This window comes from Theropithecus gelada, chromosome 3 (genome assembly GCF_003255815.1).
Source record: "Theropithecus gelada isolate Dixy chromosome 3, Tgel_1.0, whole genome shotgun sequence".
NCBI classification, from domain to species: domain Eukaryota; kingdom Metazoa; phylum Chordata; class Mammalia; order Primates; family Cercopithecidae; genus Theropithecus; species Theropithecus gelada.
Window position 1 is genome coordinate 168,520,832 of NC_037670.1, and position 55,138 is coordinate 168,575,969.

Consider the following 55,138-nt stretch of genomic DNA (forward strand, 5'->3'; position numbering starts at 1 on the left):
AGTGCTCATCAATGAATGAATAAAGAAAATACACACACACACACACACACACACACACATATATACACACACACACACACACACAAAATGGTATATTATTCAGCCATGTAAAAGAATAAAATCCTGCCATTTGCAGCAACATGGATGGAACTGGAGGTCATTATATTAAATAAAATAAGCTAAGCACAGAACGACAAATATTGTATGTTTTCACTTATATGTGGGAGCTAAAAATGTGCATCTCATGAAGACAGAGAGTAGATTGGCAGTTACCAGATGCCAGGAGGGGTAGCAAAAGGGAAACATAAAGAGAAGTTGATTAATGGGTACAAACATATGGTTTCATAGAAGAAATAAGACCTAGTGTTCAATAGATTACAAGAGTGACTATAGTTTACAGTAATCTATTGTATAGTTGAAAATAGCTAGAAGAGAATAATTTGAATGTTTCTAACATAAAGAAAAGACAAATATTTAAGGTGACAGATAGCCCAAGTACACTGATTTGATCTCTATAAATTAAATGAGTATATTAAATTATCACATGTACCCTAAAACTATGTACATCTATTATGTATCTATTAAAAATTGTTAAAAATAAATTTGCAAAAAATAGAAAAAATATATACAAATAAATAATATAAATACACATTTGTAGTAGAAGAAGGGGGTAGTCTAAGAAAGGTGACAGGTAACTACATTCTGATTGTAAGACAACACAGAGTAGACCATCTAAGGGTACAAAAGTCAAAACACAAAGATCTCTGTTTAAATCCAGCCAAAGTTGGGGCAAACTGCCATTCTTTCAACTTAATTCAAGATTATGCGATCAGTAAAAATCACAAGTTTAACAAATAATTCATACAAAAAAGGCACAAATTGGTGAGAAGACCTGATAGCAGGATCATTGACATGTTTGTCATCCCTCTTTCTATCCTTATATATAGACATAGACACTAGCACACTTCCACATGCATGGATATAAGTACCCTGCAATGAAGGAATACAGAGGGCAAGCATCTGGTGTAATCATTACAAACTGAGGAAAGAGTCCATGCTATGAAGGCAATTTAAGTATTAACGTATTTTGAACTGTGATGAAAGTATATTTGAAAATAAGATGTAATGAATACTATAACATCATACTGACATTGAATTTATCATAGGTGAAAAAATTTCCTTGTGTTTCCTTTGTAATGCATAATTTTCTCTTAGTAAGTGACTAAGATCAAAATATAATTGGAGGTGTTTTTTTAGGAAACACTCAAACAATAATACATACAGTTGCAGCATGCTTAAACATTTGCCTCAGACATTCAGACTTGGTGAGGTCCTTGTTTCTTCTACAGGGAAATGGGAGGAAATCAGACTTCCATCACAGAGTTCCTTTTACTGGGATTTCCTGTTGGTCCAAGGATTCAGATGCTCCTCTTTGGGCTCTTCTCCCTGTTCTATGTCTTCACCCTGCTGGGGAACGGGACCATCCTGGGGCTCATCTCACTGGACTCCAGACTCCACACTCCCATGTACTTCTTCCTCTCACACCTGGCGGTCGTCGACATCGCCTATGCCTGCAACATGGTGCCCCAGATGCTGGTGAACCTCCTGCATCCAGCCAAGCCCATCTCCTTTGCTGGCTGCATGACCCAGATGTTTCTGTTTTTGAGTTTTGCACATATCGAATGTCTCCTGCTGGTGCTGATGTCCTACGATCGGTATGTGGCCATCTGCCACCCTCTCCGATATTCTACCATCATGACCTGGAGAGTCTGCATCACTCTGGCATTGACTTCCTGGACTTTAGGAGTCTTACTGGCCCTTGTCCATCTAATGTTACTGCTACCACTGTCCTTCTGTGGACCCCAAAAAGTTAACCACTTTTTCTGTGAAATTACGGCTGTTCTCAAACTTGCCTGTGTGGATACCCACATTAATGAGGTAATGGTTTTGGCAGGGGCACTGTCTGTGCTGGTGGGACCCTTCTTTTCTATTGTAATATCTTATGTTCATATTCTGTGTGCCATTCTAAAGATCCAGTCAGGGGAGGGGCGCCAGAAAGCCTTCTCCATCTGCTCCTCCCACCTCTGTGTGGTTGGACTCTTTTATGGCACAGCCGTCATCATGTATGTTGAGCCCCAATATGAGAGCCCCAAGGAGCAGAAGAAATACCTCCTGCTGTTTCACAGCCTCTTCAATCCCATGCTCAATCCCCTTATCTATAGTCTTAGGAACAAAGAAGTCCAAGGTGTTCTAAAGAGGATGCTTGAAAAGGAGAGAACTTCATGAAAGCCTGAAAGAATAATAAAATAGCTGGGTTTAAAGGGCTTTGAGATTACATCTGAACCCATACCTACTTAGGATACATAATCACACTCTAAGGAACCCTTTCCATCTTCTTGAAATGTTCCTATGAGTACCTCCTGAGAAAGCCCATTCTGCTTTCCTCTCTCTAGCATTGAAGGTCGGAGCTGCACAATTAAAAATATATATTTACACTAGCTGTATAGTGTACATACTTTAATATAATTATGTGAAATGTTCTGAAAGTTGGAAATAAATGTGCATCTTTTTGTTATGTAAATAGGACTCAAAGGCTAATTTTTGTAGAATAAAGATATAGGCGTTAAGAGAGACTGATAACAAAGTCATTACTTAATTATTTTTAATTTAGAAAGTGCCATATTTAGGCCTGGCATGGTGTCTCTTGCCTGTAATCCCAGCACTTTGGGAGGCCAAGGCAAGCAGATCACGAGGTCAGGAGATTGAGACCATCCTGGCCAACATGTTGAAACCTTGTCTCTACTAAAAATACAAAAATTAGCCAGGCATGGTGGAGCAGACCTGTAATCCCAGCTACTCGGGAGGCTGAGTCAGGATAATCGCTTGAACCCAGGAAGTGGAGGTTGCAGTGAGCCGAGATCGCACAACTGGACTCCAACCTGGGTGACAGAGCAAGACTCCATCTCCTCCATCTCCTCCATCTCAAAAAAAAAAAAAAAAAGTGCCGTGTTTAAAAAATAGATCTACATAGAAAATATTTGCACATATTTTTCTAGTGGTGACATTTTCTAACGTATAATCCACGTAGATTAGAAAGAGCATGAGCCATGTCTTCACAGGAAAGAGAATAGAGAATATAACTGTAATGCAACTAAGAAGAAAACCTGGGCAGATGTCATGCTAGTAAATATACAGACATATTGGAGCCTTCTCTATTCCTTTTTCTCTGCTTGTGGAGTGCAGGGTAAGCCATGGGATGTAGAACTGAGTGGAAGAGAGCACAGTGGGAATAACAGAGCTCATGAAAGAACTATATGTTTTCTCTCATGGGTTTGGTCAATTGTCTCCTATTGAAAATGATTAAAACTCAGAGGAGATAATCCTGAAAAGTAAGAACAGACCATAAGTGTTGTGACTAATTGACCAATTTAACTAGAGCTGGAAATTATCAGGAATAATTTAATTTTAAATTAAGATATTTGAAGTAATTTTAATAAACTTTTTACTCAAACATGAAACTCTTCCACTTAGTTATAAAGTGACAGAAAATAATAGTGAAGAAGTATTAGGAAAGGATGTATAAAGATACTTCTGTTTCTCAGCTCTTCTCTCAAATTAAGTATAACTTAATTAAGCCTAAATATGCAAACTGTGTAAAAGGGAAATACTCAACTTTGTTAAAAAGATGTTTTCTGTGAAAAAAATATGTTGATGAGGAAAATACATGGATTTTTTCTCTCACAAAGCATCCCTTTTGTTAGGACATCTGTTATTGCAGACATGATCTCATAACCAAAAAAAGGGGGGGTAAAAACACATGTACTTTGTGTTCAGCTAGACCTGGGATTTTACAAAGTTCTGCCAGTTGCTAGATGTGGAAACTTGTAATTTACTTAAATTCTTCAGAAGGTATTATGTATACAATGAGGTCAGTAATGCCAAGCTAACAGATTTGTTGGGAAGATTGGAGGAAATATATGAAAATGTTTAGCAAGATCTATAACTCATAATAACACAGTAAGCAGTATTCATTAATGTTATCCACTACATATACTTATTATGTCCTTAAAGAACTCGAACAACAACTTATAAATGCAATAACTAAATGTCAGATTTCCCACTTTACCAGAAAGAAGCAGGAATATTGCAAAATTTAGCTTTTTATCTGATACAAAATGCCATGATGTTAAATAATTTATGAAGTAAATGATTCACAGAGCTTTTCCTTTGCAATCTCAGTTCTCTAAAAAAGTAATGAATATTTTTAAATACATGGATAAATACAATTCAAAATTGCTAAAATTCATATATGTGTGTATATATTACACACACACATCAGTGCTAGGTCCTGGAAACAAAAGGATGAATAGGGCACATTTCCTATTACTTTATTCATGTGTAGTGGAAGAATTAAATGGATACATGGTGGAAATTAACAACTTATATAATAAGTTAATAACTGAGCTCTGCACAGGATGCTATTGTAGCCCAGAAGAAGGATAACTCCCCCAGAATGGGAGTGGTTCAGTAAGACTTCCTGGAGCGGAAGGCCATCTGAAAGCACAAGTAAGAGTTAGCCATCAGGGGCTGGGAGAAAGGTGTGGTGTGGCAGGAAGGGGTGTTCTATCCAATGAGTGAAAGAAGCAAAGACCCAAAGGGAGTAAGCAGCTTGTAAGCTGCGGGGGAAACAAACATAGCTCAGGGTTTTCCAGGTATAAAATACAAGGCAGGGACTGATGAGAAGTGCGCCTGGAGAGAACGAGCATGGAGGAACACATATTCCAGGCTAATGACCCTGAAGTACAGCCTATATGAAATGCGAAGCCAGATTATAAGTATGAATGTGCCAAGTAATCAGACCTGAATTTAGAAAGATCTTCTGGAGCTATGAGATCTGAGTATTTGAATTGACCAAACTGATATCATACTGTAATATAAAGGCTATCATATCAGTTGAAGTAAGAAATGCTGGCAGAGGCTGAACAGAGTACACATGAGAATAAAGTGAGGGTGATTTCACTGGGAGATGAGAAGGTAAAATGAGCATAATTTGGTGGTTGGTGAGTATAAAGAATAAATGGAGGGAAGAATTTTTTTTTTTTTTTTTTGAGACGGAGTCTCCCACTATCACCCAGGCTGGAGTGCAATGGCACCATCTCTGCTCACTGCAACTTCCACCTCCCAGGTTCAAGTGATTCTCCTGCCTCAGCCTCCCAAGTAGTTGGGATTACAGGGGTGCGCCACCATGCCTAGCTAATATTTTGTACCTTTAGTAGAAACGGTGTTTCACCATGTTGGCCAGGCTGGTCTCGAACTCCTGACCTTGTGATCTGCCCACCTCAGCCTCCCAAAGTGCTGGGATTACAGGCGTGAGCCACCGCACCCGGCCAAAGAATTTTTTTTAAAACTTCTTAAATTAAAGACACACAGAGAAATGCATAAATCATAAATTAAATTCAGTGAAAGATGATGAAGTAAACACATTATGTAACCACTTTCTGGGAGGAGAAATAAAGCATTCTGGCCTTCCAGGAGCTACTGTCATGCTCTCTCCCAATTACCGCAGCTTCCCTCCTCCCACAGGATACCTGTTACCCCAACTTCTAACAGTGCATATTAGCATTGTATTTTCTTGGACTTTATATAAATGGGATATATACATAGAGCATGTACATTTTTTTCTATCTGCCTACTTTCACTCATTATTGTCTTTGTGAGATTCACCCAGGTTGCTGTATGTAGCATAATTTATTATTTTTATTTGTTTTATAGCATTACATTGCACAAATATTTCATAATTTATTCACCACATTCCTGATGGATGTGAATTGTCTACAATTTTGGCTATAACAAATAATTATTCCATGAATGGTATTATATGTACTTTTCAGGAGACATATATAATCACTTCTCTTGGCTACATATCCATGGAAATATTAGGTTATAAAAACTCTAAACTTTCGGCCAGGCATGGTGGCTCAGGTCTGTAATCCCAGTACTTTGGGAGGCCAAGGTGGGCGGATCACGAGGTCCAGAGATCAAGACCATCCTGGCTAACACGGTGAAACCCCATCTCTACTAAAAATACAAAAAATTAGCTGGGCGTGGTGGTGGGTGCCTGTAGTGCCAGCTACTCGGGAGGCTGAGGCAGGAGAATGGCGTGAACCTGGGAGGCAGAGCTTGCAGTGAGCTAAGATCCTACCGCTGCACTCTAGCCTGGGCGACAGACCGAGACTCCATCTCAGAAAAAAAAGCGATCCTATTCCCAAGAGCAAGAGAAAATAAAGTGGGCTCAAATCACATTTTGTCTGAGCATTTCTAATATGTGAAGTCAACTCTTCCATGAATTTAGAAAGTTTAGCAATTCACGGCAGGATAAATGCAAACATAGGCATATCATGGTCATATCACCGCCTCACTTAAGAAAACCAAGGACAAAAAAAAATCGTTGTGTTCAGGAGCAAAAAACACAATCACTCATTACCATCGGGAGCATTTCTTCAGCCAGAAAAAAATCTCCTTCCGTGTCTCCCGAAGTGCATGAACACTCTTAGATGTTTCTATTTTCTTTCTTATCTTATCTGATAACATCTTTCTTTCATCTTAAATTTGAATTATATCTTCTGGATGTAGAATTCTAGGTTGGCAGTTAATTCTTTCAACAAATTTAAATAATATTTTATTTTCCTCTGAATTCCTTAGCTTCAATCAAAATTGTCAGTCACGACTCTTATTATTGATTCCTGGTAGCAATGGGTAGAGGTTCCAGTTTTATGAAGGCATTCTTACTCTAATATAACACCTTACATAGGTGAAGGTTTATAGACTGTGACCTCTGGAGTCATTTTAATCTGTGATTTGGGGGATTGGCAAATACCCTAAAAGCAGGTATAGCCTTCCATTTTCCTAACTTGTTTTTCTGCTGGTTGCTAGCTTGTGTTCTCATAATTGTCCATTTGTTTTCTGTCTAATCTTCGTCCTCTTGAGAATTTTATTTACTCTCCTGCAAACACAGCTCTGCATTTAAAGTGATGTTGGTTTGCTTAACATTCCACCAAGCATTTTTAGGTGTCTTGTCGTAAGACGATTTTCTATTCCTGGAAACAGAAATGAGAAATGCAAAAACTTAATAATCATAGAAGGGAGCCATGAGATTCTCTTTTGAAAATAATTTACATGCTACAAAGAGAGCCACACTATAATTATTCAAACTTAGAGTTTTCCAAAGGGCTTAAGATAATTAGAGCAAATATGCAAGCACAAAGAGGCAATCTATACCCAGATTTTCACAGCCAGAAATTTTTTTCTTTTCTTTTCAATCCAAAGCAACACAGTGCCCATAAAAGTCAGCTATTGTCTAAGAGAAAGATTTGTGAGCCACGTGCATGCAATGACTCACACCTGTGATCTCAGCACTTTGGGAGGCTGAGGCACGCGGAGAACTTGAGGTCAGGAGTTCGAGACCAACCTGGCCAACATGGTGAAACCCCATCTCTACTAAAAATACAAAAAAATCAGCCAGGCATGGTGGTGCACACCTGTAGTCCCAGCTACTTGGGAGACTGAAGCAGGAAAATCGCTTGAATCCTGGAGGTGGAAGTTGCAGTGAGCTGAGATTGTACTACTGCACTCCAGCCTGGGCGACAGAGGGAGATTATGTCAAAAAAAAAAAAAAAAATTCTAAATTCATACTTAGCTAACAGATGAAATTCTAGTTCTATGGACTTATTCCTTGTAACAGACACACCGTGCTCACAAACTCAGATCTTTCAACCTCAGATTTCTGGAACCCTTGTCCACTTGTCCCATCTCAGCCACTACTATGAGCTACGCTGGGCTCTAATCAAATCAACTTTACACAGGAATAACCCAAGAGTGCTTCTTCTCCTGCCACTTTCCATTCCTCTTGCTTTCTGATCTGAGGTTTTTCTTTTACCCCTGAGCACAAGTCAGTGTAGATTAATTGGTGGCCATGATGTATGTGCAATTTTTACTGTGGGATAATTAACACCCCATGGAGTGAGACTCATATTTGACCAACAGGAGGCAGTGGCAAGCAATTAAATTACTCACTCTGATTACTCCCGAATGGACCCATTCTAAGACCAGTATTTCAGAAGGACTCTCAGAAAACAATCCCATGAAATAGAGGAATCAGTTATTTTTAACACCAAGCAGTGGCAGCTTTAGCAAGGCACCTTTGAGCTTTCTCCCCCTCGTCTCTTGCCTCACATCCCTTTTCCCTTTTTTTTTTTTTTTTTTTTTTTTTGAGATGGAGTTTTGCTCTTGTTGGCCAGGCTGGAATGCAATGGCGCGATCTCAGCTCATTGCAACCTCCGCCTCCCGGGTTCAGGCAATTCTCCTGCCTCTGCCTGTGGAGTAGCTGGGATTACTGGCACATGCCCTCATACCCGGTTATCTTTGTATTTTTAGTAGAGACGGGGTTTCACCATATTGGTCAGGCTGGACTCGAACTCCTGACGTCAGGTAATCCACCTGCCTCGGCCTCCCAAAGTGCTGGGATTACAAGCATGAGCCACTGCGCCCAACCCGATCACTTTTAATTAAATGATGTTGTATAAGCTTTTACATCAGGTTTTATTTTGGGGGAATGCAGGTTAGTAGAATCACTAAAGTTTCTAAAAGCAAGTGGTAGGGTGAACTCCGTCTAAGATGCGAGGGCCACTTTCGAGTGCTGGAGAGTCAGCTTCTCTGGTCCCAGTGAAGTGTAGGGGAAAGGAAGATAGGTGGGTAAAATAAGTGGTCACACACATGTATATGTTGGTTTCCCACTGTTGTCTTAAATCACAGAGAGTTATTGCATATAATAAGAAAATAAATCTGAAAGTGGAGGAAATATTACCCTGCAATCCCCCTTTACATCTTTGGCAGGGGTTATTAGGCAGTACAGTTTCATAAAGCATCACAGAAGGTTGAGCCAGAAGTGAGTGATGAAGAAGTGTTTGGGTTAAATGGAAGAGCCTGGGGCAGCTCTCCTGGCTCCTGGCTGTCTGCCTATTTTCTGGAAGAGATTCAGATTATTTCACATGCCTCTAGGTGTGGTAGATGCAAATATCAGAAAAGTAGGGCTAGTGTTTTCACAGGAAAACATCATGATGCAAGAGAAAGAACTTCGTACAAGAGGGCTTTGGGGTCATCCAACCAAGTCAGAGGTTCATAGCACCAGCAAGGAGAAAGATAGGAGGGATGAAACACCAAAGGGCAGAAACTGTATATATATATATATATATATAGAGAGAGAGAGAGAGAGAGAGAGCGCTCATCATTGTATTTACAATATAGAGCTCATTGTGAGGCACACTGCAGGTCATGAGTAAATAATAATAACAATTCCATAGGCTGACTTTCAAGAGTTCAATCCAAAGCAGATGAAAGTCTAGAGTTGTTTTTGTTTTGTTTTGTTTTGTTTTGAGACGGAGTCTCTCTCTGTCGCCCAGGCTGGAGTGCAGCGGTAGGATCTCGGCTCACTGCAAGCTCCACCTCCTGGGTTCATGTCATTCTACTGCCTCAGCCTCCCTAGTAGCTGGGACTACAGGTGCCCGCCACCATGCCCAGCTGATTTTTTGTATTTTTAGTAGAGATGGGGTTTCACCGTGTTAGCCAGGATGGTCTTGATCTCCTGACCTCGTGATCCGCCCGCCTCGGCCTCCCAGAATGCTGGCATTACAGGCGTGAGCCACTGACCCTGGACTTTGATAGACTTTTAACCTCAGCCTACATAATCTGCTCCATTTATCTGCTATTTTGCTTTTATGCGTTTATCAGAAGTTCTGAGGTCTACTACTAAGCCCTCCTTAGAGTTTTTCTCTCACAATTGCAATGCTGCTTGACCTCGACATTGTTTGGAATCTGGGGTTCACTGTCTACTGGAAAGTAGAATAGCATTGCATGTATCCAGGCTTTTGTGCTGCAGTTCTAAACAGGGGGCCTGGTAAATGTGTGACACCCTCGTTTGGTACTGTTTGGCCCCAGTGATCTATGGAGTCTGGGGAGGTTTGGCCTTTAAAAATCAAACTGCCATGGAGAATGCTTTACCCAAAATTTTGGTTCACAGTCTTCATTGGATTATCTGTTGGGGCAAAGTCAAATCGGCAAGCTGGTATTGCTATCTCATGGCTAAGGTTCCAAGCTATTGGAACAAGACAAGTCTGATTGTCCTCACTATACAACTCCAGTACAATGTTGAATCAAAGTGGTGAGAGTGGACATCCAGGTATTGTTCCTGATCTCAAGAAAAAGCACTCTATCTTTCACCATTAAGGACAATGTTAGCTGTGAGCTTTTTCATCTATGCCCTTTGACAGGTTGAGAAAGTACTCTTCATTTTTATTTTGTTGAGTACTTTTATTATTATTAGATTTGTCAAATGCTTTAATTTGGCTATTAAAATGATCATGTTGTTTTTCTTATTTATGTAATTAATGTGGTATATTTTATTGATTTGATATTTGGATAGGAAAGCAACCTCAGATTCTAGGGATGCATCCAGTTTGGTCATATATAAAACTTTTGATATGCAATTTAAACTTGTTTGCTAGTATTACATATTGTTCAGGATTTGGGCATGAGCCACTGTGCCCAGCCCAGAGATTTTTAAAACTTGAATCTAAAGGTAGAATACATATTTGGAAGAAAAGATATGTTTTTAAATGGAACAAATAGCGAGTGGCTTGAAATTGACGGAAAGGAAAAAAAGCACTGGGGAAATAGAATCTAATCTCTATGAGCTTCCAAACTTAAAAATACACTGCAATGGAAATTTTTGCAATTCATTGCACAGTAAGACTTTCAGCAGATCAACACTCCTCTCCTTGGAGGAGATACAGTCCTCTGAAGTGCTGCCTTAACAAGCTCCATGGGGGCCACATTTATCACATCATCAAATCTCAACCTTTTTGAAAGGGGGGAGGTAGGCAGGCAAAATTTTGAGATCACAATGAGTCTAGATCCTCGGAGACTGTGCCATGTGACATAACCCATATAGGGTGACTTATCTATGAAATGTTCACGCCAGGATTCTCCTGGGTAGAAATACCCTTGCCATTCTTCCTGAGTTCTCACTTCTCTGCATAAGCAGGAACACAAGTGTGCACGCGTGCACACGCACACACAAGCAGAGGCACACACACTGGCCCCACACCCACACACGCCCACACGCATATGAATAACAAAGCTGGAGGGTAGAAAGGAGAGGGGAAGGTGTTACACTACTCGGTAAGGAAGACATAGGATGATGGGAAGATGCTTCATATGTTGTTCTCTGGACTCCACAGGTATGTCTCTGGATAATGGGCCTCTTTTAAGTAATCAGAGTATAAAATCTACATATTGAGGAGCCTCCTGAACAACCCTGGGTCCTGTCCCAGTCCTTAGGGTAGAAAGAGATCTGGGACTCATTGTCCACCCAACCTGCTTCAGGGGCAGGCATGTCAGCTCCGACCTTTCCCTATCTCTGTGTTTTCCTGTGCCTTCAAGGGCAATTTGAGGCAAATACCAGAAATACTATCTTCCTTTGTATTAATCATGATTTACACACTAATTAGTGGTTTCCAGGAGAAGAGCAAGGCAGAAGACTGGCAGAAATGTTCAAGTTTAGGATGGAGGGAAAAAAAAGAGAGAGAACACCTTCACAGAGACCCCTTCCTGGCACTATGCCAGGTCTCAGAGTAACATCTGATACTTACAGTGTCAAAATATTACATCCGTTTCAGACTTGCCTTTGTCCCACCCTTTCCCTGTCACTCGTAGGAAGGAGCTGGAAGCAGCAGATAACTCTGGTTCATGGTGTCAAGCTGGAAGGGGCATAAGAACCACATATATATTCCTGCTGCATGCTTTACACATGAAGGAGGTGAAGCTCCAGGTGTTATGTAATTTTTCCTGTGACTTCCCCTTCACTTCTTCTTCTACTGAGAACCATCTGCTTCTGCTACATCCTAGGAATATCCTCCAGCCAGCAAAGTAACATTAGGGTTCCTTTTCTTTGTTGCCTTGGAGGGAGACGTCAGGTGCCGGGAGAAAGTCCTAGAGTTATTTGACAAGGATTTCTCTCCTATTTCTTCTAACAGCAGAGAAGCCCATAGAGGTGCCAGACAAGCCGGATAAGCTTTTCCTGATTTGTGCGCCAGCAATGGTTGTCTTCATCTTATGGAAACCCTTTATCAGATCCTAGAGTGAGATAACTTGACTATGGTGTCACATGTTAAATTTTTGGGGAAAGTCCTGGCCGGTGTAAGTACGGTAAAATATTCCTATTACAAAAGTAATGTATCTGGCAACGCATTCAGTGAAAATTTTGCTGTTAAAAAACAAACACAGTTGAAAGCATTCTTATTCCCTTTACATCCATTTAAAGGGAGAGACGTTTCTCACTTTTGAGAAGTATTTTAAAATAATGTGTTTTCTTACATTTTAAAAATGGAAAAGGAAAACAGAATCCTGTCTCTATTTGTAAAACTGTAATGACACAACATTTTCAGTGTGGCTTCTGTTTTAGAAACGTTTGCTACTCTCAAAAATATACCCCTAGCTTGTATTCTGGAGCGTTTTGATCCTTCCTATTTAGATCTAAAACTGACCTGAGGTTTATTTTTGTGCATGTGTGTGGGAGGGGCCGTGCTTTGGTGTTCTTCGACGTGGAGAGCCAACGGACACAGCATATTATTATTTTTCAAAAACAGCAGTGCCAACTTTGTCTTAGACCAAGAGTGTGCATATTCTTCTGGAATTTTTTTTTTTTTTTTTTTTTTTTTTTTTTTTAAACAGCATCTCGCTCTGTCTCCCAGGCTGGAGTGCAGTGGCACTATTTTGGCTCACTGCAACCTCTGCCTCCTGGGTTCAAGCGATTCTCCTGCCTCAGCCTCCCAAATAGCTGGGACTACAGATGCCCAACACCACGCCCTGCTAATTTTTGTGCTTTTAGTAGAGACAGGGCTTTACCATGTTGGCCAGGCTGGTCTGGAACTCCTGACCTCAAGTGATCCACCCACCTTGGCCTTCCAAAGTGCTGGGATTACAGGCATGAGCCTCCGCACTTGGCCATTCTTCCGGATTTTTGGGTTAACCGCTCTATGTCACTGGTCTATTTGTTTATCCTTCTTCCACTGCCACATTCACTTAATTGCTGTAGCTTTCTAAGTCTGGAGAGTCAATGGAGTAAGTTCTTCCATTCATTTTTCTTTCTCAAGATTTCCTTGGCTATTCTGGACCTTCTGCATTTCATATAACATTTAGAGTACAATTATTAATTTTCATTGATAAAAAACTTGCTGGTATTCTGATGTGAATTTCATTGAAAGTATAGATCAAATTGAATAGATTTAGAATCTTTACAAAACTTCCAATCTGTAAACACACAATTATATGAATGTATACATGTATATATACATATCTTATTTATTTTGTACGTTGACCTTGAATCCAGAAGTTTTTGTAAATATACATTAATTTCAATAGTTCATTTATTGGGTTTAAAATTTTTCTACAAAGAAAATCTTGGAGTTGTAAATAATGACATTTGGTATTCTTCATTTTAATTCTTATGCCTCTTACTCTTTCTTTTGGTGTTATCACTGGCTACTTTATGAATCAACATTAAATAGAAGTGGTATTAGAGGAGCATCTTATATTCTAATGCAGGGGGAAAGCTTTTAAACATTCACCATTAAGTATAATGTTTCTGATGGTTTTATGGATATTCTTTTTCAGATTCTGGAAGGGTTTTTTTCTCTTTGAATCTTGCAGTCTTTTCATAGGATATAAATTCTGAATTGTTTACTCTTTGTGGATTTTTCTTTTCATTATTATTGTATAATATCACCTACATGCTTATGCATGCTGGGAAGTGATAATAAAATTGCTACTACCAGTTTCTACAACATGTTTTTCATTATTTTATTTTTAATTTCTGTGTAGGTGTGTGCGTGTGTGTGCGCATGAGTTTGTGTGCGTGTGCATCTGTGTGTTTGTGTGTATTAGACAGAAAAAAGAGAATTTATGTTTAAGGGGTTTAGGTGTGACACTTAAAGATTTTGTAACTTGATTTTCTGTTTTTCATCTAAAGTGCCTAACTCTGTCTTTTAATGCCCTATAATTACATATAATGTGATAATATACACAGACTTATTTATATTTCCTTATTTTGTGTTTTCTATTTGCCAAAAAAAAAAAAATTTTTGCTTTTTTTTTTCTTTTTTGGCCTACTGTTGGATTGATAATGCTTTCAAATTTCTTTTATTTACTTTGTAATTTTGGAAACCATATATTTTGTTTATTTTTTATGATTCTTATTAATTGCTAACATACAAATTTAATACATTATTTTAACAAATCTAAAGTCAGTCCTAGTTTCAATTTTCATCAAGAATCTTAGCATTCTTTACTTATCACACATCTCCCTCTGTTTACTTATTTCCAAAAGGTTTAATTTTACCCTTTCAAAACACCAAAATAATCGTTTTACAGCCCGTTATTTATAAAATTTACTAAGATATTCTATTTGAAATTATGTGTAAATATTGTTTTCATATATTCGATTTACCTCTGGGTTCACTTTTGTTCTTATTGAGGAATATAGTGGTATACTGAGGATCTGTAGGTCCTCAGTACCCTTCTGATTTGTATATCCAATAATAGCTTACTTTGTTCTCATTCATTCAAGAGAGTTATTGCAGATATAAAATTGTGGAATGACAGCTTCTCCCCTTCTTGGTACAGTAACAACAGTAGCTCATTATCTTCTGAACTCTTCTTGTTGATGAGAAGTCTCTGTCAGTGGCGTTGTTGCTCTTATTAGATCATTGTCTTTTACCTTTGATAATTTGTAATATTATCTCTTAATACTAGAAAAATTAAATTTTAAGAGACTATAACAAAGACTTGAAGAGACAAATAAAATTATAGTTTCTATTAAAAATCAAAAAGGTTATGAAACAAAAAGGCACTATAATGAACCAAGAAATATGTGCATATATGTATTATACACACATATATAAATATATATTTATATGTATACATACATATGTATATCAACTTAAACATCTAAGAAAAACAAAGTTATTAAATTTTAAAAAATTAGTAAGATGAGATAAATTTTAAACTGATGTCAGTCACAGAATAAATTCTATAGGTTTTATGGATACTCTTTTTCTTTTTTTAACTTTTAAGTTCAGGTCTACATGTACAGGTTTGTTACACAGGTAAACTCATGTCATGGGGTTTGTGGTACATACTATTTCATCACTCAGGTATTAAGCCTAGTACCCATTAATTGTTTTTCATGATTCTCTCCCTCCTTTCACCTTCTGCCTTCTGATGGGCCCCAGTGCCTGTTGTTCCCCTCTATGTGTCCATGTGTTCCTATCATTTATCTCCCATGTATAAATGAGAATATGTGGTATTTGATTTTCTGATCCTGTGTTAGTTTCCTAAGGATAAAGACCTTCAGCTCCATCCATGTTCCTACAAAGGACATGATCTCATTCTTTTTCATGGCTGCATAGTATTCCATGGTGTATATGTACCACATTTTCTCTATCTAGTCTACCAGTTTTTAATATTTAGGTTGATTCCATGTCTTTACCATTATGAATAGTGCTGCAATAAATGTATGTGTTTATGTGTCTTTATAATGGAATGATTTATATTCCTTTGGGTGTATACCCAGCAATGGGATTGCTGAGTCAAATGGTAATTCTATTTTTAGTTCTTTAAGAAATCTCCAGGGCTGGGTGCAGTGGCTCATGCCTGTAATCCCAGCGTTTTGGGAGGCCGAGGCGGGCAGATCATTTGATGTCAGGAGTTCAAGACCATCCTGGTCAACATGGTGAAACCCTGTCTCTACTAAAAATACAAAAATTAGCCAGGTGTGATGGCATGTGCCTGTAATCCCAGCTACTTGGGAGGCTGGGGCAAGAGAATCACTTGAACTTGGGAGGCGGAGGTTGCAGTGAGCCAAGATTGTGCCATTGCACTCCAGTCTGGGCAACAGAACAAGACTCCGTGTCAAAAAAATAAAAAGAAAAATAAAAAAAATAAAAAAAAAAAAAGAAAGAAAAAGAAAAGAAACTCCAAACTGCTTTCTGCAGTGGTTGAACTAGTTTACTTTCCCACCAACAGTGTGTAAGTGTTCCCTTTTCTCTCTGCAGCCTTACCAGCATCTGTTATGTTTTGACTTTTTAACAGTAGCCCTTCTGACTGATGTGAGATGGTATCTCATTGTGGTTTTGATTTGCATTTATCTGATGATTAGTGATGTTGAGCATTTTTTCATACGTTTGTTGCCTGCTTGCATGTCTCCTTTTGAAGTGTCTGTTCATACCATTTGCTTACTTTTTAATGGGATTTTTTTTTTTTTGTAAATTTGTTTAAGTTCCTTATAGATGCTGGATATTAGACCTTTGTCAGATATATAGTTTGCAAATAATTTATCCCATTCTGTAGATTGTCTGTCTACTTTGTTGATAATTTCCTTTACTGTGCAGAACTCTTTAGTTAATTAGATCTCATTTGTAAATTTTTGCTTTTATTGCAATCGCTTTTGGCATCTTCATCATGAAATTTCTGTCCGTTTCTATGTCCAGAATGATATCACCTAGATTTTGTCTTGCAAGGTTTTTATTGCTTTGGGTTTTACATTTAAGTCTTTAATCCATTGTGAGTTGATTTTTGCATATGGTGTAAGGAAGAGGTCCAGCTTCAATCATCTGCATATGGCTAGCCAGTTCTCCCAGCACCATTTATTGAATAGGGACCCCTTTTGCCATTGCTTTTTTCAGTCAGCTTTGTTGAAGATCAGATGGTTGTAGGTGCAAGGCCTTATTTCTGGGTTCTCTATTCTCTTCCATTAGTCCATATGTCTGTTCTTGTACCAGTATTATGCTGTTTTGGTTACTGTAGCCCTGAAGTGTAGTTTGAAGTCAAATAGCATGATGCCTCCAGCTGTGTTCTTTTTGCTTAGGGGTGCCTTGGCTATTTGTGCTTTTTTGTTTGTTTGTTTCATATGAGTTTAAAAATCGTTTTCTCTAGTTCTGTGAAGAATATCATTGGTAGTTTGATAGGAATAGCATTAGGCAGTATGGCCATTTTAACAATAGTGATTCTTTCTATCAATGAGCATGGAATGTTTTTCCATTTGTTTGTGTCATCTCTGATTTCTTTGAACAGTGTTTTGTAGTTCTCATTGTTGAGACCTTTCACCTCCCTGGTTAGCTGTATTCCTATGTATTTTATTCTTTTTGTGCCAATTGTGAATGGGATTGCATTTTCAATTTGGCTCTTGGCTTGACTGTTGTTGGTGTATAGAAATTCTAGTGATTTTTGGCCGGGCGCGGTGGCTCAAGCCTGTAATCCCAGCACTTTGGGAGGCCGAGACGGGCGGATCATGAGGTCAGGAGATCGAGACCATCCTGGCTAATACGGTGAAACCCCGTCTCTACTAAAAAATACAAAAAACTAGCCAGGCGAAGTGGTGGGTGCCTGTAGTCCCAGCTACTTGGGAGGCTGAGGCAGGAGAATGGCGTGAACCCGAGAGGAGGAGCTTGCAGTGAGCTGAGATCCGGCCACCGCACTCCAGCCTGGTTGACAGAGCAAGACTCCGTCTCAAATAAAAAAAAAAAAAGAAATTCTAGTGATTTTTGTATCTTGATTCTGTAGGTTTTATGGGTACTCTTTTTCAAATTAACGAATTTTTTTCTATTTAAATTTTGCGGTTCTTTAGTCTGAGTAGTTAATGAGTAATGAAAAAATGAATTTTGCAGTTCTTTTGTAGGAAATAAATTATAAATTTTGTATTCTTTGTGAATTTTGTTTTGAAAAAAATGTCAAGAACATGGTGAAGAGTGAAAGAAAGAAAAAATATCTTAAAGAACAGGTAAGAGACATACAAGATATCTTGATAGATGATAATATTGATCCAATAGAAATTCCAGGAAGTCTACACACAGTGAAATGTAGAGTATGGAGGAAAGATAGTCATCCGAGAAAATTTTTGGTCATTTACATTTATTGCGAATTTATTTTTTATTTATTCTATTTTGTTCTCAGGGTTCATTTTTGATCTAAAGACTCAGGTCATCTTCAGTTACAAAAATTTCAATTTGCTTGAGTATAAATTTACCTTTATTATATTCATTAAGTGGAATGCATTTTATTAGTGATTTAAAGACAAATTATTTTCAATTCTGGAACATTTTTGGTGAAATCTGTTCAAAATTGTTTCCTCTCCATTTTCTTCATTCTTTTGCTTAGGAAACTATCATATCTAAATTTAGTCTTTCAATCATTTATGTCTCTAAGCTGTGCTTTCAAAATGTTATCCTTTTGCCTGTCTGTATTAAAATCTGGGTAGATTCCTTCATGACATCTTCCAATACACAACTTCTTCCCTTTAATGGTAGGTGTGGACATTATCATCCTTATTGTTTTTAAAATTGTGTATTATATTTCTTACTGCAAAAGTCTATAACTGATTTGTTTTTATACACTGTATTTTCATGGCTATTTTATTTTTCTTAATTTATGTGTCATTTTAGAAAATATTATGTCTTCATTAATGTATTAAAGCATCCTGATCATCCTTATATTAATAAGTCTTTGGAAGATTGTTCTATACATATAATTGCATCTTCAATGAATTTAAGGTTCTAATTATTTACTTTGTTTTACCTTTTTGGTGTTAAATTTGTGTTTTAAAACAAACATGTTAAGCAAATTTTGAGTGGAGGAGTTTTTATTTTTATTATTGTCATTATTATTATTACTTGATTTTTCTATCTTGTTTCTCCCTCTTGTGGTCTTTAGATTTTGTTGTTCTTCACCTGGCTCCAAGGGCCCCTTATAAAAATCAGGTCATGTAACACTTTCTCAGGTTCTGTTGATCAAATTATAGAACCGGCAAGCATATTGACTTCTTGAATGTCACTTCATCCAGCAACCCAATAGTTGTTTTAAAACTTCTTTCATGGCCCCAATCCAACCCCTTAGCTTCAAACAATCACATCAGTAATGCATCTTGCAACAACTTGCCTTAACCCCATAAAAGCTAAGTTCCCGGTATTACTCTCTGCTTCCAGACTTGGAGCATATTATGTTTCTGATTCATTTCTGGTGTATGAAGGAGCTGTCACATTTTAAACTCTTTGGGGTTTGCATTTTGTATTTTATCTCTCATATCCATGTATTTGAAGTAGAGGAGAAATTGGAAACCCATCTTGAGCAAAAATCTTCACTCTCTTCTTATGTAAATATGTCATCAGTAGCGTAGGTACAATGATAAAATTTTTCATGTCACTGAGCTCAACTTCTGGGATAAAATAAAGATTGGTGAAAACAGTGGTACATGAAAGAGGACCGGCCTCTATCTATTGCCTCATTAGATTTAGCTGATTGTTGCTTTCAATGAATATCACGAAATGACAAATCTATTTTTCTCAAAAGAAGCTAGAGACACCAATTTTAACATGAAATCTCCTAGTTTTTAATATTAATCAATAACTACAGATTTTAAATATCTCTAAAAGCCAAATTTGTGAGTCAACATCAGAGGACTTTGGGCTGGATGGACCCATGAAATACTGATTTGTGGCCTCTGGCATGAAATTCATGCTCTATAATGAAATGTTTTTTATTTTCTCCCATCAGCTGTGAAATTTCTGTCTTAAGTACATCACAGGAATTTTTTTTTTTTGTCACAAGAACATGGAAAGCAATCGGACCTGGATCACAGAAGTCCTCCTGCTGGGATTCCAGGTGGACCCGGCTCTGGAGTTGTTCCTCTTTGGGTTTTTCTTGCTATTCTACAGCTTCACCCTGATGGGAAATGGGATTATCCTGGGGCTCATCTGCCTGGACTCAAGACTGCACACACCCATGTATGTCTTCCTGTCACACCTGGCCATCGTGGACATGTCCTATGCCTCGAGTACTGTCCCTAAGATGCTAGCAAATCTTGTGATGCACAAAAAAGTCATCTCCTTTGCTCCTTGCATACTTCAGACTTTTTTGTATTTGGCATTTGCTATTACAGAGTGTCTGATTTTGGTGGTGATGTGCTGTGATCGGTATGTGGCAATCTGTCATCCCTTGCAATACACCCTCATTATGAACTGGAGAGTGTGCACTGTCCTGGCCTCAACTTGCTGGATATTTAGCTTTCTCTTGGCTCTAGTCCATATCGCTCTTATTCTGAGGCTGCCTTTTTGTGGCCCACAAAAGATCGACCACTTTTTCTGTCAAATCATATCCGTGTTCAAATTGGCCTGTGCTGACACTGGGCTCAACCAGGCGGTCCTCTTTGCGGGTTCTGTGTTCGTGTTAGTGGGATCGCTCTGCCTCGTGCTGGTCTCCTATTTGTGCATCCTGGCGGCCATCTTGAGGATCCAGTCTGGGGAGGGCCGCAGAAAGGCCTTCTCCACCTGCTCCTCCCATCTCTGCGTGGTGGGGCTCTTCTTTGGCAGCGCCATCGTCATCTACATGTCCCCAAGGTCAAGCCATTCTCAAGAACAGAGGAAGATCCTTTCCTTGTTTTACAGCCTTTTCAACCCGATGCTGAACGCCCTCATCTACAGCCTTAGGAATGCAGAGGTGAAAGGGGCTCTTAAGAGAGTTCTCTGGAAACAGAGATCAATGTGAAGAATCATTTGGGGTATCCTGAGTGTGTAAGCATGGTTCTCACGACCCTGGGTCCTGGAAATTCTTTTTAGTTCTTTAATTTACCACACCCAGTACTGTTTATCTTTGGACTTCTTACAAAAAGATAAACTGGCTGGGTGTGGTGGTTCACGCCTGTAATCCCTGCACTTTGGGAGGCTGACCCAGGCAGATTACCTGAGGTCAGGAGTTCGAGACCAGCCTAGCCAACATGGCAAAACACCATCTCATTAAAAATACAAAAATTAGCCAGGCATGCTGGTGGGCGCCTGTAATCCCAACTCTACTTGGGAGGCTGAGGCAGGAGAATCACTTGAACCTAGGAAGTGGAGGTTGCAGAGAGCCGAGACTGTACCACTGCACTCCAGCCTGGGCGACACAGCAAGACTCTGTCTCAAAAAGAAGAAAAAAGAAAAGAAGAGAGAGAGAGAGAGAAACTAATTACTTTTACTATTTAAGTCATTGATACCAAACCTGAGATAAACTTATGAAACAGAAAATCACAATCTAATCCTACTCGTGAATAATCTGCAAACCTCTTAAAATATTAATAAGTCCAGCAGAATGAACTAAGGATGTATTATAATGAAACTATGTATACCCTTAAAATGCAGCAATAATTTAGCATTAAAACAAACAACAAAAATAACTTGCCATGTTAACAAATTAAAGGATATATTTCATATGAACATCTCAGTAGATCCAAGAAAGTGTTTGACAAGATTTAAGATCAATTCTTTATAAGCTAATATAGCAGTAAGACTTTTTAAACAGAATCTACCGAAAACAAAACAAAAATAAAAACAAAGCAGACGTCATGGTTAATGGTGAAATGTTAGCATCTGTCCTTTTCAGATAAAGAATCAGACACAAAAAGAAATCACTCGTTTTTCTTGATTTAGCTTTTTGCTAGAGATCCCAAGCAGTACAGTTAGACAAAAAGAGCAAATACACCCATGCATGCACACACACGCACACACATTTGAGAAAGAAGCAGCAAATTGTAATTACATACGAATGACATTACTGCATATGTAGGAAATTCAAAAGAATTATAATAAATTTTAAAGTTGCTTGATACAAAATCAATATGAAAATCTATTATATTTTTAAAGCAATAACAAACAATTAAAATGAAACTTGAAAAAATGCTACCACACTACAACAGGATTTAATTCTGAAATGCTTAGGAATAATAACAAAGAGTATACAAAAACTCTAAAGAGACAATTGAAAATTTATTGAGAGACTATGGTAAATAAATAGATATACAATGTGTGGGATGCCAAGTTCTTAGACTGAAAAACATAGTATTACAAAGATTCAATCTCCTTATACAATCCCAATCAGTATCCCAGCAGGGTGTGTGGATGTGTGCAGAACTCAACCAACTAATCTTAAAATTCAGGGGACCAAGGCTAGCTCAAACCCTATTAAAAGAGAAAGGGTACAACGTGGGAGGATTTGTTCCTCCAGATATCAAAACACACTATGTAATGCTAATAAGTAGAACAGTGTGATATTTATACACAGATAGACCAATATAAACAAACCAAACAGTATAGAAAGCAAATTAGCATGTATTTGCTTTTATTAGAACTTGCTATATGAGAGGTGTTGCATGGCATATCACTGGGGAATGAAAAAGCTTTGAAGTAAATGGTGTTGGGATAACCAAGTCTTTATAAAGATATTCAAATCATGCAGAAAATTCAACTTCCAGTGTATTCAAGATTTAAGTGTCAAAGGCAGAACTCTAGAGCTTCTAGAAGAGATACAAGAGAAGGATTTTTAAAACAATACATAAAATTGCTATTGTTAAATAATATCTGATATTATAAAATCTTTAAGTTGCATTAAATAAAAATATTAGTATATGTGACTGGGTTGAAATTAAGAATTTATGTTAATCAAAACAGGGCATAAAAAGTAAAAAGACAAGCCACAAAATCTTCTCCTGGAAGACCTTCTAATTTATTGGCTCTCAAGCGGTACCTCCCCAAAGACCAGCATATTTCAGAGTCTCATACATTGTCTTGACTAGGTGACTTTCAATCATATCTCTTCAGTCTATCTTTTTATGGCATGATTAAGTACTTGAAGTTTTTCTTTTTATATATTTTTTTCATATGTGTTTTGTCAGTTTACAATCAGTAATATACAAGATCACTGTACACATCAATTTTGTCTTGTCATAGATGTGTCTCTAGTATCTAGAGAAGAACTAGGTACAGAGAAGATTCTCAATAATTATCTGTTGACAGATGACCAGTAGGTATCCCCAGGAAAGTGTAAGCCCATCCACATTCTTCCTGAAACCAAGGAGCAACCAAGTTAGGGGGAGAGAGATGCACTTTTATTTTCTATTTATTAATAATTTCTATTTTGCACATGAGAAGATCAAAGAATACAGAGGTTGAGTAACTTACCCCGAGTCATTGAGTTAGCATAATCAATGGAAAATATAGAGTTTTAAAAATAGGTTCTCTGGCTCCAGAGCTTGTATTCTTTTGTTGTCAAAGAATAGAAGTTTATGTCCAAGATCAGGTGCCAAGCACTGTCAAGCTCTAGTGAGGACTTTCTTCTGGCTTTCAGAGGGTGTCTTCCCACTGTGTCTACACATGACAGACAGACAAAGAGAGCCCATATTCTCAATACAATACTAACTCTATGTACAAGTGTAGCTTACACCAATGACCCAATGATTCAAGACATAAGATAAACATATCTCCCTTCTACCACCATGAAGGAAAGTTATCAGGATCGTTGAAGGAGGACTTTTTCTCTCTCTCTTTTCTCTTTCTTTCTTTTCTTTCTTTCTTTCTTTCTTTCTTTCTTTCTTTCTTTCTTTCTTTCTTTCTTTCTCTTTCTTTTTCTTTTTTTCTTTCTTTCTCTCTTTTTCTTTCTTTTCTCTTTCTTCCTCTTTCTTCTTTCTTTCTTTCTTCTCTATTTTCTTTATTTTCTTCCTTCCTTCCTCCCTCTTTTTTTTATGGAGGACACATTTTTGTCTCCTATGGAATTCTCAACTGTGAATACTCTATTGGGAATAATTATCATGATATTGAACCACTGTCACTGAAGGGAATGAATATCCCCTTCAACCATGAGATCTAGTGATCATTAATTACCATGTATGGTATTTACCATGTATGGAGATATGTGGGAGTGGTAGTTTTACAAACTTAACTCTATGGGTAAATAAACAAAAAAAAAAGTTGTCAAAATGTAAGTAAAAGAGACCTTATAATAAAGGTAGTATAGACACTAGACTTGAAACAACTAAAATTAGTAGGGGAAAAAAGATAAGTCATTCAGGTAAAAAGAACAGCAAGAGTCATCATAATGTATGGCATCTTACAAAAATTAAGATAAGACAAGAGTAGGATAAAAATAGAATTTTTAATTCTGAAATCACCTTAAATTTAAAAATGAAAGCGGAATAGAAGTTTTTTGGCAATACAGTATATGAGTCATTTTCAGATTTTGTTGTAGTGAGAAAATTTTCTGACATAACAATGTCTAAAACTAATAAAGAAGCAAGAGAAAACTCTTTTTTGTCTTTCCCCATTTTATCAAGAGAAAAATCTTTTCCAGAAAGACATCCTCTCAGCAGATTGTTTGCTTGTATTGCTTTGGCCAAGACTGAGTCAAATGGAAGTCCTTAATCCACTTACTAACAAAGAAGACGAGATTGAATGCTTGGCTTAGATCAGTCATGGTTTAATCTCCCCTAGCTCATAGCAAGGACCATGTTCTCTGATATCTGCACTGCCTGAGAATCAGTATAGGGTCAGCAAGGAAGTGAGCAATGACCATTGAGCACACAACTGGCTTATTGGCCAAATGGTTTAAATTCTGAAGCTAACCTCCTTAAATCTTGAAAAGAAGTAGGCCTTTGAAGTGTGCAAATTTTCTCATCCATCAATTTTTGGGACCCAAATGATACTCTGTGAAAATGAGGCACAATGTTTAAAACTATAATGGCTATAATCTGTAAATATAATAAAAAATTATTCTTACATCAAAGGGACTCCTTTAAGAACCTAATCTGATACTGCTTTAAAAAAAAGATTCTGAATTAGAATAAGGATTTTAGTTACAGAGTAGATGCTCTTCCTTCTGCTATATTAAATATATATATATATTTCAAAACAGCGTGAGGAGTATGAAAACAGTTCTATAAAAATATCTAAGATTGTCAGTTTATCCTTCTAGCCATATGTTTCTTTAAGATCACAGAAATATCTGCAATTCAATTAACCAAATATGTAAGGGATGTGATTGTATTTTCCTGTATTGCCTAACTTATTTTCATATTGGGCAAATGTTCTTTTCACACAAAAAATTAAAGTCAAAATGCTTTCCTAAAATATTGTGGGATCTTATTTTTGCTAAATTATTTATCTGTCCTACTGTCTTTGCATCTGTATATGTTAATGAAGAAATTTTGAGGATATTGAGCTATCAATCATAATTATTTCTGGGTGCTGTGACCTAAAATAATTTTATTTTTTTTCATTGAACTTTTAAAAAATGTCTTTATTTTGTACATGTTGAGCTTAAGTCCTTCCTACCAAAAAGAGGGCAATTTTTTTTCCCCCTTAAATTATGTAGGGAGACAGGATGACAAAGAAGTATTAAGACTTTTAAGAAACAGGGAACATGAGTACAGATTTCCTGTTTACCACCAGCATGGAGCAAAGGGAATGCAGACAGTTTTCTCTCTTGATCAGTTGTATCCCTCATACCTATAACCTGAACTGTGCCTGACACGTTACTGGTGTATGATGAACACTTGATCAAGGTAGACACTGGGGGCCAGCACCAACTTTCCAACTGTTGAACAAAGTGCAATGCAATACTGTTGTCCCATTAATAAGCCCAAACATGGAGACGAAATTGCTGGAGAAGTCTGTGACTGTAAGAGAGAAAGGCAACATCTCCCTTCAAGCCTGTTCATCCACAGTATATTGACAGTGGCAACAAGTTAGAAAACTATCTATTGGGCAGTATTTTCTCTCACCTGATTTTCTAGGAAGGAAGTATGTATTCATTAGAATGCATCAGCTGCAAGTAACAAAAGTCATGTTAATGACTTCCCTCCTCTGCATGGATTCTTTGTGCCAGTTGCTAAGACTGCCTACCTCTTCCACCGCCTCATATGATACATCCATTCCAACTTTTTATCGAAGACTTCCCTTAATAGTCTGCTATTCTCTTTCTGTCTGGACTGGTTCCATCCCAACAATTCCATCTGCCTTTATCTTCAGGTGGACACTCTAGTTCATTAATCATGCCAACCTCTTTTCTGGTTTACTCCTTTGTTTTGATGGAGCACCTCCCACAATAGCTTTATAAGGTTAAGGTGAGATGCAGTCCAGAAGTGATGGTGAAAACAGCCCTTAACATTTCAAATCCCTTACCATTGTTTATATTATTTTATCTTCTCCAATAACCCACTGAAATCCTATGAAGGAAGTAGAATTTTTAAAAAAGAAACAAAAACAGTAAAAACTCAAGCCCTGCAAAGGAGATATTTCTCTCTCAGAGATGGCAAATGTTAAAATATGCTTAGGCCAGTTGTAGGTATAGTAATTGATATAATCCACAAACACCTACTTGAAAATTGACTCTCAATAAAGGTCCATCACCACTGATGGAGCCATGTATACTTTACAATATTTATTACTGCTAAAATATAAAATGTTAATCAGTGTAAATTTAACATTCACAAGAAGTCTAAGACTTTCCGTGAAAAATGTTTTGCTCTCACCATTTCAAAGATTAGAAGCAAAAATAGGCAAATTATGATGTGTTTGTATCTATAGTAGCCTGTATTAAATGTCATTATATTGTACTCAACAAAAGGAATAAAATTGTGCTACTCATGCCAGTCTGAACAAATATGCACCAAAATATTATTCTTAGTTCTATCCAGGTGTTGGTGAGTCAAATTTATTTTTCTGTAATAACCTCATATGAAAGATGAACAATAAAAAATACTAAAAGTAAAATATTACTTAAACACTATCTTGAAGCATTCTTATAATAAGTGCTTCTTTGGTCTATCACAGAAGGGAGACTGATCTGGGCTGAAATAGTTGAAGAGGGCTCCATGAGGGCTTTGAAGAGTTGGTGTTATATATGAATTCAAGTTGGTAAAACAAGATTAAACTGACTTGAAACAAGGAATAGGAATTTCAAGAAGGGGAGCTGCTGTAGGATAGCACTTGAATGAAATAGAGTGTGTGCACTGGAGAATAAGGAGATAAGTGGAGGGAAGCTCTACTGGTCACACAGATCATTTTAAAAGAAAAATAACCCCATTAGCCTCCTCTTGAATAGATATATTTTAGCGTTCTCCACAATAGGTTAAATACTATTATTGTGAAGTGCTTCTTCCACCATAGTTCAAAAACTAAGACTCTATAGAGAACTAGATTAAAAACAGACACGTAGTAAGAAAGAACTGGAAGGATTTTGCAATCATCACTCAATGAAAATGAGAGAAAGAGAGAGAGAGAGAGAGAGAGAGAGAGAAGCATGCTCATTTTATCTGTAGACCCTAACTTAGGATGAGGAAATCAAAATGTGGCTAAGAAATTTAAAGATGTTTGAGATAAAAGGCACATTGAAGAAATTTAAGGAAGAAGATGAGGTATACCTGAACTGCAAAGTCAAAAATATTTGTAAGTGAGAAATGTGGAATGATTATCAAGAAGTCACAGTCTCTCCTCTATAGTCAAACAGCAGGAATTGGAAAGTGGAGCAATTTTAAGACCGATAAAATAAGTAAGTTTTAAGAGAATTTAATTGAAATATTATCTTGAATATTTTGTTTTCTCTCCAAGATCTTATCTCATGAACAGAAATCCTGTCCCCATCCAATTTCAAGTAAACACACTAAAATAAATCCCATGAGAATACAGAAGGAGCAAAATGAATAAACATGTGAGATGCTTTGATTGGTTTACTTGCTAACAGAAAAGCAATACATTCTATAGTTTCCTCTAGGGAGAATATGAGTGGATGTAATCTCACATGGTTCTGCTCACGGAATCATTATTTTTGTCTGGGGAGTTAGTTGTAGACAAATGATAATAGAATAAGCCCTGGCTTGCACAAACTAAGTCTATCATAAAGTTCAGGAGAGCTCTGTTGCTGGGTTTCACCTCCCAAGGAGGCCCCTTTAGAGACGAGAATCAATCTCAGTCTATTTATTCTTCCCTCCTGTCATTGAGGTTTCTTCTAAGCCCAAGGCTATGTTTGAAGAAAAGACTACAGATTATGCCACTGTAAGTAAAACTGATTCGTTGATCCTGAGAGGAAGTTTGCAGATGGGAAAAGGGAACCCGAAGTGAATGACATTACCAGCTTAAGGTATTTTTGACAAAACACCTCCCTTGTGTAGTTTCCTTCTGGCCCTAAGCCTATGTTTGTAACTGGGGTCCTGAGAGGAGCTCTGGGGACCACTACCGGTCCTCACAACCATGGGGTAGCCATGGTTCCTCACACCCTCCTGGTCCCTCATCCTCACGTGCCAGTGCCTGGCTTTGTCATGACTCCCCCAGAGAAGAAGAAGAGATAATATCCATGTAGGATATTATCTGGCTAAAGCGCTAAAAAGAACTCCAGGGACTACATGGCCCAGGTGCCTCTTCTTAGAAATAAGAAAACACTAAATCGAAGTTACTAAGTAGTTCACTTGTCCTGAAATTAATTGATCTTCCTTCTGCCTTTGCTAACTGTCTGCCCTTCTGATTCTTGAACCACGGTCTGGCTAACTAGAACCCACTGCTCAGTTGTTCAAGAGAGAGATGCCATTCTCTCATAGGGCAACCCAATGCCTGTGGGGAAAAGATTCTCCTTTTTGTTTCCTTTTTTTAGCAGAGGAACTGTTAAACATATAATGCGTTTCCTTGTTATTATTGGATCCAGAAGTCACTTTCCAATGATTGTTTCAAATCATCAATAATGGTTTTTATGCACTTATTGAGTGCCTTATGATAGATAACTCATTTAATCCTCATAACCATCCTATAAGGTAAGGTTTGTTACCCACCCCATTTTGCAGATGGAGGAACTGAGGCATAGCAAGGCACAGAAAAGTCATAAATTTAGTATGTAGCAAAGCCAGGATCTGAACCCAGGCAATAGGGCTCTATCTAGAATCTTTGCTTGTTGTTTTTTTTTGTTTTTTTTTTTTTTTTCTAAATTATGCTATTCATTAGGATCAAATTGAGTATCAAAGTAACTACTGAGATGGTAAGTAATTTATGAGTGATTGCAAATATTTGAAAAATCTGTGCTGTCCCAGAACCCCGTCTTTGATAGCCATGGCTTCCATTCTGACTAAAATATCAGTAAAAACATTTATTTTTGATTGGTGTTAAATATCCTAAATATGTCCCCTTTTCTTCCATAAGACTCTCTCTCTCTCGCTCGCTCGCTCGCTCTCTGTCATAGGCATGGCAGAATAGCACTTTGAGTTTTGAAAGCCTGTATTTTCTTTTTAAATATAGGAATGAGGTTACATTAAATGATTCTTTTCATCTCTTCAAGTTTTCTTTTTAAACTTTATTTTATGACTCAAAATAGAAAAACAATGGCAATGAAAACAAAATGTGTTTTTATTTAAATTCAAAAATAACCAAAAATGAATGAATAAATGTGAAAGAGTTTGCAAAACCGTAATGATTGCGTCAGATTTTTAATTCCAATGATTTATATTCTTGCCTCAATTTTGTGGTCTCCGTAATGCTGTTAATAACAGCTAACATTTATTAAACTATTAACAGGTATCCTAGTGGTACTCATTCTTCACATCAGCCCTTTAGATATCTGTTGTCATCATTTTACAGATGAAAATAGTGAAGTTCAGAATAAAGGACTCAACTTTGTAATGTTCACCATTCAGAATCAAGGTCAGAGTGACGGTCTAAAGAGCACTGCTAAGAATGCTTATCTCATTCTTCTTCAGAGACCGTATTTTTTTAATTACTGCTAATTTTGTCATGCTATGGAAGAACAGAGAACTGTATCCATGAAGGCTTTTTCCTCATTCTATGCGCTGAAGATCTTTCTTTGATGCGTAGCTGGAGTAGACTCTCAAAGAAAACTTCATTTCAGGCATCTGTGTCTTTATTGTGTCTGCTCAGGCTTTTTCTCAGAAAAAAAATAATCTGACTTCTGAAACTATAAAATCCGAAATGCAAAACCATGCCAATAATGAAAAAATGTGTTCAGCTTGCAGTATACTTTTCTATCATCCTTGGCTTCACAAATGAGCTGATACAACATTAGTTTGTGCAAAGAATCACCATTATAGAGTTGTCGTCACCCTATAATCCTTGCTAGCAAACTCTTAAAATGTACATTTGACATCTCATGTTACATTTGGTTTGGATGCAGTTCACATCTAATGAAATTAGACTAACAGTTCTATTTGCTCCTTTATTTATTCCATTCCTTCAGAAATCGTTTATTTTGGCTACTGCTTTCTTTCAGAAATGTCATACCAAAAAAAATCACATGTAAAAGTCTATAAATACAGATAATTTTACTTATAAAACTTTGATTAGTCAAAATTCTAACCATTTGGCAAAAGGAAGCTCATGATGCATTTGTAATCGCTGAGGCATCCAAGTGCTTGCTACCCTGGGTCCCTGAATTGGGTGCAGAAACACAGAGATGCACACAGCACAGTTGAGAGCCACTCTCTCACATCCCACACCCGGGAATCTGTCTCAGGCTGCCCTCGCTCTGTAAGCTGTGATCCCACTTCACCTCTGGAAGGTCTCCTATGTCTCATCAGAAGACTGTCTTTGGAGAGAAATGTAGTCTTTTCAGCTCCCTGTTTCTTTCTTTCAAGTTTTAACTGGAAATTCCCAGAAGTTACTTTATAGATGAGAAAATTAAAAGGCATTGAAATGTAGTTCTCTGTATGATGAAGTTCATTTTCTTTGACCTGTGCAGATTCATCACTTGGCTTTGTTTCTGCCCTCGTTCACAATTTGGTGGACTTGGCAATAATTTTCAACCTGATTTAAGATCCACTTCTACTTTTAGTCAATAGACAATGTTGATTGTTTCTCTATCAGGACAACTCAGGAAAAAAATATATGCTTCCGTAGGAGAAATGATACTGAAGTTTTTCAGTATCTATTTACTTGTTAGGGGTTAATACTTTCTCATAATTTAGTGACATTTCTCCCACTTGAAGCTCTAAGAAAGTCTTCTAAGATTAGATATTCCTGTTAAAACTTGGTGAGAAGACCAGGTGTGGTGGCTCACGCCTGTAATCCCAGCGTGGGCAGAGGTGGGCAGATCACTTGAGATCAGCAGTTCAAGACCAGCCTGGACAATATGGTGAAACCCTGTCTCTACTAAAAATACAAAAATGAGTTGGATGTGGTGGCACATGCCTGTAATCCCAGTCACTCTGGAGGCTGAGGCAGAATTGCTTGAGCCCAGGAGGCGGAGGTTGCAGTGAGCTGAGATCGCGCCACTGCTCTCCAGCCTGGGCGACAGAGCAAGATTTCGTCTCAAACAAAAACAAAAACAAACAAACAAAAAAACTTGGTGAGAAGATGAGCAGAAATACAGTAAACTTTAATTCTATATTTCATTGTGAAGTTTTTCCAAATAAGAAATGTCCTGTTTTGCTTCCTGTAAAGCACAAAGTTTATTAAAAAACAAAAGGTGTGCAAACAATTTATACAAAAGATAAGTCGCTGAGTATTCCTAGTTTGTAGAGGTCATCAGTATAAACAATTTCATGCTTAATTTAAAGAATTTTCCTGCATATATGTGAATAGATACAAAAGACATAAATATGTTTATATTCTAAAATATAAATCAGGTCATATAATACACATATACATTAACTTCATGTGATGACCTAAAGATCAAAATTGTCCTTTTTCATGGCTGCATGGTATTCTGTGTTGTAATAACAGCCAAATGAAAATAATCTATCCCCAACTGATAAAATTTTAAGTTAATTCCAATTTTTTAAATTTTTTAATTTTTAAAATATGTTTGTGGGTATATAGTAGGCATATATATTTATGGAGTATATGAGATGCTTTGATACAAACATGCAATCTGAAATAAGCACATCATGGAGAATGGGGTATCCATCTCCTCAAGCATTTATCCTTTGAGTCACAAATAATACAAATACAATTATACTCTTTAAGTTATCTCAAAATGTACAACTATGTTATTATTGACTATAGTCACCATATTGTGCTATCAAATCATTATTCAAAATTCTTTTTTAATATAAATAAGATTACAAAGAATAAGTACAACCTTTTGCTCACTATGCTTCAGGTACATTATGTTTCTTTCTTTCTCTTCCCAGAAGTCACCAAGTGCTTCTTGTTTAGAGACTTTGCCTTTACTGTTCCCTTACTATTCCCTGTGAAGAGAATGGTCCTCCTTTAGCTCTGGGCAGGGTTGTGGCCTTCATTGTTTAGGTTCCTTTCACCTGACTCTTCTTGAGGGGTACCTTTCCTGATCATCTCATCTAAAGGAGCCTTCCTCAAACCAAGCAACTTTCGATTATTTTATCCAGATTATTTTTTGTTGTTCTTTTCACAGTCAGTAATTATCTTATTTACAGATCATGCACTCCAGGATCATTTGTTAAAGGATGGATGAAGTACAAATTGAAACTGGACAATATTGTTCTCTTATCAAACTAGCAAAGGTTGAAAATAAAAATACTTAGTAGTGATGACCATGTGGGGAAGAGGCATGATTCTGAGGTACACATCAGTGATACATGATATTGGTATACACTAATAGAATTTATATAGGTATAAATTACTAGAATTTATATTGGTAAATTTTCTGAAGCAAAGCTGGAAATAGATATCAAAAGCTTTGAAATATCAATATATTTAGCACCTGCAAATTCACTTTTAGAATACATTCTCAATTAAAATTCATCAATATAAGCCAAACATAAGTTTGTAAGAATATTTATCTCAATGCTACCAAACATAAGAGAAATAGAAACCAAAAATTTCTGGCAAGAAGAAAAATTCAATAAATTGTAACAAAAAGGATATTGTACTGCTTTTATATATTATTATATATTAATGTATTTCCTTTTATTTTTGTATGTTATATATTTACTATTTTGATTTACAGACTTGAAGCTATTTTCTTCCATTTTAATTCTTTCAGATATGACTAAATTTTAGCATTAAGTGCTGATGAAGAATTAAATAAAATTCTTGAAATAGAACTACAAACCCTAGAGATGGAAAGTAGGTGCCAGAGGTGCTTCCAGGGAGTCTTGGCCAGTGGCTGAAAAAACGAGGGTTGTAGGAAGTTTTAAAGAAACTACAAAAGATGAAAAGCTGTTTACAAAAGATTTTAAATCTCAAATATGAAAGTAGAATTCATGTGAGAAGGTAAATGGATTGCTAAGCGAGAATATGAAGAACAGAGTGCCCTAATCACTTCATATTGGATAGAAAAATACAAGCATGCCCAGGGTACAAAACCACTTTGTACTGCAGCATTTTGTCAGTGTTATCTCTCATTTCACTATGTTAATAACTAAGGATTCCACCCTATAAAAGAAGCAGAGTACCTGAATTCTCCAAAATGACACGTGTTTGCATGCATGTATGTGTATGCAATAATACAAGATATATTATATTGCACCTTATGTTAATCTGTTTTTTATATATAATAAGCATTTTAGCTAAATATTTTTTCCTATTACTCTATTGGTACCAGAGGATTTTTTAAAATTTAATGAGCATAATTGAGTGGTTCCAGTAACATATTTGAAAACAAATTCAACAAAGAACTCATTCAAAATAATATATTTCTTAATTCCCCCTCTGAAACACTCAGCAAATATTGTGCATCTTTGGCCCACAGCTCTGACCTTTCTGTCCTAGATGAGGGTTTGTCTTTCTCTGCCACAAGAGCATGGAAGGCAACCAGACATGGATCACAGACATCACCCTGCTGGGATTCCAGGTTGGTTCAGCACTGGAGATTCTCCTCTGTGGACTTTTCTCTGTCTTCTATACACTCACCCTGCTGGGGAATGGGATCATCTTTGGGATTATCTGCCTGGACCATAAGCTTCACACCCCCATGTACTTCTTCCTCTCACACCTGGCCGTCATTGACATGTCCTATGCTTCCAACAATGTTCCCAAGATGTTGGCAAATCTGATGAACAAGAAAAGAACCATCTCCTTTGTTCCATGCATAATGCAGACTTTTTTGTATTTGACTTTTGCTACTACAGAGTGCCTGATTTTGGTGGTGATGTCCTATGATAGGTATGTGGCCATCTGTCACCCTCTCCAGTACACTGTCATCATGAGCTGGAGAGTGTGCACAATCCTGGCTCTCACGTCCTGGTCATGTGGGTTTGCTCTGTCCTTGGTACATGCAATTCTCCTTCTAAGGTTGCCCTTCTGTGGGCCCCGGGATGTGAACCACCTCTTCTGTGAAATTCTGTCTGTCCTCAAGCTGGCCTGTGCTGACACCTGGGTTAACCAAGTCTTCATATTTGCTACCTGTGTGTTTGTCTTAGTCGGGCCTCTTTCCTTAATTCTGGTCTCCTACATGCACATCCTCGGGGCCATCCTGAAGATCCAGACAAAGGAGGGCCGCATAAAGGCCCTCTCTACCTGCTCCTCCCACCTGTGTGTGGCTGGACTCTTCTTTGGCATAGCCATGGTGGTTTATATGGTCCCAGACTCTAATCAACGAGAGGAGCAGGAGAAAATGCTGTCCCTGTTTCACAGTCTCTTTAACCCAATGCTGAATCCCCTGATCTACAGCCTGAGGAACGCTCAGGTGAAGGGCGCCCTCCACAGAGCACTGCAGCGGAAGAGGCCCATGGGAAGGATGTATGGGCTTTGCCTTTAAAACATGTGGTTTGCTGAAGCAAGAATTTTGAATATATTTTGTAGAAGAAGTTTAATATAAAAATGATGACTGATTAAATTCAAGCTTTGAAAATAGGGCAATATTCAATGGAATATATGTTCTCTAAAATCGAGGAACCATCTCACTAGATAGGAGAGCAAAATTATCAGAATATTTAGCCTTTCCTTTAAAAATGTTAGGACAACTATTTGTTTTTATTTTTATTTATTTACTTTTTATGTCACAGTGCCGTTTTATATAATTTCCTGAAACAGGCAAAATGAAACTCTGGTATTAAAGGAGATAACAACATTGTTTTATAATAGCTAAAACCTGAAAAGAATCCAAATATCTATCAACAGGGAGAAGTTGAGTAATCTGTTGTATATTCATGCAGCAGAATACTAAATAACAAAGAAAATGAATGAACCTTAACCTTCAGTAACATGGATGAATATTACAAACACAGAGTGATTAAAAGCCAGACACAAAAGGATGTATGATTCCACTTATGTAAATTTCAAACACAGGCAACAACTAAACTATAATGTTAAAGCCAGGATATTAGACATCATTAGGGTGAAGGGAGTAGATAGTGACTGGGAGGGGTAGGAAGGCAGCTGGGTAATGGCCATTTACTGATAATCCCTTGCCCTATACATTTATGTTTTGTGTACATTTTAAAAATAATTTCTACATTTATTTTAGATTCAGGTTGTACATGTGCAGGTTTGTTACATGGGTGTATTGTGTGATGATGAGGTCTGTGGTACAGATGGTCCCTCCACCAGGTACTAGGCATAGTACCCAATAGATCATTTTGCAGTCCACACACCCTCCCTCCTTATGCTCTCTAGTAGTCCCCAGTGTCTACTTTCCCCATCTTTATGTCTATATGTACTCAAAGTTTAGCTCCCAGTTATAAATGAGAATATGTGGTATTTGGTTTTCTGTTCCAGTATTAATTTGCTTAGGATAATGACTCCCATTTGCATACATATTGCTGCAAAGGACATAATTTCATTTTTTATGGCTATGTAGTATTCCATGGTATATATGTACCACATTTTCTTTATCCAATCTACTTCTGATGGCCGCCTAGGTTGATTCCATGTCTTTGATATTGTGACTAGTGCCGTGATGAACATACACATGTATGTGTTTCTTTGGTAGAAATATTTCTTTTCCTGTGGGCATATACCCTGTAATGGGATTGTTGAGTTGAATGGTAGTTCTATTTTTAGTTCTTTAAGAAACCTCCAAATCGCTTTTTGCAATGATTGAACTAGTTTACAGTTTCACCAGCAGTGTATAAGTGTTTCCTTTTATCTGCAGCCTTGCCAGCATCTGTTATGTTTTGACTTTTTAATAATGGCCATCCTGACTGATGTAAGATGGAATCTCATTGTGGTTTTGATTTGCATTTATCTGATTATTAGTGATGATGGGCATTTTTTCATGTTTGTTGGCTGCTTGTATGTTTTCTTTAGAAAAGTGTTTGTTCATGTCCTTTGCCCATTTTAATGGGGTTGTTTTTGCTTGTTGATTTGTTTGTTTCTTATAGATTCTGAATATTAGACCTTTGTTGGATGCATAGTTTGCAAATATTTTCTCTCATTCTTTAGGTTGTCTGTCTATTTTGTTGATAGTTTCTTTTGCTGTGCACAATCTCTTTAGTGTAATTGCATCCCATTTGTCAATTTTGGTTTTTTACAATGGCTTTTGGGGACCTTGCCAACAATTTTTTTTGTCAATGCTGAATTCAAGAAGGGTATTTTCTAGGTTTTCTTCTAGGATTTTTAAAGGTGTGGTTTTACATTTAAGTATTTAATCCATCTTGAGTTATTTTTTATATATGGTGAAAGTAAGGGGTCCAGTTTCACTCTTCTGCATGTGGCTAGCCAGTTATCCCAGCACCATTTGTTGAATAGGAAGTCCTTTCCCCATTGCTTATTTTTGTTGACTTTGTCAAAGATCAGTGGTTTTAGGTGTGCAGCTTTATTTCTGGGTTTTCTATTCTCTTCCATTGGTCTGTATGTGTGTACAACATCTTGTATCTCTTGATGGAATAATTTAGGAGTAAAAGGGAATAAGATATGGAAAACTTTAGATCAATACTAAACTATGTAAAAAGCCCTAAAACATATTAAAGCTTTAGGATTTGGTAAAATGAAGGAAATCCATGAGTAAATATTCAAATTGTCCTGGAGACAATAACAGTTTTGAGCATTATTCAAACTTTACACTTACTCTTGGGTGATGCTAATTACTGAGAAGGCAAGATTGAATTACCTGTTGAAGCTCTTGAAATGTTTTTCATCAATACTTTTTAATGTTTGAACCAACTTGTATGTAGATGGTGACACCAAACATCCTGACACAGCTTTGTTACAGCCAACATCATTTATCTTTCATGGTGGCAAGAGATCTCCTAGATTCCTGAGACTGGATTGAACCACTGTCTTTATGATGATAATGGTGCTAAAATAAATAATGAATACTGTTTCTATAGTTGTTAGCTAAGGCAGTATATTAATAAATCAGTTTTACAAGTATTATCTTTATTTAGGGTTTTAAAAACTGTGATTTCCTTTGGATGTACAATACTGTCAAGTTAATAATTTATTTTTCAATTATTATTAGGGTGTCTGACAAAGTTGGTAAATTTCTATATTTTTATAATGCACTAAAACTATGATCTACCCCAAAGTCAAATTTTTACTAAAGGTGTAAATGTTTAAATTTTTAGCAAGGAGGCATGGTTGTTTCAAAGCTATCAGGTTAACCATTTTAGCAGATTAATATTGGAAAAGAGGTAATTTCTGCAAACATATTTAACATTTATGGCGTATACAATGCAAAGGATACATTGATTATTTTTAAATATACGAGTGATAATAAAAAATGACATGTCAGGGTTAACTAACAGAATGTACCTCAAACTAGGGGAGGAGTCATTTAGAATTTGAACAAGTTATAGACAATCACGAGGTTCACCTTGATCAGAAGAAGAAAGCAGGTAAATGAAGTGAGTTAGAGCAATATTAACAGTAAATATGGGGGGCAGATAGTAAAAGCTTTGATAGGCATTAATATAGTTGGCCAAGGTCAGTTATTTATGAATATTTATGAATATTAGGACATTTACCACATGAGGACCCTTTTAGACAGAGCCTGCCAAGGCTTTCATCAGTTTGGGTAAGATTACCATGGAAATGAAGTGTAGAATGTCATATAGAAGGTCAAGAACTATGATAAGTAAACAATGTCTTATGATGAATTCATAGTTGTTTATAGGCATATCTATAGCACAACACTGCTTTTCCATATACAAACCATGAGAAAAGTTTAGCTTATTTTTTAATGCTTTTATTTAGTATTTGCTGTGATGTGTGATAAGAAATGAGAAGCCTATTCAACACTTGGATCTCAGCTATGGGCTACTCAGCTCAGAGAGAAGTTGCATTAATCAAACATGAGACATACCAAACAGGCCTATTTTTTATCATTTTTTAATAAAAAGAAGGAACAAATCATCATAGATACTTAGTAATATATGGAAAACCCTAAATATAATTTAAATGTAGAAGCCATGAAAAGAGTTTTATTACTTGAAATTTAAGATTCATATTAGGAAAGAGAGAAGGAGAGAAAGAGAAAAAGAAAGAAAGAGAGACAGAGAGAGAGAGAAAGAAAGAAAGAAAGAAAGAAAGAAAGAAAGAAAGAAAGAAAGAAAGAAAGAAAGAAAGAAAGAAGATGTCAGATAAAAGTCGGTTATCATATTGAAATTAGGTCATATTTTTAGGTGTTGAAAGACAACAAAATCTTCAGTCTTGCTTTGGAATAACAATATTTTATCACCAGTAAGATGTTTTTAAATTTTGTTATGAGAAACTCTTTTAAATACAAAAGCATGGCAAGAGAATACAGTATATAAAATATCAATCTATTGTTGAACTATTACGTTTCTTCTTTAATAGTAGGCATTTCATCTACTAAGCTTGATAACATGTGATATATAACACATGCAACAACATCAATGAACTGAAGGACATTATGCTAAATAAAATAATCCAGTCACAGAAGAACAAGTACTGCATGATTCTACTTATATGAGTTATCTAAAAATAGTCAAATTCATAAAAACAAAACAGAATCTTGTTGCCAGGGACAGAGGGCAAGGGGAGACATGAAGTTGCTATTGAATGAATATACATTTTCCATAATGCAACATGAGTAAGTTCCAGAGATCTGGTGTACAACATTATGCCCTATAGTCGACCATACTATATAGTGCAATTAAAAGCTTCTTGAGAGAGTAGATATCAAGTTAAAGCCTCTTGACAAAATAATAAATAAATAGATAGATAAATAAGAAATCCTAACCTGTATCATTCAGGAAAGATTAGGGACTTGGTTGGGATACATTCCTTTATAATTTATTTTAATTGAGAACTTCTGGAAATATGATGCCTTAATACAGAGGAATAAATCTCAGTCACTCTGAAAGCCCAAAGGATAAGATGCTGTGGGGAGAGAAATGTGTTTTATGGACACCTTTCAAGTCATGGAAACAACTTTACCTAATTATACAGCTTATAATATACACTGAAATAAAATACTCTTGCATTTCTCCGTGCTTAGTATTACTCATTTGTAATTATCCCACATGTGTATCACAAAACATAAACTTTACAATCCAAGTCATTTAAGTACTGTGTGCTTCTAAGTTACTCAGAGTGTGATGAAGTTGAACTGTAATTTAAATAAAAAATAATTTTAAGATAAAATGTTTTGTATTAACTGAAATCAAAATTAAGAAGGAAAAAGAAAATATTAGGAAGTCAAATTCAGCCAAATAAAGTAGTAGTATATTATGATTAAGTTGTTTTTATCCCCAGAATGCAGGAAATACTTAACATGAAAACAAACAATGAATATAATTTGTCACACTAACAAATTAAAGGATGCATATAATATGGCCATCTCCGTAGATCTAGAAAAGTATTTAACAAAATTCAATGCCAAGTCATGATAAAACTTTTTATAACTTATATGGCAGTAAGCCTTCTTAAAGATAACCTACAAAAAAAAATCACCAAACAAACAAAAAACACAGCAGATAGTTTACTGAATGGTGAAATGCTAGCATCTTTCCATTTAATGTAAAGAACAAGGTAAGGATACACATCATTATCATTCTTTTTCCTTTTTCTCAGTTTTTTACTAAAGATTTCTACCAGTACAATTAGACAAAAGGAATAAATACACGTACATTTGAGAAAGAAGAAACAAACTGTAATTAACGCAAAGGACACAATTGTCAGATATACAGAAAATCTAAAATAATCTTCTGACATATTATTAAAATTATATGAAACTTTAACAAGGTAGCTTGTTACAAAATTGGTATGAAAATCTATATTTTTGAAAAGCAAAAACAATTAAAGTAAAATGTTACAAAATTCATATGACGATGTACCAAGAAACAAACTGAATAGAATATAAATTATGGAAGTAGACTTATGCCTTTTTTAGTTCTTGCTAAACTACAGGCAGCACGGCATGATCAAGCACTGGAGAAGGAAGAACTTTGTAGTAAATGTGGCTGGGACAATTGAGTCTCCCTAAAAATACTCATAGCCGGCAAAATAACTCAATTCCTTGTGTATTCAAGACCAAAGTGTCAAAGACACAAAGATAATGTTTTTGTAACATATCTAAGGGAAGATTTTTTAAAATAATGGACAAAGTTGCTTTGTCCATTTGTTACGTAAAATAACATACCAAGTTGAAAAATGTTTAGATTGCATTAAAAGCAAATATTGATAAATTGAACTAGATTGGAATACTGTTGACAAGCAAGTTATGAAATAGATTTATTTTTGTTTCATTTTGCTTTTAGAAATCAGGGATTCATTGTTTCATATGCTTGAAGTTTACAATCAGAAGGTATTTTTCATATTTATGAAAGTACATCACTGTATGAAGTACACCACTGTACTTCCTTTATTACATGTTTTAAGACAAATGGTAGCTAGAAATGCCCAAATCTTTTTGTGAGAAGATGGCAAAAGGATATTTGAAAGCAAATGGCGCAGAGCATTTTATCCATGGAATATTATGCACCAGGGAGCTGGGAGTCACTGAGAGAATATTTATGTTCAGGTATATGAAGGCTAGAAATGGGTGTGTTGATTTAAAATTGGCTGAAGAGAACCAAGAAAGGTAGAAAAAAAAGTATAACACATACTGTTACACAACAATTTATTTCAGGGTAAGAAAAGAAGCTTGATAGATATAAAATGTTCTGAGATGACAAATTAAGATAACTTAGTCTCTGAATATTGGAGTAATTCTCAGCTTTAGAATTTTCCTGCCCTATCAGTCTATGTGATTCCCTTCTTTACATGCTAAAAGTGTATCCACTATAAGAACTCCAACTTGTCCTGAGGTTTTGTTATTTATCATCTTTCCTTGTGATTCCCCATGCAAAGTTATCATCAGCTACCAGATGAGGGTCAAGAATTACATTTCCTTTTAATCCAGGATGAGATAAGAGTGACTTTCTGAATGTATAATTAAAACTAGAATGATTTTAACATAAAGGTATAAACAGCTTCTAGTAAATTGCCTGAGAAATTTTAAAGTAAATAACTAAAAATCCAAGTCCCTGATATGTCCAGTAGTGAAAAAGCTAATCTGTATGAGATGTCTCTGTGCTTGTTTTTATTGAATTGTTAACATTATTATCTAACTATATTGGAGCAAACATGAGTATTTATAATCCATAAGCCATTAAGTCATATATTTTGTAAGTTATTAGGAGAAAAGCCTCACTCTACAATGACTCCAAAATGACCACTGGGTCTTGTTCTTAAAACACATCTAATCATAATGTACAGTCCCTGAGACCCTACCCAGTGAAGGTCTCTGACTTTGAATCAGCTGGACCTAGACTAGTTCATAGATCTAGAACAAGTATTGGCAGGCTAGTGTCCCTGGGCCCCTTTGATCAGTTATTGTTTTTGTAAAGAAAATTTTACTAAAACACAGCCACGCCCATTCATTTACACATTGTCTATGACTGCTTTTCCAGAGTTGAATTTTTATGATGAAGAAGATGGTCCTCAAAGTCTTATATATTTTTCTGTGGCCTCTAACAGGAAAAAGTCACTAACTGTTGACCCAGAGAATATATAATGTGCTCTAACATGTTAATTCAATGGGTATAAACTTTACTAGTATTAACTGTTTCCCAGTTATTGGAGTTAGATTTCCAATCATTTCAGTAATGAATAATCCATTAAAAATTTTAGACAGTCGAAGGGATATAAAATGCTACCTGATGGTAACTAATTTACATTTTCTTGCTGACTAATGGTGTAGAGCAGCATTTTATATGTTTATTGACCACTTGCATTTCTTTTGAGAAGTGTCTATTTAAGCACTTTGCCCATTTTATAAAATTTGTTTGTCTTTTAATATTAATTTGAAGGAGCTCTTTTTGTTTATTGTCTATAGTTCTTTGCTGGATACAGGACAGTGAATTTTATCACTTTGTGGATGCATTTCTTGTTTCTTAATAGAGATTTTGATAAGCACAGTGATTAATTTCAAAAATTTTCAATGTTAATTATTCAAATTTTACTTCTATTGATTATTGTGTCTTTTCTACAAATACATTTCTACCTAATTAATGAAGGTATTCTTCTATTTTCCTCTCAAGAGTTTAAGATTTCAGTTTATATGTTTAAGTTAATAAATATTAAATTTTAAGGTGGCATTTATCCTAGCAGAAGACAAAAAAGCCAACTTCCACATTTTGTAGGGAGCAGGGCCCTCTCCTCTTGGTGCCCTTTGAGAGGTCTTACATCAGTCTCTCCTTCCTCAGTGTCCTCCTCAGGATGCTCTTGACCTCTGCATTCCTCAAGCTGTGGATTAGAGGGTTCGGCCTCTGATTGAAAAGGCTATGAAACAGGGAAAGGACCTTCTGCTGCTCCTCAGGATGGCGAGACTTGGGGGCCATGTACATGACAATGGCACTGCCAAAGAAGAGCCCCACACGCAGAGGTGAGAGGAGCAGATGGAGAAGACCCTTCTGCGGCCCTCCCCAGACTGGATCCTCAGCATGGCTGCCAGGATGCTCAGGTAAGAGACCAGCACCAGGCAGAGCGGCCCCACCAGGATGAACACGGAAGCAGAAAATATGACCACCTGGTTGAGCCAGGTGTCAGCACAGGCCAACTTGAGGACAGACAGGATTTCACAGAAGAAATGGTTGATTTCATGAGCCCACAGAAGGGCAGCCTCAGAATGAGAACTAAATGAATGGACCAGAGCCAGGAGGAAGCTGAGTTCCCAGGATGCCACAGCCAGGACAGTGCACAATCTCCAGCTCATGAGGACATTGTAACGTAGGGAGCAGGAGATGGCTACATAGCGATCATAGGACATCACCACCAAAATCAGACATTCTGTGTTTGCAAAAGCCAAATACAAGAATGTCTGCATTATGCATGGTACGAAGGAGATGGTGCTTTTCTGGTTCGCAAGATCCACTAACATCTTGGGAACACTGTTGGAAGCATAGGACATGTCTGTGATGGCCAGGTGTTAGAGGAAGAAGTACATGGGGGTGTGCAGACTGTGGTCCAGACAGATGAGTCCCAAGATCATGCCATTCCCCGGCAGGCCTATTTATCCCTAAGTTCTTTGTGTTTTCACCATGAACAAACACATTTACTAACCTGGCTATAGTACAATTACTAAAATCAGGAAATTTAATATTGAATTTTTTTTCTAATATACAATATACTCCTTCCACCTCCACTCACCCAGAACCTAATCCAAGATTACATATTATATTTAATGTCACCTATCTTTAAGTTCCTTGCATCTATAATATTTACTCAAACTTTTTTTTTTTGCCTCTCCAGACATTGATGTTTTGAATTTGATATAGCAGTTATTTAGTAGAATGCTCTTCAGACTGGGAGTGTACAATGTTCCTCATGTTTTGATTTGGATTATTAACTTTTCACATTTAAAAAGAATGGCACCCTTCTAGCTGCATTTCAGGAGTACAGGCGTGACGTTAATTTGTCCAATTATTGGTGATGCAAACATGCATACCTTGGTAAAGATGGTGACTCCCAAATATCTTCATACAATATAGTTCTTAATATTTTCCTAATGTAATTTCTGGTGCATATATTAAAATCATTATACAAGTGCACTTCATTTTATTCTGTTTCATTTTATTGCACTTCCCTTTATTGCCTTTCACAGATATTATGCTTTTTTATAAACTGAATGTTTGTGGCACCCCTGAGTTGTGCAAGTCTATCTGCACCATTTTCCCAACAGCATGTGCTTAATTTATGCCTCTACCTAACAACTCAGTAATTTTTCCAATATTTCCAACTTTCTCATTATTATTGTATCTGTTATGGTGATTTGTAATCACTAATCTTTCATGTTACTATTATAATCATTTTAGGGCACTAAGAATCACATTCATATAAAACAGAAAACAATCAATGTTTGTTCTAACTGTTCTGCTAATTAACTCTTCCTCTGTTTCTCTCCCTCTCCTCGGGCCTCCCTATTCCCTGAGACGCAGCAATATTGAAATTAAGTCTATTAACAATCTTACAGTGGCCTCTATTTGTTCAAATGAAAGGAAAGTCATGTATCTCTCACTTTAAATCAAAAGCCAGAAATAACTAAGCTTAATGAGGAAGGCATGTCAAAAGCCAGGATAGGTTGGAAGCCAGGCCTCCTGGACCAAACAGCCAAGTTCTGGATACAAAAGAAAAGTTCTTGAGAAAAATTAAAAGTGATACTCCAGTGAACATATGAATGATAAGAAAGTGAAACAGTCTTATTGCTGACATGAAAAAAGTTTGAGTGGTCTGGATAGAAGATCAAACCAGGCACATTTCCTTAAGCCAAAGCCTCATCCAGAGCAAGGCCCTAATTCTCTTCCCTTCTACAAAGGCTGAGAGAGATGAGGAAGCTACCGAAGAAAAGTTTTTAAGCTAAAAACATGTTGGTTCATGAGGTTTAAGGAAAGAAGCTGTCTTCATAACATAGAAGTGCAAGATGAAGCAGCAAAGTGCTGCTGTAGAAGCTGCCACAGGTTATCCAGATCTAGCTAAGGTTGCTGATCAAGGTACTATTGGAAAAAGATGCCATCTAGGACTCTCATAGCTAGAGAGGAGAAGTCAATGTCTGGCTTCAAACTTCAAAGGACAGGCTGACACTCTTGTTAGGCGCTAATGCAGCTGGTGACTTTAAGTTGAAGCCAATGCTCAGTAACCAGTCCAAAAATCCTAGGGCCCTTAAGCATTATGCTAAATCTACTCTGCCATGTTCTGTAAATTGAGCAACAAAGCCTGGATGACAGTACATCTGCTTGCAGCATGGTATACTGAATTTTTTATTTATACTTCTATATAGTTTTTATTATGACCATAAAAATTAAAGACACAGCATGAAGTAATTTGTGAGTTGAATTATATCATTATTTACTTTCCAAAAAAATCTGTCAGTTTTTTCCATGAAAATAGTATACTTTGAATGCAAATACAACTCTCCAATCTTCTTTTAAAGTTATATACAAATAATTTATCTAACAACTTTAGTTTGGGATAATTTTCTATACACAATACTCTGATTTAGTGTAATGTCTAAAGGATCAATGTCTTAGTTATTTCCACTGTGAATTACCTGATGTTGACATAGACATAATTTTGACTTAATTTTGAAGTAAGTGTATTTTTTTCATATTTACTGCATCTGTAAAAATATATTTTACTATGAACTCTCTGGTGTTTTCTTAACTGTCATTTTTGAGCAAATCTTTATTCAAACTCATTACATTTATTAGGGTTTTCTCCAATGTAAATTCCCTGATGTTGAACAAGTTTTGAGAAACTACTTCAGGGTTTTCCTCTAATAGAAAATCTGCACAATAACACCTATGACACAAGTAATGGTACTACAACCCTCTTTATATTTGTAATGTTAGTCTTCAGAATGAATGCTCCTCTTCACTTTAATGGTTTATATTTCCTGAAAGACATTTTGACAGTAATAGCAATTATAATGCTTTTATTAAGTATGAACTCTTGGATGTTGAGTAAGATATGAGCAAGTATCATGTTCTTTATATTTGTACAATTTTTTCTCAACTAAAAATGCTTTCTTGTGCAATAAAATGTGAGCATTAGTTTAAAGTTTTGTCACATTCTTCACACATGTAGTTTTCTACAATATGAATTATCTTACCTAAAATCATGGGTGACAACCATTCAAAGGCTTTGACAGATTCTTCACATTTCTGGGGTCTAGGACCATTATGATTTATTTTATATTTTCAAAAGTTTGAGGTGTTGTTAAAAGCATTGTCACATCTTTCAGGTTTGTAAAGTTTCTCTCCAATATAAACTATCTTATGTCTGCTAAGAATTGAGGACTTGTAAAACGCTTTGCCACATTCTTCATGCTAGTAGGGTTTCTGAATATTTTAAGCCCACTGTTGAGACCGACTACTCAGAAAAGAAGAAGATTCCTTTCAATGTATTACTGCTCGTTGACAATGCACCTTGTCGCCCCAAAACTCTGATGGAGATGTACAGTGATTTCATCCCTGCTAACACAATTTCCACTCTTCAGCCCATGGATCAAGGACTGATTTCTGCTTTTAAGTTTTAATATTTAAGCAATGCATTTCACTGGGCTATAGCTGCCCTACACAGGGATCCCTCTGATGAATCAGGGCAAAGTCAACTGAAAACTTTCCAGGAAAGATTCTCCATTCTAAATAATGTAAATAACATTTATGATTAATGGGAGAAGGTCAAAATATCAGCATTAACAATAGTTTGGAAGAAGTTTATTTGAACCTTTATAGATGACCTTGAGGGGTTCTAGACTCAGTGGAGTAACTACAGATGTGGTGGAAATGGCCAGACAACTAGAATTAGAAGTGGAGCCTAAGTATGTGACTGAATTGCTGCAATCGAATGATAAAACTTGAATGTACGTAGAATTCTTATGGATGAGAAAGAAAATGGTTTATTAAGATGACTATGCTGCTGGTGAAGATGCTGTGAACATTGTTAAATGACAAGAAATGATTTAGAATATTACATAAACTCAGTCAATAAAGCAGTAGCAGTGTTTGAGAGGATGGACTCCAAATTTGAAAGAAGTTCTACTGTGGGTAAAATGCTATCAAACAGCATCACATGCTACAGATAAATCATTTGTAAAAGGAGCAGTCAATCATTGTAGTAAACTTTATTATTGTCTTATTTTAAGAAATTGCTGGTTGGGTGCTGTGGCTCACACCTGTAATCTCAGCACTTTGGGAGGCCAAGGTAGGCAGATTGCTTGACCCCAGGAGTTCAAAACTAGCCTGGACAACATGGCAAAACCCTGTCTCTGAAAAATGCAAAAAATTAGCCAGTTATGGTGGTGGGCACCTGTAGTCCCAGCCACTTGGGAGGCTAAAGTGGGAGAATCACCTGAGCTCAGAAGGTGGAGGCTGCAGTGAGCTGTGACTGCACCACTGTATTCAAACCTCAGTGACAAAGGGAGATCCTGGCTTAAAGGAAGGAAGGAAGGAAGGAAGGAAGGAAGGAAGGAAGGAAGGAAGGAAGGAAGGAAGGAAGGAAAGGAAAGGAAAGGAAAGGAAGGGAAGAGAAGGAAAAGAAGGAAAGGAAGGAAGGAAGGAAGGAAGGAAGGAAGGAAGGAAGGAAAGAAGGAAGGGAAGGAAGGAAGGAAGGAAGGAAGGAAGGAAGGAAGGGGAGAAGAAGAAGAAGGAGGAGGAGGAGAAGGAGGAGGAGGAGAAGGAGGAGGAGGAGAAGGAGGGGAGGGAGAGGGGAGGGGAGGGGGAGGGGATGGGGAGAAGGAAGGAAGGAAGGAAGGAAAGGAGGGAGGGAGAGAGGGAGGGAAAGAAAAAGAAACTGCTATTGCCACCTCACCTTCAGCAATCACCATCCTGATCATTCAGCACCCATCATCATCAAGGCACCATTCTCCACCAGCAAAAAGATTGTGACTCACTGAGAGCTCAGATGGTCATTAGCATTATTTAACAATAAGGTATTTTTAAATTAAGATACATAGATTTTTTAAACATAATGGTATTTCATACTTAACAGATGACAATAAATTATAAACATAACTTTTATATGCACTGAGAAACAAAAACATTTTGCAACTCAATTTCTTGTGATATTTGCATTATGATGATCTGTAACCAAATTTGCACTATCTCCATAGTGTGCTTGAATAAATACCCTGTTCCTTTTCAAGCTTTGAACCACTAGTTTGAGCATCCATTGATCATCTTGCCTGTTCAATTATTAGTAATGATTATTGCAGATTTGATTTTGTAACTCTATCATTGCCTTTACATTTATTATTTAGCAATTTAATATAAGTGAAGCCTTCACCTATATATCATGTAACTATGTCTACCCACTATGCTGTCTAGCTAGCTGTCAATATGGACTCATGGATTTTTTTAATTTAATAGATTATAATTCATTAATATGATTGTTTTGGGGTTTTAAATTTTCCTAGATAGGGACCTTTGAAGCTTGCACCCACATAGTTTCAATACGCCCCATCTTTTTGAGACTTACTTTCTTCTCATATAATCAGGTGATTCAGGATCATTGTGTACATTTCCTGCTTCGGCCATAGAAACAGCCATTTCTCCAAGGAGTCTGACTACCTCTAGTGAAGAACTATATTTATAAAATATGTCTGGATTTTATTGGACTTCTAATAATTTATATTTTATCATAATTGATGCAACATTTTTGGAATTCTTCTTGAAAAGTACAAGCATATCGTTTGGGAAAGTATAGAAATTGTCACAAGGCATAAAAGATTTAAATTACTTCCAAAAATCTAATATGGCTTAACTGATTTCCTTTATGGAGTTAATTCTATTTCACTAAATTAACACTAGCATTGAAGAAAATGGTCTTGATATAACTCAATTGTTTATTTTTAGGCAAAATGTAGATTTATCATGCTAGCCCCTTATTAACTATAAATTTCATATTATTTTCTTACTTTTATTCTTATTTAGAAGAACACAGACTCTTGAACATTTAAAATACAGATTTTAAGATAAATAAATAAAAAGGCTTTCTGCCACTTACTCCCTTAGTGGGAAAAAAAGAGAGAGAGAGGAAGAGAGAGATATACTGGTTGCCAGCACCAACTCTCCAACTCCTGTGGTCTCACTAATAAGGCCAATAAAGGGGAGGCAGTGCAGGAGAAGTCTGATACTGTGAGAAAGAAAAGCAACTCTCCTCCTCCCCTTTGAAGCACATTAATACACAACTCATCAGCAATGGTAATGAGGTGAAAAAGCAAAAAAACTTACAACAACAACAAACCCTTTATTTGGCCAATATTTTCTTACTCTTGCCTTTATGGCAGGAAATGTGTATTAATTAGAATGCTTATAGCTGCAAATAATAATGATAATGCTAATTGCTTGCCTTTTCCCCCCATGCTTGGTTTCTTCATGCCCATTGTTAAGTCTTTCTGTCAGATGACTTTAAGGGGTTCTAGACTCAGTGGAGGAACTACAGATGTGGTGGAAATAGCAAGAACACTAGAATTAGAAGTGGAGCCTAAGTATTTGATTGAATGGCTGCAATCTCATGATAAAACTTGAATGTACACCCCTCTGCTGCCTCAAATAATATATCCACTCAATCTCCCTCTGCCACCTCAAATAATATATCCATTAGGACTTTCTTTTTTTTTTTTTTTTTTTTTGAGACGGAGTCTCGCTCTGTCGCCCGGGCTGGAGTGCAGTGGCCGGATCTCAGCTCACTGCAAGCTCCGCCTCCCGGGTTTACGCCATTCTCCTGCCTCAGCCTCCCAAGTAACTGGGACTACAGGCGCCCGCCATCTCGCCCGGCTAGTTTTTTGTATTTTTTAGTAGAGACGGGGTTTCACCGTGTTCGCCAGGATGGTCTCGATCTTCTGACCTCGTGATCCACCCGTCTCGGCCTCCCAAAGTGCTGGGATTACAGGCTTGAGCCACCGCGCCCGGCCCATTAGGACTTTCACTTGCAGACATTGCTCAGTGGACTTCTAGGCTTCTTCTATCTAAACTGGTTGCATCCTAGCAATTCCATCTGCCTTTATTCTGAGTTTGACTTCCTAGTTCATTGACCTCATGCTATCCTCTCTCTTGGTTTACTCCTTTGTTTTGATGGAGCATATCCTACAAACGTTTTATAAGGTTAAAAGGGTGTGCAATGACAGAAGTTATAGTGAGAACAGCCCTCAGTATTTCAAAATCATTATCATTGCTTATTTTATCTTCCTCAACTATCCCTTGAAATTCTATGTGACAAGTGGACTTAAAAAAAATAAATAAAAGAAAAGAAATAAAAGACTCAAGCCATGTGGAGAAAGTATTTCTGTATGTCTCAGAAATAGCAAAATATTTAAAGAAAATTTAGGCCAAGCTGCAGGTATTACCTTTAATAGTAGTTAGCAAGCACTTCTATTTCAAAATTGACCTTCATTGACAAAGGTTCTGCTGGGTGAGGTGTCAGAGTTTTGGCAGCAGACAGTGGTTGGCTCATGGGTGGTAAAATAAATTACCGACAACAGTATAGGTTTGAAAGGGAAAGTTTTATTAGATAGAACGCTGTATTAGAGTGCAGCAGCCGGGGACTTCAGCAGGAGGACTGAGCACACCACGGCAGATTTTCCTTAGTGTTATTTATGAACCTTAAAGCGGGAGTTTGGACCATGTTAGTCACGTAGGCCATGGTAAATGATGACATTTGTAGATATTATGGGCCATGATGTCAGCAAGGATTGCATAATGAATTTTGACATGCATGCATTCCAGAGATGTATAGAAATTCTGGTTACTTATAAATTCTTGTAAAGAAGCCTGATACCAGATATGGCTTTAGATAATAGGGAAGTTTAATTACTTCTTCTTTTTTTTTTTTTTTTTGACAAAGTCTCGCTCTGTCACCCAGGCTGGAGTGCAGTGGTGCGATCTCGGCTCACTGCAACCTCCAGCTCCCAGGTTTAAGCGATTCTCCTGCCTCAGCCTCCCGAGTAGCTGGGAGTATAGGCATGTGTCACCATGCTCAGCTAATTTTTGTATTTTTTTAGTAGAGATGGGGTTTCACCATGTTGGCCAGGATGGTCTGGACCTCTTGACCTCGTGGTCCACCCGCCTTGGCCTCCCAAAGTGCTGGGATTACAGGCAGTTTAATTACTTGTGAGTTCCTTTGATAAGGGGCTTTGCCTCCAGATGGTCTGCTGGATGGCCACCAGGTGATCTTTGCTCTCCTCAAGCTCGTCACTACTGATGGAGACAAGTATGCTTCCTCATATTTATTCTTGCTAAAATACAAAGTATTAATCAATATAAATGTTAATAATGCTCACAAAATGTCTAAGACAAGAATATTTTTGCTCTATCCACTTTAAAATTTGAAAGATAAAAAGAGAGCCATATCATGACACCTCTTTATATCCACAGTAGACTCTGTTCAATGTCATGATATTGTCCATGTCAGAAAAAAATTGTACTAATTATGTATATTTGAATTAATATTCACCAAAATATTTTCCTTAGTTTTATCCAAATGTTGGTGATCAAATTAATTTTTCTGTGGTAACCTTTTAGAAAACATTAATGATAAAAACACTGAGAGTCAAAAGCTATTTATGTACAACCTGAAACCATGCTAAATGTAAATGTTATGTTGTGTTTCACAAGGGAGCCCAATTTGGGTTGGATTGGTGAAGAGGGCTCCAAGAGTGCTTTGCAGAATCGGTATTAAGTATGAAGTTAAGTGGGTAGAACAGTTAAAATTGTCTTGAAATAAGGAATAAGAATTTCAAGACTGGGAGCTGCTAGGGGTAGTACTTGAATGAAGTAGAGTATGTTCTTTGGAGAATAATGAGGCAAGTAGAGGAAGCCTCTATTGGTCACACAGATTATGTTAAAAGAGAAATAATTCCAATTATACTCTCCTTGGATATATCTTTTACTGGTCTCTATGATAGGTTAAATATATTACTATTATTTGAAGTAATAATATTTACTATTATTTGAAGTGCTCCCTCCACCATAATTTAAGAACTAAACCTCTATTGAGATCTATGTTAAGAAAAGACACTCAGAGGGTAAGAACTGGAAGGATTTTACAATCATCAAACTTTGTCACTTAGTGCAAAAAAAAAAAAAAAAAAAAAAGATAGAGAAAGGAAAAGTATGCCCATTTTATCTGTAGGCACTAACCAAAGTGAGGAAATAAATATGTGGCTAAGAAATGCTTGAGAAGGAAGGCACACTGAAGAAATTCAAGGAAGAAGATGAAGTATACCTGAACTACCAGGTCAATAACATTTGTGAGAAATTTGGAGTGGTTCTTTTACAATGACATTTTCTCTATTGAGAGAAAGCAATTTCTCTGAGGTGATGCCTTAACAGAATTCAGGGATCTCTAACCAGCAGAGACCAAGAGATCATTGCCTCTCCTCTAGTGAAACTAGGAATTAGAGAGTGGAACAGTTTTAAGATTGACAGAATAACCATTGAAAGAAATTAATTTACGGCATGATCTTGGTTTTTAAATCTTCTGTGCAAAAGTCTTGTCTTTTAACAGAAATTCTGTCCCTGTCCGATCCCCAGTAAACACACATAACACATCCCATGGGAATGCTGAAAGAACAAAATGAATAAACATGGGCAATGCCTTCATTGATTCGCCCGTTAATAGGAAAGTAGCAAATTCTTTATTCTCTCTAGAGAGATATGATTAGAAGTATTACCACCAGGTTCTGTTCTCTGAATCATTATTTTTCTCTGCAGGGAGTGAGTGTCTAGTCAAATAATGAAAGAAAAAGCCTGACTTACACAACTAATTGTATCATAAAGTTCAGGAGAGCTTTGTGTCTGGGCTTCACCTCCCAAGGAGTCCCCATTAGAGAGGAGAATCAATCCCAGTCTATCTATTCTGCCTTTCCTGTCTTTGAGGTTCCTAGCAAGCCCAAGGGTACGTTAGAAGAAAAGACCACAGATTATTCCACTGTAAGTAAATGTGGTGCATTTGCCTGGAGAAGGGGTTTACAGATGGGAATGGGAAAGGGGCAGTGAATGAAATCACTGGCTCCAGATACTGATAATGAAATGCCCTTGCGGCGTGGTCTCCTTCTGCCTTTAAGCCTGTATTTATAGCTCGGGTCCTGAGGGGCCCTCTAGGGACCATCGTCTACCCAGGATGTGGACATGTACCTCTGACCCTCTCGGCCCCTCCATCTATATCCCCTCATTACCCTGTGGCGGCTCCTGGTTTTGTCATCAGTGTGCCAGAGAAGAGGATCAGATAGCCATTCCTGTAGGAAATGACCTGGCTAAAGGGCTCCAGTGATTGTCAGGGGTTACGTGGCTCAGGTGCCTCTTTTTACAAATAATGCTAATTTTAAAAACTGAAGCAGAGTTTTTAAGCGGTTTGCTTACCCAGGGATGTATCCTCCTTGCCCCTCTGCTAACTGCCTAGTCCTGCACATTCTCAGAAGCATTGTGTCGCCAGACAAGACCCCCTTCTCAGTTGTTCTGGACACAGGCACCATTCACTCACAGGGAAAAGCCAGTGCCCATCAGGGTACAGGTTCTCTTTTCCTTTTTTTCTGATTTTAGCAGAGGAACCACTGAGAACATAACATGTCTCCCTATGATAATTGGATTCAGATATTCTCACCAACGATGGTTCTCATATCCCTAATTACATATCTAAAAAACTTAAGTTCTTATGGGAGTTAATGCATTTAATCCTCACAACTATGTTATGAGACAGAATTTATTACTCACCCCATTTTCTAGATGGGGAAACTGAGGCGTGAAGAGGCACAGAAAAGTCATAAAGCTAGTATGTAGCAAAGCCAGGATCTGAACCCAGGCTGCAGGGCTTGGGAATCCATGCTTGTTCGTTTGTTTTTAAAACTAGGCTGCGGCTGGGCGCAGTGGCTCACGCCTGTAATCCCGACACTTCGGGTGGCTGAGGCGGGCGGATCACCTGAGATCGGGAGTTCGAGATCAGCCTGACTAACACGGAGAAACCCCGTCTCTACTAAAAATACAAAATTAGCCAGGTGTGGTGGCGCATGCTTGTAATCCGAGCTACTCGGGAAGCTGAGGCAGGAGAATTGCTTGAACCCGGGAGGCGGAGGTTGCAGTGAGCAGAGATCACGCCATTGCACTCCAGCCTGGGCAACAAGAGCGAAACTCCGTCTCAAAAAAACAAAACAAAACAAAACGAAACTAGACTGCTCCCTAGGACTAAGCTCAGTGTCAAAGTATATTATTGGAGATGGCAAGTTATTTCTGAGTAATTGCAAAGGTTTGACAAATCAGTGCGGCCCCACAGCCCCACTGCTGGTGGCCCCAGGGCTCCCATTCTAAGACAGTTTTCAATAGAAACTTTTCTTTTGTGTCAGTGCTAAATACCCTAAATATGCCCCCCTTTTCTTTCCAAAAAATTAATCCTCTCTCTATCATTGGGATATTTAGCATGGTGGGATTGACCTTTTACTTTTACAGCCTGTATTTTTTTTTCTTCAGTCAGGGAGTGTGGTTACTTTAAAGGAGTCTTCTATTTCTTTAAATTGCTTTTTAATATTAAAAGTCAAAATATAGGAACATTTCTATTAGGAAATCAAAGCAAAATGTGCGTCTTATGTTTAAACTCAAAAACAGCCAAAAAGAAAAGCAAGATAAACATGAAAGTGTTTGCAACACCATGATGATGGCACTGGATTTCCAATCCCTATGCTTTAATACTTCCCTCAATTTTACAATCTCTTTAATATTATTAGTAACAGCTAAAATTTATTAAATTCCTATAATGTACCAGTGCAATGGTACTTCTTCTTCACATCAGTCCTTTTGGTATCTGTGGTCAACATTTTACATTTGACAATAATGAGCCTTAGAATACGTGACTCAAATGCGTCACGTTCATTGCTCAGAGTCAAGACTGGAATAGTGTTCTGGCCAACACTGTTACTCCTGTTGCTTTCATTCTTATTCAGAGATCGTATTTTCTTCTGTCACTGCTAAATTTGCTTTGTTCTTTAAGAACAGAAAAATGTATCCATGCAGTTTTTTCCCTTATTTCATCCACTGAAGATTGTTCTGTAATGTGTAACTGGAGTGGACGCCTAAATAAATCTTCCTTTCAGGTATCTGGTTCTTTATTGAACCCGCCACAGGCTTTTTCTAAAAGAAAAGTCTGACTCCTTGAACTGTGAAATCCAAAATACAAAAGGATGCCAATAAACAAAAGGAAAAAATCTATTTTCCTCTTATACTATGTATTTGTTTACTGATCTTAACTTCACAATTGAACTGATTGACAATTTCTGTGTGTAGGCAGCCACCATTATAGACTTTTCTCCTTGTGGCCTCTTGTACACAACTGTTAAAAGCACAATTGATAGCTGGAGTTTTATACAGTTTGGATGTAGTTCACAT

General features: G+C 37.0%; 3 protein-coding genes and 1 pseudogene across 3 annotated transcripts; 3 read left to right on the forward strand and 1 right to left on the reverse strand.

Moving 5' to 3' along the window:
• The first annotated feature begins 1,321 nt into the window (after window positions 1-1,321).
• Window positions 1,322-2,323, forward strand: LOC112621505 (olfactory receptor 2A25). Its single transcript, XM_025380964.1, has one exon. The coding sequence runs from the start codon at window positions 1,354-1,356 to the stop codon at window positions 2,284-2,286; it is 933 nt and encodes a 310-aa protein (XP_025236749.1). The 5' UTR covers window positions 1,322-1,353; the 3' UTR covers window positions 2,287-2,323.
• A 17,333-nt stretch (window positions 2,324-19,656) lies between these two features.
• Window positions 19,657-20,696, forward strand: LOC112621226 (olfactory receptor 2A12). Its single transcript, XM_025380575.1, has one exon. The coding sequence runs from the start codon at window positions 19,717-19,719 to the stop codon at window positions 20,647-20,649; it is 933 nt and encodes a 310-aa protein (XP_025236360.1). The 5' UTR covers window positions 19,657-19,716; the 3' UTR covers window positions 20,650-20,696.
• Window positions 20,697-33,561: 12,865 nt separating this feature from the next.
• LOC112621257 (olfactory receptor 2A2) lies at window positions 33,562-34,600 on the forward strand. The gene has a single exon (XM_025380611.1). The coding sequence runs from the start codon at window positions 33,625-33,627 to the stop codon at window positions 34,579-34,581; it is 957 nt and encodes a 318-aa protein (XP_025236396.1). The 5' UTR covers window positions 33,562-33,624; the 3' UTR covers window positions 34,582-34,600.
• Window positions 34,601-42,451: 7,851 nt separating this feature from the next.
• On the reverse strand, window positions 42,452-43,269 carry LOC112621283 (annotated as a pseudogene).
• Window positions 43,270-55,138: the final 11,869 nt, after the last annotated feature.

What these genes read in the sequence shown, in the direction of transcription:
- LOC112621505 (XM_025380964.1), top strand. Translation starts at nt 1,354, where the DNA reads ATGGGAGGAAATCAGACTTCCATCACAGAGTTCCTTTTACTGGGATTT.
- LOC112621226 (XM_025380575.1), top strand. Translation starts at nt 19,717, where the DNA reads ATGGAAAGCAATCGGACCTGGATCACAGAAGTCCTCCTGCTGGGATTC.
- LOC112621257 (XM_025380611.1), top strand. Translation starts at nt 33,625, where the DNA reads ATGGAAGGCAACCAGACATGGATCACAGACATCACCCTGCTGGGATTC.